General features: G+C 39.4%; 2 long non-coding RNA genes across 4 annotated transcripts; one reads left to right on the top strand and one right to left on the bottom strand.

Moving 5' to 3' along the window:
• The first annotated feature begins 23,940 nt into the window (after positions 1-23,940).
• On the top strand, positions 23,941-65,540 carry LOC121496310. Of its 3 annotated transcripts, none has more exons than XR_005989145.1 (5): positions 23,941-24,123; positions 60,468-60,644; positions 62,103-62,212; positions 62,659-62,797; positions 64,307-65,540. It is a non-coding gene; the product is annotated as an uncharacterized LOC121496310 (long non-coding RNA). The 3 variants fall into 3 exon arrangements; XR_005989143.1 differs by lacking the exon at positions 62,659-62,797 and adding an exon at positions 60,169-60,297; XR_005989144.1 differs by lacking the exon at positions 62,659-62,797.
• LOC121496309 lies at positions 56,116-58,208 on the bottom strand. The gene is made up of 3 exons (XR_005989142.1): positions 58,062-58,208; positions 57,150-57,248; positions 56,116-56,521 (listed from the first exon to the last, which is right to left on the bottom strand). It is a non-coding gene; the product is annotated as an uncharacterized LOC121496309 (long non-coding RNA).
• Positions 65,541-72,089: the final 6,549 nt, after the last annotated feature.

Genomic DNA, 72,089 nt, shown 5'->3' with positions numbered 1-72,089 from the left:
CTGAAAACACAGAAGGGGTTTTAAGGTTCAAATAGAAATCAGTGAGCAAAAAACGAAAAATCAAGCATCTTCAGATACGTCTAATTAAAAATAAAGTCAACTCCTATTTTTAAAAATTATTTATTATGAGAGACACACACAGAGAGAGAGGCAGGGACACAGGCAGAGGGAGAAGCAGGCTCCCTGCAGGGAGCCCAATGCTGGACTCGATCCCAAGACCCCAGGGTCACGCCCTGAGCCGAAGGCAGATGCTCAACCCTTGAGCCACCCAGATGAAAACTCCTATTTTTGATACATTCTTCCCTTCCATGAGGCAACACTGGTCTTAATTTTTTCCCCCAGAACAAATGGAACCTCTGTGAATTTTGTAGGCATTTCTATGCATTGAAAGGGATAGGCCTAATAGTCTTCTAGGCTCTTTCTTTTTGAACACAAGCATGGTTGTTTAGACCAGTCTAGTTAATAATAATAATAAACTGCAGTGGCGTGAAGTGGCCTGGCACTTCATTCTCAGCTCCAGCCTGTAATGCAGCAGAGAAAATCTTGTAATCTACAATGAGGAAACTGAGACAGCAATTTCCTTGCTCAAAATATAGTCTGTTTGTACCAAGTCACGACTGACGAGCATCCCAGACCTGTCTTCAGGCCCAGGCCCCGCAGCTCTGCCACACCACGGTGCTGTTCTCTGATCGGTGATCAGGCTTGTTGACATGACAGGGAAGGTTCGTTTTTGGCTTCTAGGCAGTGTGGCAGTGCATTCTGGTACAGTGGGGGCAGAATTAGACTCTACTGGGTTACCTCTTTTTTTAAACACTCTTCAAAAATGGGGCAGCATCATGGGACGGGCTAAAGGATGATTACAAAAGCCTTTTTCTGACAAGGTCTGAATCACAAATGGCACATCCAGAAGCTTATATAATTACCTCCTTACCACAACGAACGAATTGCATCTTGATTATAATGTGGATGATCCTAATTTGTGGTAAATTTAACCTGGAGGAAAATCGTATGCTGAGGACTGGGAATCATTTGACAGTCCAATAAGCGCAGAGAGGTTCCATGAAGGAAGAGGAATGGATCAAAGACACTACTGAAAGCATATATCTAAAGAATTTTTATTGCATTAAAAGACCAAAAACATACTGTAAAAAACTGTACATACAGTATGATCCATTTTTGATTTTGGAAATACTACCTAGCTCTGTTTGTGTATGTGTGTGTGTGTGTGTGTGTGTGTGTGTGTGTATAAAAATATAATTGGAAAGAAATATGAAAAAAAAGGAAAGAAATATGATTGAGTTCACAACATATTGGTAGTGTGGATTTTTCCTCTGTGATGTGACGTGGTTGCTTTATGAATAATTTTGTTACCTCCTCTAGCATTGTGGTTGTGTTCTGGAGGGAACAGTTGGATTTGATTTCCAAGTTGCTCACTTAATGTGTGGCCCTAGGTACCCCTTGCCTTTGTTGTTTCAAATGTAAAATGGGAATAATATTAGTATCTACCTCCTGTGTTGCTGCCGAAATAAAAAGGGATCATATAAATAGGTAACAAACTACACGGTCACTGCACATTGTAATCCCTTAAATATGGCAGTTGCTAATTGCATTTTCTTCTTTTATACATTTCTGAGTTATTCAAATTTTCTGAAAGGCTTTGTTTACTTTCTTCATCAGAAAATAAAAACAACAACAAAAAAGAAAAACACAAATGCAGAAACTTTACAAAAAGTGTTGGAATCAATTTAACTCAATTGATAACCAGTACTTGTCGCTAACTGACCAGGTTGGGTGTTTTTTTTTTTTATATTTTATTTATTTATTTATTTATTTATTTATTTATTTATTTATTTATGAAAGAGAGAGAGAGCATGAGCTGGGGGAAGGAGAGAGAGAGAATCCCAAGCAGATTCCATGCTAAGCATGGAGCCCAAAGCTGGGCTGGATCTCATGACCTGAGCTGAAACCAAAAGTCAGATGCCTGACTGACTGAGCCCCACTAGTTGCCCCACTAGTTGACTAGGTTTTAATCTAATTTGATCTAACAATGACTTGGTAAGACAAGGTATTTTTTCCTTCTTGCCTAGATCCTGAGCCAGCTTCTCACTAGTAGTAAGAGTCAAGAAATGGAATTGCAGTTGAATCTAGCTGTTCCCAAACTGACACGTGTTCTCAAACTAGTTTCCTTACCAATTCCTTTTCAAAGCGGTATTCCCTAGCCTCATTGTGCCTACCTTCCAAGGTAGTTGAGAGAGAAAAATAAATGTCAGAAGCAATTGGGGAAAGAGTAAAGTGTGCACGGAGGCATCATGGGAATTCAGGAAAAAAAGTCAGAGTGTCTTGGGGTAGTCTGAGGGAGGAGGTGGAAATTGCATAAAGCCCCGAGGGATCAATATTAATAATACAGGTTAAAGGGATATGCCTGTAAAGGCATTTGACTAAAAAGGCCATAAAGTGGCAGCATTTCCTGCCCGTCAAGTCTCCAAGGGTTATTTTTTTTTTTTAATGAGTGGAAAAAAATTTTAAATGTTTCTCCAGTTTTACCACTACCCTTTCTTTCTTGTGTTGCCACCCTCCCAGTGACTTTTATTATGGCATTAAAATATTTCCCAGGCATTATCGCCATCTCTACCCAGTGACAGCATTTTAAAGGGGTGGGTAGTGGTGGCAGTATACAAATAAAAGACGAAGGAACCTCTGAAAATGCAGTTTCAGGACCTCCCAGCCCCACACATCTGCATTCCACCTCACGGCATCGGAAGGCCCATGCAGACATCCCAACAGGATTCTCTTCCTGAAGTAAATACTTTCCAATTCCATAACTGCACAAAATGCCCTGCCGGAGTGCAAGGCTCGGCTGTACCTTCGTCACCCTCATGGCTCTTTGCAGCGGAGAGACTGTTTTAATTATAAGAGGGAGGCCAATTCAGGCGAAGGGAGGGAAATGTGGATGCCATTGGATAATAAGTGAAGGTTTTAATAGGCCTCTGTTGATTTTGACATCTTTATTCCTTGCCCACTGAGCTTAAGGTAGTGTAAAATGGTTGGATACATATTTGAAGGAAAGTGCTTTGGACAAACCTCCAGATGACCTCAAAGTTCCTATTGATGTGCAGGTTTTGTAGGAATAACTACCATTTCTCAAGTACCTATTATGCATTAGGTTTTCATTTATTTGTTCAACAAATATTAAGTACCTATTCTTTGCCAACCGTGGAAGTTATAATAGTGAACAAAATAGTTACTCCTTGCCATTGCGTGGCTCTTGGTCTAGTAGAGAGACAGTCAATCAAATTAAATATATGGTAAGTGCTGTGATGGAGAACTGTAAGGTAGTTGGAGAATAATATCAAAGGAATTGGGCCTACCAGAATGATCAAGGAGCAGGCATTAAATAGATCACATAGTGTGAGGGAGCCTGGCCAGAATGAAGGATCCAGACTTCCAAGAAGGCCGGTTTGGCTTCAGCAGAAGGGTCACGCATGAGGGCTGAAGCAGAAGGGCATGCAGAGGAGGGAAGAAGCCAGATCATGCCAAATCTTTATGATAATCCACAATCACAAATCCTTCTCCAGCTCTGGGAGTTCGACCCTATCCTCATTTTGCAGAACAGAAAAATGAAAGTGAGGAATGGGCCTCAGGTCACATGGCTAGTTGGGGCCAGAGGTGGGGTTGGAACTGCATTCTCCACTTTTAGAGCCTGGATTTGCAACCCTTGCTCCCAATGATTGACAGCTCTATTTTGACACATTGTCCAGTGGGTGATCTCTCCAAATGACCCAATAAAGACCACTTTATTCTCTGGTTCCAGGGAAGCCACTGCTGGCTGCCCCATGGCAAACAGTGTCTCTCCTGCCATAGGAAAGAACCCTGCTGTGCTCTCTCACCTAAGAAAGAGGGCTGCTTCACCCATCAAACTGGAATCCTTGTTTTGGACAGTATTTGCTTTTAAGGTTTCCAATCAAAGTCATCCATATTCAGAGCTCCCTTGGATGACTGTGATGATTTTTTTTTCCAGAAAATAAAGTTATATTATTTCATTCACTTGGGACTTGTCTTCTTGTTTGTAAAGCAGCAGTAGCAACACTGCTTGTGTGTCATGTAACAAGTGTTCTGCTGGAGCAGGTTACACACATTATTTCATGGTGGCCTCAACGAATCCACCCAACTGGGCAAAGACATACGATTGTTCACTCTTCACAAAGGAGGACCTTGAGGCTCACTGAGTTTAAGTGACCGGCCTCAAGTCACACAGTTTCTAAGTGACACAGGTGAGGTTTGAGTCGAAGAGACCTGATTCCAAAGCCACGTTTTTAACATAATGTTGCAAAAGTTCAACTTCTAAAAGAGAATTAGTGAAATAAAAAACTCCTAAAAATGCTGCCTGCTAGTATGTACTATAATTCAATAGTAATAATATTGTTAAACAGGGAAGAACTCGTCGTATAAAGATTCTCAGTGGCTTCAACACCAATTATGGATGCTTTAGGAAGTAAGTGTGATTTCCCAAATCAAGATATCAAGTTCAAGATGCAGGGTTAAAAAATAAAACAAAAACAGAAATGGTGTTCTGTTATAATGTGGATGATCTGTCCACAGGTGGCTCAGTGGTTTAGCACCTGCCTTCAGCCCAGGGCCTGATCCTGGAGACCTGGGATCGAGTCCCATGTCGGGCTCCCTGTATGGAACCTGTGTCTCTGCCTCTCTCTCTGTATGTCTCTCATGAATAAATAAAATCCAAAAAAAAAAAAAAGAAAAGAAAAAGAAAAAAAAACACATTAAAAAAAAACAGAAATGACTCGCTTCCTAAAGATGAAGATGAAGGATACATATATTTTGGGGCTGTGTGTGTGTGTGTGTGTGTGTGTGTGTGTTTGCTGGGGGTTGGAAAAAAAAAACAAATGAGTAAAAGAATTATTCTATTTTGGTAATCTTTCAAAAATTATGCGATTGTTTTTGAAGTTCATACGGTAAGTTGGTGGGGATAGGGAGACCACCTTAAGATACAACCACAGAGGCCCCTGGGTGGTTCAGTCAGTTAAGCATCTGCCTTCAGCTCCCTCATGATCCTGGGGTCCTGGGATGGAGCCCACATCTGCTCCCTGCTCAGCAGGGAATTGGCTTCTCCCTCTACCCCTGCCCCCAACTTGTGCTCTCTCACTCTTGCTCACTTTCTTTCAAATAAATAAATAAAATCTTTTTTTAAAAAGGACATATCCACACAGAGAGAGCTGTTAGTGTCTTTCCAATGCTGTTTTGTCCTTTCTAAAGAAGAAAGGTTTCCCTTCACAGTGCATTTACGTCAAAGTTCTAAACCTTCATCATATCAACCTTGTCAAGTCTCACTTGTTAAAATGAGTGGGATTTGAAAACTCCTGAGTGTGCTACTACATTTTCTATTTATGTTCAGGGAATACGGCTGTGTGAAAATGAGGTCAAGAGTTGTATGTGTGTATGTGTATGGGGGGGGTGACTAGAAATTGAGGGAGAAATAGCTCTAAATGAGTGAAACTAAACAGATTAATTGTTTCAGGTGGTGGAGGACAGTGGTCTCCATAACGAGTGGGACAAGGAGTTTGGGAAGAAATTTGTTTTATTTCTTACATTTTAAAATGTTTACTGCCCTATTTAAATTACTCATTACATCAAATGCTAGAGTTTAACTGAAAGAAGCCAATGTCTTTGCTTTCAAACTATATACAAGTAAAATACGACCCTATCTTCATTGAGATAACAATAAGATGGTTCTTGGGGGTTTTTTTCTTTTTCTTTTTTAGAACTCAGCCAGAGACAAAGAAGTTATTATGAAAAAAGTGAATACTTTCATGAAGATTTCTTAACTTTCAGAAAATGAATTCACTATTTTTTGTCAAATTTGAAAAAATACAATTCTAAAACTAACCCTGATTATGTAAGCTCACAATATATAATAGAATGACCAGATGCATTTTAGAGGAGGTAGGGATTGTTTATCGAGGGGAGACACTGCACATGACTGTCAATTTCTATTTCCATAATTCTTAGTTCTTTTCTCTCTATAACTGAGTACAAGTGAACATCTTTCAGGCTTCCCAAGGAACTTAGATTTTTTCAAAAAATTTAATTTGGGGAAGATGTCTCTTAAACAGCAAATTTCTTTTTCAAGGAGAGAGACCAAATGTTTTCTTATAGTAGCCAGTAGAGGGAGCTGTTGGCATTTGATTTGGCCTCATAACTCGACCTGGAAGTTCCCTTCTAATTAATTCAATGTTTGAAATCAAACCACCGTTTAAATGTAATGATATTAATATGCAAGGATAGACATGTAAACGTGGAGATTTTCCATTCCCATTAAACTTTCTACACAACCACATATTTCTGGTTCTTCGGTGGGCCTCTTTTAGAGAGCTTATGTTATAGAAATGTTGGCTGCTATAAATTAAAGCTGCTCAGAACTGAGTTCATGCACCTAGGCAATGATTCAACATTTCGAAGACTGATTGCAAGTCAAGAAAGAAAGCAGCTTCTTTCTCCTACTCTATGAAGAAAGAAAGAAGGAAGGAAAGGAAATGAAAGAAAGAAAGAAAGAAAGAAGAGAAAGGCAAAACAAATATTTGACCTGGAAATAATACTTGAAATTTTCAAAGAAAAATTAGCATGTACTAGGTTTATAATAAATTTGAGGATCTTTAATCCAGGGGGAAGAGTTTTCCATAGTTAAATTCTGGGTATATTTGATGGTATCCTTGTGATAAAATACAGTATATTGATTTTTCTTATATTTCCCTCCACCCCAGATTCATGTGCATCTCTGTGGGTTTTTAAAGACTTGTTTCACAGCCTAGTATTGAAAAGATACTTTTCCTTTGTTCCTATTTTTTAGTTAAAATAGATCACTATGTAACAATTTCCAAACACCTCAGGAGTTGGACAGAGAGCCGGGAAGTGATTGTTCTGGTAGCACTTCTTCTTCTCAAACAGCCCAGCCTGGGAGAGTAGGTAAGTCCCCCTGGAACGTTGAGGAACATTGGAGAGAGTGTTAGAAATAATCATTCTGATACAACGGAATTTTTCTGTCCTGAAATGAACAGAAAAATAAACTAGTAGATATTTAAACCAACGATATTGAAGACCTGAGATTGTACCAAACTTGAAATGGAAAATTACTTGAAAAGATAAATAAGAGAGTGATGTTTGTCTTGATGGGCATTAACAAATGATCACTAAACACACCACACAATCCTTGCTGATAGATGTAGGATTTCTTCATGTATGTACGCCGCAAACCTAGCAGAGATACAGGGCTCATTGTGTTCTCAAGAACAGAAAGAAGTGCCATTTTCTGGGGACAGCACAGAACATTGCAATTTGCAGATTGAAGGCTAAACCAAAGTTATTTGCCTTGTTCACAAAAACACCAAGCAGAGCTTCTTGGAAAGAAAAAAAAAAAAGGTGTTTTTGTATCTGAATGTGGACGGTGTTTTATGCTATTTCCAGGTAGTGTGTGTTCCCTCAAATGGCTCATGCTCCTCCATGTGTCTGGCTTGGTCTATGTTTTGTGTTGATTTCTGGGCCTTGCAATCAACATTAATTTTGCTGCTCTTTCTGAGAGATGTTGTTAGGGGGGAAAATGAGCCACTCGTGCAGGTAGAGTTGAAAGACAAGGAACAAAAGTGCTGGATTGTACTCTTGAGTGCCTCAGATAGCTGAAACAAAAACACCCGAACGCTATTAGACATATAATTTTAGGTGAAATTGGGTTCCATGTGAAGCATTAATTTTAATAGAGACTTTATATATAAGCTCTCGTTTGAATAATAATGTAAAATTAAATTTAAATTGTAAATAACGTCCAGATACTAGTCGTTTCCTGGCTCAAATTCTTTAGCACATATGGTGCTAGCATAAGCTTGTGCCTGTCTGCCTACTCTGGGTAATTTTGCATGCAAATAGTTTTAGTGCCTATGTTGAGGTGCTAAAACGTGTTTAGTACACTTGAAAATATTTGCATTGCAAAAGGAGACTGAATCTCCTGAGGAAAATCAAATTGATATTTTGTATTAAGAGACCACTCTGGGCACTGCATGGCATTCTTCTATGGAGACTTCTGTTTATAGTGCAAGTCACATTTTTAATTGACCTTTAGAAGAGAAGGTCTGGCTCCAGCTTTGCCAGGTTTATAAACCGTCGGATCATCTTCTGGCAGCATTCACCATATTAATCAGTAGGGCAGAGAAAGCTGAGGATAGAATCTACTTGCCTTGGCCGGACTGTAGCCTTTCAGGCCTCAGGTTGGTGGATTGGTAGGATAAATATGTTAATTATAATTAAAAGTTTCAGTTGAAATGTGCCTAACTAATTAGCTAACTAACTAACCAACTAACTCAGGAAAGGCTTTAGCACAGTGAAGCAGCAGTGGATGCTGGGTGTGAGGCCGCACACCCGCTCCCATTTGCTACACTCCCATCTGCTGCATTTACGGGAACCAGTTCGTTAAGAGTCTGAATTGAATCCAAATAAAATGCATTTCTGATGCAAGCCCGATGACTGGTGCCATTCTACGCTGCATTATGTCAAATTAGAGTTCGTTTGGAAAAGAGGTTACAGAGATTTTACCGAAATGTCACATGCGTAGAGCATCGAGGTAGAGTTCTGCACAAAGTCAACATCCGATTTCTAGAAACAAATCAACCTCCTTCCTGATACAGCCCTTATTCACCAAGACCAGTGAAAACCTTGGACCCTCTAATCAAGTAATAAGGAAATTTCACGAGGCTTGTTAGCAAGAGGTTTATAGAACTTTCCTCAGAACCATCTTTTCAATGATTGTAGAGAATTTTACTTTGTTACATTGACTAATTCAGGTGTAGTAACATCCTTAGAAAATGAAAGTTAAGTTTAGTGTCCATGAAGTAAACAGATGATCCAAGGTCTCCAGGAGGAATTCAAATTGTGGGACTTCTCTGCACCACCTTCCTCGGCGGAGAAATAATGCCAGATGGAATCCTAATACCTCCCATTGTTGTAGAGTGGCTCTATGGCTTCCAGCCCAAGCACCATGCAAGAGATTGCCTATCATAGGTGCTTATATTGGCTGAAACTCTGGGGTTTGATCCAGATTTTCTCCCCATATTTTACCCTTCCACACCTAATATTTTATTCCTTCATCCCTGCCACTTCCCTCAGTATGCAAGGTGCAATATTTTGTGTCAACGTATAGCCATAGACAGGTAGCAGGCAAAAGCCAAAAGGAACTCATTATGAATACAACCAGGAAGGAGGGGTTGACTTACTATGTTAGTGAAACTCCTGTTTGCAATCCATTTCCTTTAAAGCAAGCTTAAAAAAAAAAATAGCCCTGTTGTCTGTGGGACCAGCCTGGCACATCAATCAATCCATTAAGTAAGTAAATAAGGCAATAACTAAACAATAAATCATTTTGAATTTCACGCATGCACAAACCTTTTGATACATAAATTACCAGAAAGGTTTAGATTTGGATGCTGCAACCTCTTTTCTAATGATTTTGCCTAGAAGAGAAAGAACTATTCTAAGCTATGGTGCGTTGCTCCTTCTGGTCCTCAGATCGCCGGGTTTCTCTGCACCCCTTCGGTGGTTGTGTGTATGATGCATGGCATGGGAGTTGTTTGCGCGCCTGTGTGTGTGTGTGTCTGTGTGTGTGTGTGTGTGTGTGTGTGGCGTGTATGTGGGGGTGGCATGCTGTTAGGGGGAAGCCTCCCACACATTTCTACCATCACAGACGGTGGGCAAACAGCTGTCTCCACAGCTGAGGCCACTGGAACTGCTCGCGCTGCTCCAGTAACTCGAGAGCGCACGGCTGGTCCCTGGATGGCATGGAGCACTGTGCCTGCAGCAAAGCGCCAGAGCTTTCCCGGGGCTGAGCAGGCGGAGACTTTGCCACCAGACACAATAAGCATCTGAAACGGGGTCTCATGAATAATTCATCCTTGGTGTCCTACGAAACAAAGAAATGATATGTTTGCTGGTAGATAACTGTGTTGTGGCATTTGTAAATCTTTTTGAATTTGGAGTTGATCATGTTTCGTGTTGGTAGAGAAATATGGTTTTTTTTTTCCTACCCTAAAACAAAAAGTTGGGAGTTCAATGCGATAATCTTACAGTGAGGGTCTTCCACAAATATTGGATGGATTATACTAATTTGGCTCCTGTTTTAGGAATTTTTAAAAATCTCATTCAGTGAAGAGGGATGTTAAAATGGTTTTACTGCCATAAAATCCAGCAGGATACCCAGCTCTCAAGGAGATTATTATTTTTTCCTTAGTAGGCAACCAGCCCACTTTTGCTAATGCAAGTTTCATTACTGTAGACTAAAAAACAGTGGTGCCTTTAGCATCCCAGGAGAGCATCAGGAGGAAGAATTCTTCACTTTCACTAAAATATTAGTAAAAATGATACTTCAGTGAATTGAGCCCTAAATTGTTTTAGTGACAGTTAAATACCCACTAATTTAACACTAGTTAAATCGGCAATAAAATGACCCCCAACCGAGTTGAGCCAACCATCCTATTTTCGGCACAATAGTTCCGGACCTAATGCCAGTGATCTAGAAGGACCACTGGGTAGACTTTATGCATTTGCATAACAAACACTTCCAGTGTTGTATAAAGTAGCCAGCTACTCAAACTTATCATAATCAGGATTTATAATTAGTATTTGTGTATTCATTTCATTTATTCTTTAATATCTGTGTACTCATTTCCCTGAGAAAAAAAAAGATATCGATTTAATAGTTCTTCATTGTCTTTGAAATGACAACCTGGCAAAACAAATCCTGGTGATGTTCTCTGTCATCTCTCCAATAATTATCTCAAATCTGTCATCTATTATTCACTCACGCTTTCTCCGTGACACTCTTCCCCCCACTATCTCCTGTAGTCTCCCTGGCTTTCAGGTTGCCCGGGAATTATTGTGCATCCGTAAACCTCACACAATCTGATATGTCTGGCAGGGAAAGTCAGAAAGAAGGCACATTGATTTCACTGAAAGGAAAAAAAAACAAGCAAAAACAAAATATGGATCTGCCAATTATATGCTGGAGTGAAAATACAATTCCTTCTTGCTTTCAGGTGAGGGAATTGGCAGTTGGAGTCTGAACTGGTAGGTGGTGAGCCCTCCAAGATAAAGAAGGGTAGTGAATGCTGTGTGAGTGCGTGTGTGTGTGTGTGTGTGGGGGGGTGTTGTGGGGGTGTTGTGGATGCTGGTGTTTGTCGTTTGTTTCCTGAAGCTCCGATAATGAACCAGATAGGAGATGCACAATATACAAGCAGGTGATGACTACTTCTCTTTACTTTGGCTGTGTAGGATTAAGGCTGTAAATAAAATTATGGTGGTACGTGTATTGCTTTGTACTTTTGAAAAGGTAATTAGATTTCCAGTGGAGCTAATAACAAGGTAAGTGGTAAGAATGGCTTGGGCCAATGGAATAGCATTAGAAACCGAGGTGACAGCCTGTTTGACCAAAGGCAAACAAAGCCTACGAGGTCAGAGGCAGAGTCTAATAGAAATGTCCCTCACTTCCCATGGATTGCCTTGCTGCTCCACCACCTCCTGCGCACTTCGGGTTAGTGGGGGGGGGAGCAGAAGTTGCTCACGCCTCCTCTTTCCGAGCTTCTCGAAGCTTCTTCAGGCTCAGTCAGCTACTGAAGGACACCAAGTCACTATGACTTTCCAGAACATCACCACCCGGGCTTCCAACTTTTGTTTCCAGGATGTAAAAGAATCCTTTACGGGACTATCAAGCAAATCCATACCCCTAATGTAGTATATTATTCCGTTTCAATATATGAGAATGAAAATTTCAATATATGAAATTTAAATAAAAGACATTTAAAGACGTGTGCTGTGATCACACAAATAGTAACCATAGGAAAGAAATGTCAGGAAGTCAATCAACAGTTTAGAACACTGACGATATATTTACAGTTAAAAAAATGCACACACGCAACAGGGTCTCTGAATAAAAGAGACTTGTATTTCTGTCTCCGCCACACTGGGGTTATGATAGACATTTGAACCTCCCTGAATATATTTCCTCGTCTGCAAAATGGGGACAAAAAATACATACCTCACAGAGTACTTTTATAAAACCAGAACTAGTGATCTAATATATGTCAAGTGTGGATGGTAGTTTGTAACAGTTGAAGCATGTCTGAGTCACCTGAGAGCTTTGAAAAGCTACCAATGCCCCCTTCCACCTCTGTCCAAATAAATCTGGACCTCTAGGGAACAGGCCTTGGCATAAGAGTTTTTTAAATGCCGCCCCCCCCCCCCCCCGGTGATTCCAGTGTGCAGCCAAGGATTTGAACAACTGATGGAAAAGCCTGAAACTGAATGAACTCTCAGTAAATATTACCTAATTCTTCTTGTTCGTGTGATATGAATATTATCTTAGTCAGGACACGGATTTTTATTCCTGAAAGGAATCCTGAGGCCAGTTAATCCATGTTCATGCTTCAAAGGTAAAGAAGTTGAATCCAGGAGGATTAGTGACATGTCCACGGTCATATGGCTAGTGGTAGAAATGAGACAACAGTTCCAGTATTCATCCTACAATACTGCACAAAGTTGCCCTCCCTAGCACAGCTCTTAAGATATCTCAGATAAGGCTGAGCTCCATCTTTCCTTTTTTCTTTTCTCAACAGTATTTTTCCGGCAGTGAAGATATCACTAATGTAAAGGATTACACTCTCAACTCTTGCCTTCATTAGCTTGGCCCTAGTAGCATCTATTCATAGAAACTTTTGAGCAGAAAAACTGAATCCCAGCAATGCTCTGTGTGGAGGGCACATGCATATGTAGTTTGGCTTCTGAGAGTGGGTGTCATAATGCTCCTCCATCTCACTGAGCATTTCCTGTGTGATTGATATGGAAAATCTGAGCAATTTACCACAACACAGTTATGAGCCATCATACAGGTGCATTTAATTTTTAATTACTCTTAAAAATGTTTTTAATAATTAGTAGCAATAACCACTAATTGGCACGTAAGCTATTCTTGCACCAGCAGGCAAACTGTAGGTTTACTTCTGTACACCCACACCCAATCAACTGAAAATTGCTTCCATGCTTATTTTATAATTACTGTGCTTAATGCTGTTTGCATTGTTTGGAAGCTTTTATAATTAATTGATTTTTTTTCCCCTCTGAACCTGTACATGGAACAGTAAAGATCAGTCCTTTGCTCAGTAACATCTTATTTACATTGAATTGTGTAGACATACATAAGGTGGAAAGTGATGGGTTTTGTTTTTACCTGCTAAATAGATTTCCTTTGGTTTGACGATAGTGGGACAGACCCCACATAGAATATGAAACTTCTCTGGCTACCTCCTTGTCTTTCTCCTCGATGTGGTCGCATTGTGGCACAATTACATTTTTAGACAGCCTTTTTCAGCCTCCATGTACCTTTATGTCATCTGCATTATTGATTTCGAAAATATTTCTGGGTAAAGAACAAAAATTTGTGAACGTCTGTATTCAAGTAAAGGTCATCATAGTTAAAGTTGCATTGTTTGTACGTTGGGCATCATTCATGGATTTATACTTGTGCCTGTAATTGTGCCTTTGATCTGAAAGTGGCAGGCACAATTAATCACTAAAGAAACCATGAAACAAATAGAAATTATTGATATGGTAAGCCATTTTAGAAAAAGTGATAGATCTGCCAATGTTTTCATAGTAGTAAATGGCAAATAAAATTTTATGATGAGAGGGGCAAAAGATAAAAATTGCTTTGTAATTGTAGGTCATTATGTACTGGTTATAAACTGAAACTGGATGAAGGCATGGGTATGGATATTGCTCCTTTTATTTATTCTCTCACTTAGCAAATAGTATAAGGAATACGATGTGCCAAGCAATGTGCTAGAAAATGGAAATACAAAGGGAACAAGACATTGTAGGAAAACGTGGTCTTGGGAGTCAGAAAAAAATGGAGTACGAAAATCTTGATTCCACAACTAAGTAACTGAGACACTCTAGGAATATCATTTTGTCTTTTAGCACCTGATTTCTGTCATTGGAAAAGTGAGGACAAGGATACCTACTGTGAATACTCATTGTGAAGATTAAATGATGAACAATGATACATAAAGCACTTTGCACTTTGCCGTTGTGCAGTTTTTACTGAATGCACACATGCCATAATTTTAATTAGATCGAAGAACTCATAGTCCAGTGAGTGAATCACATCTATCTCTTCCAGAGTTCTTTGATTGCAGGCACAGAAACAAATCCTGGCTGCCTAAGCAGGTGAGATGTTTATCGGAAAGCTATTGGGATATGCATGGGATCAACTAGAAGGCTGGAGAATCAGGCTTGAAGACAGAAGAAGAACTAGGGTACCTAAGAGTTCAAGTCTCAGGATCACGCCAACAGTCTTACAGGGCATCACCAGTGAACAAATGTATTCCAATTTTTGCCCCTTGTGCTTTCATCTTTGTTCTCAAGATTCAAAGTCTTGGAAGAAAGAAAGAGAGAGGAAGAAGAAGAAGAGCAAGAGGGAGAGAGAGGAACTAATGGAGCATGAGCTTGGTCATGTCCCTATCCCTTAGAAGGAAAGGGTAGGATACTTTGATTTCTAGATGCATTAAGACAATATACAGCAAAGGAGAAGGATCTCTAATACACACACACACACACACACACACACACACACACAAACATACACAGGTGATGGGTGATTAGTAAACTGAAATCAACACAAAATATATAATGCAGAATATGACTACAGTGGCTTTATGGACATGTGATTTGCACAAAGGGTTCCATGCTAAACAGCCCTTACATTTGATTTAATGCTCTGTGCCACCACTTTAAAATTCTTAATAATTTATAAACCACAAACCATGTGGGATGGGACCCCACATCCTCATTTTGTTCTGGGTAGTGCAAATCTGGTAGGCAGGCCCTGGTCATATGCCCTATGGTAGTGATCTATACAAAGCTCTGCAGAAGTACAGAAGAGGGAGAATGGCCAGGAAAGGATTCACGGAAATGCCAGGGAAGTGGTTCAAGAGATAAGAATTAAAGTATCAGTCAGCATTTGCCAAGTGGAGGAAGGGGCTAGAGGATTCAGATAATGAAAACCTAGAAGCAAAAACCACCAACATTTCTTATGATCAGGATATTAAACATGATTTTGGCATAATTTGAACTAAAAGTCATCCCCTTCGGAGTGGTAAAGTAAATAACTTACTATTACAGATTGGAGAAAACAAGTCCCTTTCACTCTCTGTATGTCAGTGCCAAGCAGTGGAGGGGACCTGTACAAAGCTTGAGAAGAATCCCACCAGAGCTCAATGAACCAGTGTGCTTCCAGGCCACTAGAAATGTGTGGTTTAACTGTCCTAGCTTCCTCCTGAAGTCACTGGAAGCAAGAACTGTTGCCAGTGCAGACTCCTATCTTCTTGGCACAAAACTCATATGTTAATGGCTGGGCTTTTGAGTGGGACGGTAGAGAGAATAAGCAGAGCAGTTAAGCTTTGCTTTCCATGTGTTATTTTAGAATTGATGCAACTCTGCTTTTCAGTGTTTCCTGATACCAAGACTTTTTCCATTCTTTTATCAAACATTTTTATAGAATTGTGGGCTTCTAGCCTAACACTTTTCCAAAGCATGAATTTCCTGAACATGTCCAACAAGTGCTCCTTCAGCCTTGGCTGGAATACCTCCAGCCCATTTGAGTTTTGGATAGATCTAATTGTCAGAAAGTTCTTCCTTCTATTGAGTTGAACTTGGACTCCGAGTAAAATTCATCAAAAGATGTTTTGGAGTCCCTCAGATTAAGCCTGATTTTTTTTTCCTCGTGCAAAATCAAAAATATATTTTCTTACCATAACAGTGGAAATTTTCTTTGCTATTGGGGCCCATATCAGTGGGAAAATACATATAAGGTTTCCTTTAAAGAAGCTCCTTTTAGCACCTTGAGAACAGTATACTACAGGGTAGAGCCTGAGAGGATCCTCCTATGAGCTGAAGACGATTATGTTATTCTTCCGAGATGGCACAGGCCTGAAAGTCTCTCCTCCAGATTCATTTTGCCTTCTGAACTTCATACTCTTGGTGGGAAACAACTTTTTCCATTCCCTTTATCATTTGTAATGTACCAGGCTCATATCCAGCTGACTCCATTGCATGAGAGACAGAGCAGGTCACAAACACACTTGTGCCAGGAAGGACAGCCCAGACATTTGCCATCTGTGTCTCAGCTTTCTCTAGTTCTGTTCTTGGGTTGCTTGTCTAGGGACACACCCATACACACTCTTTCCCATTCCCCTGGCAGTGAAAAGAATTGGCATGTTGCACATTAGGTTTTCGAGGGAGGCCTTATTTTACAAGATTTTTGTAAATTTTAGTGAGATTTTTTTTCTAATGTGCTAATAAATTATTTTCTGGAGTGGTGTACATTCAGATGCGTGTGCTAAAATTAATCTACTTGATTATAACAACAAGAGCATCTTCATGATGACATTTTGTTTTGCTTTGTGGGGAAATCAAGGCATCAAGTCAATATAGGTATCAAGTCAATGCCTAGAGGCTTTTTCCAGAAGTATAAACGTTCATTGATTAAAAGGTAATTAGAATTGTACATACATGGATATTTGCCAAAGAGTCTTATTGAACAAGGGCATCTTCCATGACCAAGAACTTAATTTCAAATATCATGTCTCCTTCTCTTTAGTTGTCTTGCAAAGTGCTGCCTTGTAATGCTGAAAATCAAACTATCACATTATGCTCCCTTACCCCTTAAGTATCAGTTTCAGGAATACAATACAATTTTCTTCCCTTAATCTTCTCTTTCTCACTCCCTATACCCTAATTTTCTTTGTACAATCTTCCCCACTTGATTATTTGATCTCTGGCCAACGTAGAACTGTACAATGCAATCATGATGAGCTTAACTGGAACTTACATGAAATTAGCAACAGATATAGAATATCAGGAAAATATAAGGTAGAACAATTACAAAAAGAGTGGCTAGACTGTTTACAGAGCGCCTACTATGAGTCCTGTCTTTTGATGGGAATGATACATATGTTTTCCTTCATCCTTGCAATGCTATAAGACAGGAATTATTGTTCATACTTTAAAGATAAGGAAACTGAGGCTCAAAACTTTTAAGTAACTGTCCCCAGTTCGGGCTGCTCTTAAATGATGGAGCTAGGGTTCACCAAACTTTGAAAGTTGACACTGCAAGTGAAGAAGTGATAAATAGAAAATCCTAGACTTGAAAGGCCTGGCTGAAGGCAATCTAAATTTGCCTGCATGACTCCCCAGTATACTACTTTATGGTGCGAGGGGATGTAGTGTACATGTATAGCTCACATTGTTTCTGGTGTAATCTAGAAGTCCTTAAATATTGAACCCCTAGGATATTGTCATAGCAATCAAGATTTTGGTAACAAGGATCTTATATTAAGCCATTGCAGATTGGATGACAAGGCCATTGAAGCATAAAGCTAAAATTGGGGTGCTGGGAAGCTCAGTTGGTTGAGCATCCAAGTCTTGATTTTAGCTCAGGTCATGATCTCGGGATCTTGAGATAGAGCCCTGTGCCAGGCCCTGCTTTAAGCCCCTTGTCTGCTCTGTGCTCAGTGGGGAGTTAGCTTGAGATTCTTTCCCTCTGCCCCTCCCCCCATGCTTACATACAAGCACTATCTCTCTCTCTCTCTCTAATAAATAATCTTTAAAAAAGAAAAATGGAGCTATAGATGATAGCAACAAAAAACCCTCAATTTTTGAACATGAAGCTGTACATAATCAGTCATTCCAGCTGTAAGTCCATTTACTATTCCAAAATTCCCCCACAGTGCCTCATCACAATGGGCTTTCCTTTCCCTTGAAGGAGATATGTATCCATCTGCCTTGCTTAATAAAGTAAAAAGTTGATGTTTGGGTGGCTCAGTGGTTGAGCATCTGCCTTTGGCTCAGAGCGTGATCCTGGGGTCCTGGAATCGAATCCTGCATCAGGTTCTCCACAGGAAACCTGTTTCTCCCTCTGCCTGTGTCTCTGCCTCTCTCTGTGTGTCTCTCATGAATAAATAAAATACAATCTAAAGAAAGAAATAGTCAAATGTCAGCCCCAAGGTTGGCAGTGTGGAGGAAATCAAGGCCGAGGTAGGAAGCTAGACTAGGTAACTGTGATGGTCCCCTCCTTGAAGGGATGACTCACTCCTTGGCCAGAAACATTGAAGAGGGTAGACCTGGTTTCATGAGTTGAACCAGCAGGTCCTAACCCATGTGGAGACAGTGGTAGAATCCTAGAGACACTCCTAATGGAGTTGGAACAGTGCCCCTAAGACCCATACCGGCCAGAGAGTCTCCCACTATTACCAGATTAAATATATCTACTCTTGGTATCCTGAGAGGAGCTAGTGGGTTTTCTTTTTTTTTTTTTTTTTTTTTTAATTTTTATTTATTCATGAGAGACACAGAGAGAAAGAGAGAGAGAGAGAGAGAGAGAGAGAGAGAGACAGGCAGAGGGAGAAGCAGGCTCCATGCAGGGGGCCTGACGTGGGACTCAATCCCGGGTCTCCAGGATCACACCCTGGGCTGAAGGCAGGCGCTCAACCACGGAGCCACCCAGGGATCCCCCTCTAGTGGGTTTTCTTACACAGCCTGCTAGTGTAAGTAGTGGAGAGTGTATTTCCTTAGAAACTATCTGAAGTTGAAATAATGGGCAAGAGACAGAAGTGCTAACTTACACTTTTCAATAATCCAGGTTTTCCTCACTTCTCAAAGTCACTGGGAAATTCAAATCAGAACAAGATGTGAAATCACAAGTCAAATAGCAAAGCATTATTATTTTGAAAACTAGTGAGTGGCAAATAGATGTGTCTTATAGTCTGATTTTATAGTCCTAAATCCTATTACCTGGTTAGGAAAGCTTTTTTTGACTTTGCTTTTAAGATTCATTATTTTATCTTTAAAAAAATTTTTTTTAAGATTTTATTTCTTTCAGAGATAGATTGCGTGCAGGCGAGTGAGACTTGTTAGGTGTTACTATTATTAGGCAGATAGAATATAAAATATTTTCAACACCTGCTCATCAATAAAGACCATTGGTGCTGGTGTCTCGTGAAACTTTGTAATGCTTGGGTATTTTATTTTCTGTACCGAACACTGCTGAGAAGTATTTTGTTCAGAATGGTGATGTTGACAGTGGTCGGGACAGGAGTGACCCCGCTGAAACAGAAAATGCATCTTCAGCTCCCAGGAGGAAACTCCATACACCTCTGCTTGTTGTTATTTTTAAATATTAATTTAATTTTATGGAAGGGACTAAAGTACTCTAGAGAGCCAAGAAGCCTGATTTCCAGGGAAAGGAAGCCATATATCCTAGAAGGCAAGTCTGTGGTCTATCTCATAGCAGGTTTGGAACTGCAGAATTTTAAGTCAGATCATCCTCCAGAGAGAGCAAGGAGCTGAGACTCAGACTCTAAACACAGCCTCACACAGTAGTGATCTCAGCTGTCCATGGTGGCCCCAATATTTTATGCTGTGGCACCTTGTCTGGACATAGGACCTGGTGGCATTACACATAGGAGGTAAAATTCTCTTGGGCACCATGTTTTGGGACAGCCCCTGGATGCTTCCCAATCCCCCTGTCCTGTACTTGAGGTCCTCCATGTCACTTTATTTTTCTGTGTGAGATCATTGGACTTCCTTAGAGAATTTTTGAATTCTTTTAAAAGGATTATGTTCCAACATATAACTAGACTCTTGAGTCCTCTCCCAACTCACCTTAATTTTACAGCTAAATAGACAGAAGACAGGGATGGGCTAAGCGAAGAGCACAAAGCCACTCAATGCTGGAGCCTGAACCAAGACCCTGGACTTCTCATTCCCAGTTCAACCGATAAGCAGAGAGATTTACTAGTAGCGTACTGGATTCGTTAAGTAGTAGTAACAATGATGATGATGATAACAAATATTTTTCCAGTACTTATTAAGTGCCAGGTACTGTTTTAAGAATTTTACATGTATTAACTCCTGTTGTCCTCATAACAAGACTATGAGGAAGATATTAGCATCATCCCCATTTTACAGGCGGGTAAACTGAACCATGGTGCAGTTGATCAACTTGCCCAAAGGCAGAACTAGTATGTGACTGAACAGGGATGTGATTCCGTGTAATCCAGCTACTGAGTCCATGCTTTTAAGCTACACTACATCTTATTTAATTAACTGCTTCTATCCACATGTAGTTTAACTCATTCTTCTTGATATGCTTTACTTTAAAAAATGCCTGAATCTTTAGGCTATTAGACACAGAATTTATCAGAAGCCACACATGCCCATTTTGTACCTTTCACATACGTTCATCCATGTACACAGAAAACCCCTTTGTAAAACCAGCATATAAATATATATGTATATATTTATATATAAAGATCTACCACATGCAGGGCATTTATCCAGGATAGCAACGAGTGATACTCCGATCGTTAACACGTCCTGGCCAATTAAGTTAACAAAACTGTAACGTATACAGTATTCATTTGTAACAAAAAGAAATTAAAATTAAAATACATTTGACACCAAAACTGTACTCATCATAATACAATTTCATTTAAATTCCGATTTGGAGGGCATGGCAATTTTTATAGTGCCTCCAGTCTTCCCTATCAACATTTTACATTCCGAAGATAGAGAGGGAGAGAGGAGGCAATTAAGTTGTCTTTAAATGCTATTTCAGGAACTTTTCTAAAAGTTACTTCGTATGACTATATCCCTGTTGTCCACGATTTTTGTTTGCTATTTCCTAACGTCAAAATGCAAAGAGTGAAAACAAATTTGAGTTACTTAAGCTCAGTGGTGTGATGGAGCCCCAGAAATGAGGATTTACTTCCATCCTTAATCTATGCATATACCAAAAAGCTTTATTAAAAGAGGGAGAGGGTTAGAGTTATTGGATAAGCAAAAAAGAAACCAGCCCAGTAAATAATGATAGGATTTTTACACAAGAAATGGTCCTTCTGAATAATAATGACTGGTCTCTAATACACAAATTAGAAAAGACAGTGTTAGTATTTGTGCTCCATACCTGCACACACAATATTTTATATGTAGAAATGTAGTTTACCTTTCCTAGATAATATTCGAGAGGTTATTCTTGTCTTTACTGTCATTATCACTACTACTCACATGTTCACATCCTAAACGCTCTCACTCAGCTCACCCTAAAATAAAAAAGTTGTGTGCAAAGAACCCATCTAAAGGACTACATCTCAAAATAAGGTACATACTCTGATTTTGCTGTAGAGTTGTTTTTTTTTTTTTTAATGAAATACTGAACATGGCCAAAAATAATTATTTTCTTTGCAGGGCTAGCGATGCTAAAACCTGGCTGCATTATTGCAGATAACAAACTTTGGCTCTTTGTTCTTTATTTGGAATTGACCCTATAGCAAAATAAAAAAGAATAATAGGGAACACACACACACAGACATACACACATATTCAAAGAGAAAACCTCCGTTCAGGACCCAGTCATCCATCCCCTGAAGAGATGTAATCTCTGCATAACAATGCTTAAATCAGCACATTTACAACACATATTAAGTGGTTTGTTATTTATTTCAAGACTTTAATTGGCACAATATATTAACATCATTGTTGTACCGGTTCCGCTTAAGATTTTTTCCCCTTAAAAAGAGGAAGAGAGGGAGAGAGAAAGAGACAGAGAGAGAGAAACAATCAACCAGAATTACGCTATAACCACTGTTTTGTTATTTCTTTAGCCTGAATGAACTGTTAAAGATGAAGGGGGGAGAAAAGGAAACTAGCTTCAAGAACCATATTTTAGACTCAATTCGGTTTTATTAAACCCAGACCAGTGTTTTTTTTTTTTTCTGCCATTCTAATATAACCTATTATGAGAATTTTTTTTTCCCAGGGACAAAAACAACACCAACTTTCCCTCCCTAAGAGCTTCTTATTGTTCATTTTCGTTGCTATTTGGAGAAAAAGCTCATTAAAATATTATGAAGCACATAGCGCAATTACGTGCCAGCCTTCGCCAATGAGGAACATCTGCAGCACAGTGTATGTATATTTATGTTACTGCAAACTTGTGTGCAGACTCTCTCTTTCACCCCTTCCCTACTTTGCCTCCGTTCCACACAATTCTTTGTCCTGACTACAGAGCCCCGCAAACGTGTGAAGCGCACAGGCTACAGTGTGCGCATTGTCAGCCTCTCCCGGGCTGCGAGCTCCAAATGTTATTATTCCATCATTAGCCTGTGGCTCACGCCAGGGTAAACTGTGCTCTGCTAAATGCCTCCAAACCTTTTTCCCTCTTTTTATTCCCCCAGTTATTTTTAAAATGTATCTTTTTCCTCACTCGCTCTCTGGCACAGAAGGATCTGCAAAGTGCATCCAACACACACCCAGTTCCCAAATCCGTGCTGCTCTCCCTTCTTTACATTATTCCACTTGCTTTAAAACCAAAGAACCTTGGGCATAATAAAAACATTGAGAGCTTGCCTATACCACAAATATTTGTGGAAAGCACATGGTGCCATTTTGCCAGACTACTCTTATTTGTTAAACTGAGTTAAGTGTAACACGATTCCAAAAACTGCCTTTAGAATGAAAGAAAAGGCTTGTAAAGCCAGGGAGATAATTACCGCAATCTGGGTTAGAGAAAATGCAAAACAAAGGAGCACAATCCCATTTTGTGTGTGTGTGTGTGTGTGTGTGTGTGCGCGTGTATGTGTGTGTGTCTGTGGTGTGAGTCTTTTTGTTTTGTTTTGTTTTGTTTTGTCCTCTTTGTTGATGTACCCAAACATGTAAATATTCCATGGCATGTGTTGTGTGGGGATAAAAATCAACCCGAATCCTGCACAGACGGCACAAAGCGCAGACTCTGTAGTGGACAGTGGCATGTTCCTGGTGGGACTATCTCTGCAGAAGGGAGCCTTCCTTTCTTTTTCTTCCTCCATCCGGCAAACACTCACCCAAGGGTTACAGTTATCACTGGTTGCCAAGACACCCCCTTACCTACCCTTCATTGGAAGCTGTCAATCTATTTTTGCTCACATGAATAAAAGTTGGTTTGGAGAGAATTTAAGTTCTGAAACTTTTCTTATGAATCCATCCATAAAAATACTAAAGAATCCTCCACTGTCTCCACCTCCATGGTATTATCTTCATGGGGATTATCATGCTCTCTGTCTTCCCATTGTTGGGAATACCGTCCTTCGGGATGGTTTTGTAAACTGGACCGTTCCCAGTTTTCCTTTCTTTGTCTGCCAATTGTTTCTGGATTTAACCGCTTTCGGAGACGATTAGTTCCATACGTGTACGTGTATGTAAATATTAATAATCATTGCGTATGTATATTTATGTGTGGGTAAATAAACACCATCCCCACACGTATTTCCCCTTTTTAAAGAGCTAGTTCTTACTCCATAAAAAGATCTGTGTTCCCAAAAGCAGGTTGTTAATGTGCTTTATGCAAGAGAAAGCGCGGACCTTCCACATTTCCTTATTTTATGTTTAGAAGTGAACCTTGCAGGTCTGAGCTCAGCTTTTTGGTATGTTTTAGCCGAGACCAGATTGCAGGCTGAAGGTTTCAAAACTCAGATCACCCAGTTTTCTCAAAAACTGTCCCCACAGTTCCCTCTTTAAATTTCATCTGGACTGTCTCTAAAAGCCCCAGCTGACCCCCTCATTTCCTTCTCTTATTACTAACATGTTTCTCCCTGTGTGTACAACACGATGATATTTTCCAGAGGAAAAGGGCAAAAAAAAAAAAAATACAGTAGGGGTTTCTTTGCCTCCAGATGTAGACATTTTGTCACCCGAATAGCAGTGAGAGGACACAGAAAATGAACCTGAGCTCGGAAGAGACAAAATACAGGACGTCACTGAGGTGCATGTAAGGATAAAGCCGTGAAGCTCTGGAAGCAGGATTTGGCAACAGAACTGCCCCGTGGAGCCAAAAAGCCAGCCAGGGCCCGGAGCGGGTGAGACGGCTCGCTCGGCGAGGGAGGCCCGGCCCGGCGTGAAGCCTGCTCAGGGTAGTGGGGGGCTAGGAAATGAGAGGATCTCGAGGCACTCCGAGTCCAGGCCAGCTGCGGCTGCACCCTAACCTTGGTAAGAATTCAGAAACAAGGCAGAAAGAACATTGTTTTTTTTTTTTTTAATTCCCCCAGTAAGATCATGGGTCCCATCTTGAATCTTCTGACATTCCAGATGGGTGGTTTCCACCGTGGGCAACTTGCAACTACCTGTTAGAAAGTGGGTGAGAAGCAATGCTTTGAATGAAAGTACCAGCAAATGCGGAGGAAGGCAGGAGCAGGAGACCAGGGCTGGAGGGAGCTCGGGGGAGCCCTTCGCAGCCCTGCCTAAGAAAGCCAAAAATACCAATTCTTCCCATCCGAATTATGTGACACATTATTGGCTCTTTTCCTCTCTTTCATTTTTGTTTCCAAACATGCTCGAATTGGTTCTTTTTTGCCCCTTTCTCTTAATACTAGATTGAGTCGTGCGAAATTTAGATGATTTGACAATTTTGACTTTTACAAAAATGTAATTTTGCATACTTCAGCCTAATAATCCCTTGCCTGAAGATAATGGTTCTATTTTCTTCTGATTGACTCATTTTAGGAAGACCTATGAGTCAATAATAGGTGATATTATTTTTGTGTTGTTTGGTTTCTTTTCCTCTGCTTTCCAATTTAGTCGCTTTTTGTATTTTAATGCCTGTTGAAATTTTGGAGAAGTGACTATTTGGTTAGATGAGGAGAAACTATTTAAAACCTGTATTTAATGTGAGGTTGAAATGGGCTTGTTTTTCCTTCAATTTCATTTGGAGGCGCTCTGTATGATGTTCGGTTTTCCAGATTTTTTGTCCACTGTGAATACTAGGGGGAGGATGTCATATTTGTTGCCTCTAAGGCCTTTACTTCACTTTTAAGTCTTAAAAAGAGAAATCTGAGTTTTAAAATAATCTATTTAAAGGGATAAGGTCAGACAGAGAGAGAAATACATTCATGAGTTCTGGTGGTGATCTTTTTAGATACTCAGACATCCCAAGGCTGGGAAGGGGTGTTTCCATAGAGTGTTGTCCATATGCTTCCTAACGTTTGGGAAAAGGACAGAGTGGTTCTTTCCAGAGTGGTTCCTAGCAAGGATCATGCATTCTGGAAGAGGAGGCAGACTAGTACACGCTAAAGTAAAGTGGAAAAGAAGCATTGCTGGGATTATCAGTAAGGCCCCCTCATTGTTATGGACGCCGAACTGAGTAATAAGGATCATCTGAGTGAGAGTCTGGAGGAGCCGATGCTCTGAGAATTTATTCTTTTCAGAGATTTCAGCATCTCCTCCAGCTTTTAGGGAAAGACATGCTGGATGAAACTAAGAGCCAGACATATTTAACTCCCTGTTCTCGCTAGCCAATAGAGAAAATGCAGCCCAACACACTTTGTAAATCTAGAAATAATACTCAAAGCGTGACCTAAAAAAATTAGTAACACTCAGCACAAGCAATTCATAAATAAAAATCTCGATTCTGTTTTATTTTCCTCATGTAGAAAAGTTTTAATTTGCATTAGTTGGGAATATGAATTTTGTTTAAAAAATTTCCACAGCATCATTCATTGGGAAGTAAAAAAAAATTAATCTTCATAGACTCAAAATAATTATAATGTCTCTTTATACTATTCTTCATAATTAATAAAGTAGGAAAAAATCTGTATTTATTTTGAAACCAATAGGTGGTGCTATAAATTTCTATATTTTGTAATATGTTGTTATAGTTTCCCACCCCTCAGTGGCATTAGAAATTTCTTTAATAATCATAGTAAGATTTCTTGTGTGTCCCTGCCACCACCACTCCCCCCACCCGCCAAAAAAAAGAACGGAAGGAAGAAAAAAGACTGAATTGACTTTCCCATTCAATTAGCCACTGTGATATGTCTCTTTCCCATTGGAAAATCAGTTATAACTCAGAGTATAAATTAAAGTGAAGGAAATCTATACAATTTCTGGCAGGAAATTATATTTATGGAAACAGACTTATATATAGTTCTCCATAGTTTTTTCCCCTAACCCTTCCACTAATGGAAATGCCATGGAGGAACATAATTTCAACATTTAATTTAATATTTCACTCTGTGAACCATCTTAAGGTGTTAGATTTGGGTAAAAAACAACAACCGCAGTATCATAAGACCATGATTGTGTTATCCTGGGCTCCCCTAACCACAGAGCAAAAGAGACTCTCAGATATCAGGTAGCTGCCAATGAGACAACTGGCAGATACAAGTTGAAAGTGCTAGAAACAGGCACTTGATGGTCGTCACCATGGGAACCAACACGTTCCTGGTTTAAAGCCAAAAAGTTTACGAAGGTTCAAAGACACTGAAAAATTAATATCCAAATTCCATTTCAACTTGTGTCAATAGTCATCTCAAACTTATGCATTTCATTGATGTACGCCTTGAAGATAAAAATCTAAATCCTTTCCTTTCCCTTAGAAAAGCTCTGGAAGTCCTTCATAATTTTACCGGTATGTAGGTGTGTGCATGTGTGTGTGTGTGTGTGTGTGTGTGTGTGTGTGTGTGTGGCTGATATACTAGAGAAACAAGAATTTCAGTGAGGTCTTGAAGAAGTGCCATAAAAAGACCATGGCAGCTGCAACTAGCTCCCATCTCAACCCTATCATTCCTCAAACATCTGGGTGATTTTTACCTCTCTTCGTCCAGATGTTTTGGTACCCTGCAGAAATAGCCTCAAACACTTGTCAGTATTGAATGAGCAGCCTAGTTACTTACTGGAAGATGTGTTTGTAGAAGACACGATAATTTGCATATGATTATACTTTGTGTAGCAGATGAAGTTTCCTCCTTCCCACCAGGAGCCATTTCTGGGCGGGCTTGTTATTTCCTGCTTCCCCCAGCCTTGTGCTTCTCTGCCCTTCGGGGGTCAGGCTGCTTTCTTCTGGCTTCCCGGGTAGGAATTGGACGGAACCAACCATTAAATAGTCATTTTTACATTCTAATGAAATATTTCATAATGTTGAGGGTATAAGAAAGATGAAAATATGGGCCAAGAAGAAGAGCAAATATCACTTAGGAGACAGTAATAAGAACATAATATCTAGAAAAGGGACTTGAGAGTCTTGTTCTACATCGTGTTGCACAAAATTTACCGGGGGGCATTACTTTCAAAACCAGGCACTTCACTCTGAAAAGAATTTTGGCAAATTAGGGTGCAATTGAAAGGGAGTAATGAGAATAATGTAGAGATATGATAAACCCCATGAGAAATACTTTAAGGAATTACAAACTTTCAGGCTGAATAAGAGACTGATGGTGAGGATGTGGTAGGGTTGGATATGCTAACTGCCTCCTAGTAATGGATGAGCTGTCATGTGGAAAAGATACTAAAGTGATTTGATGTGATTTCAGAATGCTTATGGAGGACTGATTGAAAGACATTGTCATTTAGTATCTCATTTTACCATCAAGATATTAGCAGTAGATGTGGATAGCTTTCTTTTACTATTATAAAGTGAAATACAACAGAATGAATCCGGCTATGCATTGAAGTAAAATTGATTTAAGTAATCATGGTATGGTTTGGCTCAATAGCAAAAAGAACCTTCTTAAAATTCATGTATGCAATAAATATTTATTGAAAACTTATGTGCCAGTTACTGTTCTAGGCATTGGAAAGAAAGCCATGGACAAGATGGAGTTCTTGCTTTCATAGTGCTTTCATTCTGCAGAGGATGGAGACAATGAACAGAGAAACAAAACTGTGAAATAGGTCAGAAAGTGCTAAGTGCTATAAAGGAAAAGAGGATAGAGTGGCAGGGGTGCTCCTTTAGATAGAGAAGTCAGTAGTACTGTCTGCACATGGAAGGGAACATTGTCAGAGGCAGGGACTGATGAGAACCTGTCGTGGAAAAGGAGTGAACCTGGATAACCAATTTGTGGGAGGTGTAAAATATTGGCACCTGTTTGTTTCTGTGTTCTGCTACCCCATTGGTTTATGTGTTCATTTTGAGTATGGGTACTGTCTTACTCATCTCTGCATAAGTAGCTCTTCCTACTATATGACAGTGCTTCATCAAAGCTTCTGGAGTGAAATCTGTACAGGAGCTTCTGCCTTGGCTGACATGCATAATCTCCAAATCTGTCCCAATTTAGATGGTACATGGTCTTTCTTTTTTTTTATTATTTATTTATGATAGTCATACAGAGAGAGAGAGAGAGAGAGAGGCAGAGACACAGGCAGAGGGAGAAGCAGGCTCCACGCACCGGGAGCCCGACGTGGGATTCGATCCCGGGTCCCCAGGATCGCGCCCTGGGCCAAAGGCAGGCGCCAAACCGCTGCGCTACCCAGGGATCCCGATGGTAGATGGTCTGTTTCCTTTGTTAACATTCACACTCTTCTTTCTTTTTTTCCCCAGTTTTATCTTCCCCTCTCTTCTCTAAGCCCAAGAGAGTATGAGTGGCAAATATGTCACAACTTTCAGTGATAGGGTTGGTAAAAGGAAGTGTGGGGAAGAAAATCCCCCACTGCCTCTGATGCCAGTACTTTCAATGCAATAGTAATTCAACTTTTGGGGGGGAGGGGAAGGGGGACACAACTTGCTTAGTAGAATTAGATTCAGCTGCGTGGAAAGAAAATAAAAATTAACTATGGCTTAAACATTAAAGGTTTTATTCTCTTATAAAAATCCCAGAGATTGGACATTCAGGCTGGTAAAGCAGTTGCATAAAATCTTCAGAGAATAAACATCCTTTGAAGTTTCTCTTATACCTAGAGTGAGATTCTGTCATCTATCTGGTCTCAGAGGTTACTGGATGGCCAGTCAACATCATATGAGTTGGAAGTCTGAGAAATGGATGCTAATATCTGACTTACTTTTATCTGTTTTATATATCAAGAGGTTTTGTCTAATGAACTAATTTTGGTGCTTAAGAAATTGGAAAATTGCTAATCTCTTTTACAGACAAGGATACTGAGGGCCCGCAAAATTGAATGCCTTGCTTGGGACCCCTGAGCTAACATTGACATGGTTGAAATGGGAACTTAAGTCTCCTAATGACATCTGTGCCATTTTCACTGTTAAGACAGTCAGTATCATATCCAAGTCACATACAAATAGAGGAGTTGAGGCATAGCACACTGTGGAATCCATCTGCTACACCATGCATCTTCAGTGTTGAGTAAGTATTACCATCCACTTGAATGGTGAAGAATTTTGGAAAATAGGATAGATAACTGTCTTTAGCAACATTGCACTGTTCCCGGCAACGACTTTACACCACCAACAACATGAGAGGAACATAGGAGGAGCTGTTCTGGGATACATGGCAACAATACTGATATTCCTTTAAGAAAGTGAGATTTAGTTACCACACCAGTCTGTTCTAAAACACCCCTGTTTCACCCTTCTTTCGCTTTCTTGTTTCAAAGAACTTTCAAAGATGTTTGGAGTAAATTTTGCCTATTAGCTATGCAACCATGAGGATGTGGGACAATTGATTTGGTAAGATTGGATAGAATTGCTTCGTCTTTATGCCAACACTACTAAAGGAAATCAGTGCTTTGTCTTTATATCTAAGTGATGCAAACTATTAACATGGAGCCTCCATGAAAATGAGGCAAAGTCGTTTCAAATAGGGGTTGAATATGCTTGCAACTGAGCAATCTGCCAGTATCAGTTCCGATTTTGTGTGTAGTTGAACTGATTGAATTACCATTTGTGCCTAGAACCACAGAAGCCCAGGAGACTCTAGGGCCCAAACCATGAACAATGGTTCTTTGTCTAAGGCGAGCCCATGGTTGGGTTTTTACACGCCAACATGTGTGATTTCAATGTATAGCAGAATGATTAAGAATTCAGCTCTGTACTAGAGCAGGTCTATTGTCTCTCAGCCCAGCCCCTTATTTATGAACAGAACACTCTACTACATGTGAAAGCATGGAAAAATCTTGTTCTTTTGCTCAATTATTTCAAAGTGCAAATTCATCACCTCTGTGATGTGTTCCCTCTCAGTTTCAAAGCATCTAACGTGAACCCCTTTCTCCCATTTACAAGAGAATAGTGTGAAAGTAGATGATTCTGGCAGGATTCACAGCATTGCCACTTTGGAGTCTGCTGGAGAAACCAGGCAAGGGAAGGTGGTAGCCAGGTGACACTGCTGGAGTGATTCCTTCTGGGGACTGCACATCTGGGTCGTGCGGCTGCCAAACATAAAGCATGTGCTTCGATTAGCTGCAGCTCGGAATTAAAACGTGGAGAAGTAGAACATGTTCTACAAAATGCCAATAATGTAAAAATGTTCGGGGTGAGGGGCTGACTCCTCTGTGTGTGTGTGTGTGTGTGTGTTGGTGTGGGTGCACACCAGCACAGTCTGCAGTATTGCATGTTCATGTTTCTGAATAATAGCATATGGCCTTTTAAACACCAGTTAGACCATGGGCCCCCAAGGTTTAGGTATGCTTCATGGGAAAACCCACTTTATGTGTACCGGGAGAACAGTGAAACAGCAGTTTGTCAGAAGGTCTTTGCTTAGCATTAAGATAGAGCCATGGCTGGCTGATTAAACAATATTAAAAGACATTTCTTTTCTCCCTAAATCCACTGGGGTTTGGCACTCATAGAAGGTGAAGAAAAATAGAATGTTCTAAAACATTCAGGTTTTCTTTGGATGTAATAGGCATTTAATATTTATTCGGTTAATGCATACCCACCGTATATGCACATTTAAATGCATAATGATTGCACAGCTCAAAAATCATGTTGTTTATTTCCCCACCAACTTTCAATCAGCAGGAGGACTATAAAAATCACATAATTGAGGCCAGAGTTGGTCAGCATAAGCAACTAATGAGCCCCATGAATCTGACTTATTTTTTGCTCATTACTAATGCTCTTTAGATAGCTCATATTTGAATTGAGAGACCAGATTCCTAATGACCAGGAAAAGCATAGGACTGTTCAATGATGGAGTCAGTCTGGGAAATTGTGTACCAACATCTTGGATGGCTGGAGCACCTTAAACCTTATTTGTTTATTTTTATAATAGGTATTTGGCTTGAGTGAGGCAAAGAAACTTTGGGTCTCATCGCTGCATTTTGTCTCATGATGTGATTCTACCAACATCTTTCATAGCTACGGTGACTCTACACAATCACGGAAACAAAATAGTGAATTCTGCAAGACTTACCTTGGCCTAGGAGCCAAGCATGTAAGCAGAAGATCCTGTAAATATTCTTAGAGCATTGGCCCTACCATAATTAAGGAGTAAGAAAAAATGGGATACAGCACCTAGTTTCTCTTCCCTTAACTATGGCTCTCATCAAAATCAGGGCAGGTGCTTTGAAATGCTAGCAACAGAATTATAAATTATTTGAATTGTAATGATCAAATCTCAGAGCTAGGAGGAAACTTGGAGATTTCCAGTCAACCTCTCTTATTGTAGATGAGAAACTCAGGACCTAGCAAATTTAGCCTTTGTTATCTCCATAAACTAGAGTCTGGCCTCCAAGTCACAATTTCCATGGCTTTGCTCACCTTTCCTGCCCCATTGACTCATTAAGTCCAATAATAAGTTCTTAAATAAAAATAAGGCTCGCTGTGTTCTCCTATCTAGATCATTTTTGGGGGGTCAAACCTCCAAACTTAGCTTCCATCTGGTTTCTGCTTCCAAACTCCCTGATGCCACCCAATTCTCTTTGGCTTCCAGGAATTTTACTTTTTTTGTCCATGGTTGGAAGTTTCCAATCTATAAACACTACAAAAATCTTGTTTTTAGCTTGGAAATTCTCTAAGAAGGGCAACATACCAAAGAAAGGCAAACTTCTAGGGTCTTTCTCAAGATTTTGATTGGTTCCACGAAGATTCTGTGGAACCTAGACAAAAGCCACTTCTGAATTTTATCCTTTTAATATTCATTAAAACTGCTCCTCCAGAGACCTTTATGTTAGATGACAGTGAGCCCACCAGAGGGTCCTTCCCCTACTGAGGACACAGAAGGAAGTTATACTAAAGCCCTCTGGCCTAGACCCACACTGTTGTGGAATCAGATTATAGTATAAGGGCTCTGCAGTGCTCTGCAGCAGAAGGGAACCATGACGTGTTACTGTGTGGAATGGCCTAGTTTTACTATTTGGTTTCTAAATGTGCAACGAAAATCCATCAACCATTTATGCATCTAATGAGTAAATTACACACACTCATACACACACACACACACACACACACACACACACTTGAATTTTTATTTGTTGTAAACTAGTTAGGTTCTCCAAGCACATAGAAAAAAAAAAATTCGTCTTGGTAGAAGTATTCAATCAGTAATTTGCTTCTTATTTGTTTCCCAAACGAGCACAAAACCAGCAACAATGAAATGGGAAAGCCCTGGTATCCTGCTCTGGGAGTTGCTTTCTTGCACAAGAAGCATTTTCTGGAGTTGCTTTGAATTGGCCCTTAGACACCACTTTACTGTTAATGCTGCTGAGATGTGGGGGTTTACAGTGAAGTAGACTCAATGTCCATGCATTTTGCTTAATATTGAAAAAGATCGCATGTGTGTTTAACCAAAGAATTGCACTAGCGTGCACAGTCCATATTTTTGTTTGCTTTTCAGTCCAAATGAAATTCTGCAGCTTGTTGGGCCATTGATCAAAGGCCATTGACCAGGCCTTTGACCCTGGATCACATAGAAGGGGCTGCCCAGTGAAGCTATCACATCACAGAATTTTGGAAGTACTGCTAGGGATGCCAACTTGATGATCCAAACCTGTTTTCAAATTTTGTAACATGTCTCCAATTTAAAGAAAAACGTACCTTACATGGGAGATGGTCATTCATGAGTGGTTAACTAGGGAAGTTTGTGTTCCATCATTCCCTGCTTAGAAGAACATGAACAGCATGATTTCAGGTACACAGTTAGAGTGGCTGATGGCACATCTGCAACTGAAACTGAGGGTGGGTCAGAAGCCACAAATGCAAATTCTATTTAGGTAAGTCTCTGATCACATGAAATAAAGCAATATTATTAAGTTTCCCCAGAGGATTTTTTGGCAGGAAATGTAACTGGAGAGGGACAAATCTAATATCTTTATACACTTTGTAGAATTCTATATTACATTTTCCAAAAAAATTGCAATATGATAGAAGCTAAGAAAGAATTTTAGATATTATTTGTTAAATATCATTACACACTTTATTTGCTCTTCCCACTTATTTAAAGGTATCATTATACCTTTAAAGCCGTAAAACTTTGAAAATGATATATGATTTCAAGAATTTGCAGAGATTTCAGATGTAACCTGTAAGGACACTTTTAATGGTTCAAATGAGTCTGTTGGTTGAGAATTTCATCTTTATACTGTAACTATCTTTGTATAGGATCTGTATCTATATCTGATATATAGCTCTATATATGCATTTTATATTATAAGCACCTTTATAATTAAAAAGGTTTAGTAAAGAACTACAATTCCAGATACTTAGTATACAAAATGATGTATGATTTCACCAGAATTTCAGATTGCAAAAGGCTCAGAAGACTTTTTTGGAATTAGGACACACTTTGAAGAAATTTCCCAAGTTTATCATAACCAATAGGAATCAAAATGTCCTCGGCTAGAGACAGATTCAACTCTCTAGATTAGCTGGTCTGTTAAATTCAGCTAGTAAATTAATTTTATATTGTCTAATAATTAGCTTTGTTAATCTTGTGCCATAAGAGACTTTCTATTCATGGAATCACAAATGGCATTTGTTGAAAAAATTCTCACTCCAGTGAAATCTAACCCAGAAATAAACTCTATATTATAATCTGGCCAAATTTGTTTAAGGTGGTGGGAGGGTGGGGCAAATCACAGGAGGTTTAATTTTCTGGAAAAGGATCCTGTGTCTCCCACCACCTCCTAAATGGCCACCATAGAAAGCAAAGGCAAAGAGCCACTATTGGCACACTGTCTCTCTGTCTCTGTCATCTGATTTGGTTCCCAAGTCACCCATTGAAATTAGTGCAGCTGACAGCTGGTTTTGATTGAGAACTATGACATTAAAAGCAATAGTAGCAGTCGGCCATTACCAATAGTGAACTACCTTTTCCTGTAGAATGGAGAGCTAATTACTTGTCTTGAGATTTCTTCCCCTCTTCAAAGGAAGTCAGTTTGATTCCCCCAAAGTTATCAAGCATAAAAGAACTCTGCCCCCAAATCAGGATTGCCCTTTTGCATTTTCCCCATGATTTCTGAGATTTTCACTGTTGTTACTCTGCTCTTCATATCCTGTTTTGCTGCTTCCACTTAGACATGCCAATTAAAGAAAGATATGGTTTATTTAAAAAATATGGTCCTAGTGCTGACTGTAAAGAGAGCTCTTAAACAGGCCTGAACTCTTCATCAGGATTAGCCGAACGTAGTAAGTAAATCCCATGTTGAATGGTGACCTTGTAAAGTCTCCAAAAAGCGGGGCTATATTGGGCTTTGTAGCAGCTTAAATGAAACAAACCTGCTTCTTCCCTTGGGTCTCACCAATCCTGGACCAGGCGATGTAATGGGCAAGATGCCCACTTTAAGGGGCTATAAGAACCGTCTAATGTGGTGGTTCCTAAAATGTGGTCCGGAACCAGCAGTAGCAGTAGCACTTGTTAGAAATGCACATTCTCAGTTCCCGGCCAGCCCTGACACAGGGCCCAGTAATTTTAATAAGCCCTTCCGTTGATTCCGATTCATGTGAGCATTTGAGAACACTGGTTTAGTGCATCAATAAACTCTCTGTTGACACTCACAGGCTTAAATCTGGTTTAACTTCACTTAGAGGGAATACAGAATCCTGGATTGCAGGAAAAGTTGGATGGGCAGACAAGTCAACAGCAAAAAGGCACCAACATATCTTAACTATATCTGGACAGCCTGATATTTAGACACCTTGCTCTCTCTCAGTCTCTCTCATTCTCTCTCTCTCAGATATAGACATATCAATTCGTAGATTCTAAGCTATTTATTCATTTAACAATAGTTGTTTCTATATATAAGACACCATCCCAGAAATTGAGAGTACTGTAGTAAGCAAAATATACTAAGCCCCTGATCACATGCTATTTATAGTCTTGTAAGGAGAACTTCAAGCCAATAAGCAAGTGAATACATGCGGTGGTAATGAGGGTATAGAGAGTGACAGTATAGGGGCTGGGTACTCTGTGGATAAAGGGGTTAGGGAAGTATAGATAAGTCTTAAGCCCTGTCTCATATCTTCTCAATCATCTTTCTTATTTCACTCTTTGCTGCAATGGTCAGATTCACTGTGACATCATCGTGTCACACCTCAACTTAGTTTTGCCTTATATCTCTACTCTCTGTACAGGGGATTCTCTGTCCCACTGAGTATTACTTTCATCATCCTGGTACATGCAGGAGCTCACTTGCTCAAGGAAAGGAACATTCCATTCAGAAACTTTTGATCAATTAGAAAGAGAACTGGTAAATAAATACTTGCTTCTTTCTCTACGGGGTAGACAATTCTGTGAAGCATTCCTCATGATCCCTAGCCAGACTGAGCTCTGGTTGCCCACAACATTGACCAGGTTACTAATGTGCCCTGGGTTTAGCTTTCTCTCCTTCTTCCCTGACTCCATTCCTTGGGATCAATTTTCCCCTAAAAGTACCTACATCTGAACTTTTGTCTCAGGCTCTGCTGTTGGGGAATCTCAGGCCATGATGATGGATGGACCTCAAGGTGGCAGATGCATGAGGAGGGAAGTCACACAGATATCTTGATGAAGAGTGTTCCAGACAAGAGCAAATTTCATGACACTAGAATGTGTTTGGCATGTTTCCAGATTAACAGGAAGCCAGTGTGGCATGTGTGGAGTGAGCACAGGGGAGGGAGAGAGAGAGTGGAAGGAGGTAGGGTACAAGACGAAGAGGGATGCCCAATCACTTAGGGCCTTGTAGGCCATCAAAAGGATTTTGGCTTTTGTTCAGAGTGAAAAGGGAAGCCAGTGAGGAATTTTGAACAGAGGATCTACATGGATCTGAAACATGTTTTGAAACATTCACTTTGGCTGCTGTTTTTAGAAAAGACTTTAGTAGAATCAGCAACAAGACCAATTTGGAGGCTTTTGCCATAATTTGGGCAACTTGGACATGATGGTGGCAAAGAAAGTGACAAATTGACAGAACTGACAGTTGGACTGGATATGGAGTGAAAGAGAGGAATTGAAGATGTCCCCAAGTTCTTTGTCTGAAATTTAATGGAAAGTATAAAAGTATCCAAGAGAGCATACTTGAGCAAAGTGGAGAGAAGCTGAGTTGAAGGAAAGGAAACCATAAACAAGTTAAATCATATTCTGGTTCATCAGTGATTATCTAATAGCCATGGTCATTGGAGAGTCCAACATGCTTCTTAGCCTATAAACTATCCATGTCCAGAATAATAGGAATTAAGCCTCCATCGTTTCCTAGGACATAGCAGAATCAGCACAATAGACACATTCTCAAATAATATTGCATCAATTACTCTCTATTAATTATTATATTTAATCCTTTAAACAACTTGTGAGTTAAATATATTTATTTTCCTTTTATAGATGATGAAACTGGCAAAGAGCATAGCTAAGGAACTTCTTCAAGGTCTCAGTGCCTAAAAAGGGCAGATCTCAAATTCAAACCCAGGTCTTCTTTACCCAACTTATTTTTACTCCTAAACACCAATATCTCCTTCTCTCCTTCCCATTTCTAGCATAATGACTTGTCAAAACCTAACTCCTTCACTCTTGCCATCCTATGTAAGATTCTAGATAGGTTCAGCATCAGGTGCAAAACAGTTGTACCTTAAATCCTTATCATAGATAATTATCCCAAAATGATTTTCTTTCACCATTTTCCTTCAACCCTTTATCATCTGTCTCTACACTGTTCTAAGATATGTTTATCTTTCTTCATTTCAGTGCATCTATTTTTCGAAGCACTTGACTATCAAAGGTTAAATCTTTTATGAGATGAATTCAAATGCCCTTACAGTGGAATAATATGTACCAGTGGACATGATGTATAGATTGGTTTTGACTCCCTTTTCTCCCCATTCTTCCTAATAATTTGCAGTAGGGGTCAGTTTCCCTCACCTAGTGGTTCAAGGTTACTCCTTGGATTCGTGTTCCACTCAGAAGGCTGTGATGAGTCCAGCAAGAGCTCTAACCAAAGGAGTTTTCAGGACAGGGTGGATACTAAGAGGGAGCCATGAACACAAAGACAGAATTCAAGTTCTAGTTAGAGAGAAGAACCCAAGCCAAAGTCAGAAAATCAAGACCAAGCTCAGAATTAAAGAATGTAGTAAGGTTGTAAATAGGAGATTGTATAATGAGGTCATAAGCCAGATGGATCAGAAACACATGGAGAGTAGGGTATAGAGTAGGTTTGGACAAGTGGCTCAAGACTAAGATTGTGACTGATCAGAGGGTATTGGAAACCTGTTTTTATGTGATGCCAGCTGCTTGGTACAGGATAGATTTAATGGATTAAAAGCCTGGAAACAAGATCTTGTTCCTAAGTAGGGGTATTATAGGAACTATAGGCTAATTGCTTACACGTACATCATCCAATTAGCTAGGGTCAGCTCTGACAGCTCTTTCTCTGTAAATATCTTCATCCTGTTGATTCATTCATTCTTTCAAGGCATTTTCAGACATGCATTGAGCATTTGTTCTGCATTGAATGCTCTATTTTGAAGCAAAACTGGACTAGAAAGATGAACTGGCATAGTTATTGTTCTCAAGGAGTGTTTAGTTTTGTTTGGAAATAGTTTTAAAGCAAATAGTGAAGAGAAATGACATGGTATAGTAATGCCCTGATGGAAATAGGTATGAGGCTCAATGGAGGCACAGAATATCATGCTCCTAAGTCAGAGATGTCCTCACAGAGAAGGTCATCTTGACCTGATTTTGAAGCACAGTCAGCTTACAGACAGAGAGGGGGAGTGGTACAGGAGCAAGTTTTCCAAGCAGGGAGACCCACAAGTACTAAGGAATGAGCAAAGAAATTGTAGTCATGGATGTGTGGTGGTGGTCTTGGCAGGGAGGTTAGCGTGGAGAAGGCTGGAAGAGCTGGAGATGGTGAGATCATGAAGGGGCTTATGCTCCATTCTATGGAGTTTAGATTTTATCAGGTGAATGATGGAAAGTCACTGAGTTATTATGTAGAGGGGAACCACATGAACTCAAAGTCAGAGAAAGTCTCCCAAGGGCAGTTGTGGGCTTTGGAATGGTCCTTTAGATTAGGTAACAAACAATTACTAGGTGGAGCTGTAGTGACCAGAGACTCTTAAAGAGGCATCACAAGCAAAAAACAGAGGACCCTCTTTCCCCAGAAATATAGAACATTATAGGTCAAAAAGCTCAAAACCGCTTCAGCAACAGTGCTTCTTTTCCTAGGCTTTCTTTGAGCCAATAGTGCTTGAAAAATACCAGGTTTTTTAATTCTTTCTTTTTTTTTCCTTTTCAGATAACTTAAATAAATTCACTTATTTTTAAAGGCCCTAATATTTTGGAATGAAAAATCTGTCTTAAAGAAAAGCTGTGTATTTTTTCATATTAATTTTTGACTTGTCAGAAAAGTACTTCTTTGTCTAAAGGAAGCATTTCTCTAAAGAAAGTTTTTTTCTGGACATGGGTCACTGAATCTCTTGCCCCAAGTACCAAGGGTGTACTATAATTCCTGGCTATTAGTTAAGTGTTTTTCTTAAGGCAAAAGTATTAGGTGTGTTTACCCCCATTTTCCTAAGGGGAGTGTAAATATCACTCCCAATTCTTTCTAGACTGGCTTTAATTGAAGAAGAAAGTAAAGCAACATTTACTGGGGAGGAGGTTGAGTTACTATGTTTCTATAAATAATACATGCTTTAAGAGTTTGGTCCTCTGAATCCTCTAAGGGCAAGTACTACCTGTAGCCCTGATGCATTGGATCAAAGATCCTTTGGGGCAGAGACAGCATCTTCTCTCTCCTGTTGCTTCTCACTGCACTGTATTCATGGCAGGATCTCAATACTTGTTAGTCTCTTATGAGAGTAATGAAAACTTGTGAGATGTGGGGAACAACTCTGTGATGATCAACAACCCAGGGCTTCCCAAACTTGCCTGATGGTAAAATCATCTGGGGCTTTTAAAGCAAAGATTGTGGAGCCTCATCTCCAGACTCCTAGATGAATTAGGATCTCCAGGGAGAGGGGTCTGAGAATCTGCACAGAGATCAAGTATTCCAAGTGACTCTTAGAATCTGGCAAATTTGGGGAGTGCAGGCTTACTCTATCTTCACCCAAAGGAGGTATAAATTTTTAGGAGTAAGTTGGAGAAGATACATCAAAAGTCAAATATAGAAACAATATTTTTAGTTGCAGTTATGGCCAGAAAGCCAAATCTTGCCTGTTTTTGTAAATAAGGTTTAATTGGAACAAAGTCACATCCATTTATTTATACATTGTCTGTGACTGCTTTCATGCTTCAGCAGAAGAGAAGAGTAATTACAGCAGAGACCATATGGCCTACAAAGTCTAAAATACTCACTATCTGACCCTTTACAGAATAAGTTTGTTGACCTCTGATCTAGAGCACATGGTGTGCTTAAGAAAGAGCTTACCAGTAATAGTATGCAATATCCAATAATAATTGCAATAGCAGGTCACTTCAACCATAACTTTTTTTAAAACCTTAAAAATCCGATTCTCCATCCTGTTCGTTGTAAATGTGAGATGTGAATGCTCATTGGGATGAGAAGTTATAATATATAACTGTGTCACATCTATCTCAAATACCTTAACCAATCCCCCACTGCCAATGAAATCTAACTCATAGCCTGGTATTTAGGACTTTCCGGTATCTGGACACAACAGCCAACCCCTTCTCCCATTAACCTCTCTGGCACACCATTCCTTTTGTCAAATCATACCTCTGGCTGTTTCTGGCATCTAAACAGCATCTTTTTGCCTTTCAAAATCCAGACAAAATATTCATGCATAAAGACTTCCCATTCCTCTCCCATGATATTTAAAGTATATCACTAGTATTAAGCTTTCTTATGTCATGGCTACTTTGTACCTACTTTATCTCCTCCAGTAAAATAGACATGCGTTAAGAGCTGGGGTTCTGGGCAGCCCAGTGGCGCAGCGGTTTAGCACCGCCTGCAGCCCAGGGTGTGATCCTGGAGACCCGGGATCCAGTCCCATGTCAGGCTCTCTGTGTGGTGCCTGCTTGTGTCTCTGCCTCTCTCTCTCTCTCTCTCTCTCTCTCTCTCTGTCTCTATGAATAAATAAAATAAAATCTTAAAAAAAAGAGCTGGGGTTGTATTTTGATCCATTTTGTAATTTTTGAATGGACCAAATATATATAGATGATGCATTGTGGGTATTTATGAATTGAATAAAACTCTTTGTATATCAAAAGTGACTGGATCTAAAACAATCTCATGTGAGTGGGGGGAAAGCACCAAGGGGAGAAAGTCCTAGGAGCTGGGTCAAAAAGACAGGGGTAGTCAGTAAGGTGCTGTAGCAGGTGCTGCTGGTGCTTGCCCATACACTTGCAGACAGCTCCAGGTAACTCTGAAGCAAGGTGAGGCAGATGATGAATAAATACTCTGTCTTTCTTACTTCCAGTAGGATAGTTCTGGCCAGTGTTCCACACAGACGCTCAGAGGGATCCTAGTGGGATGGAGCCCAGTGGCACAGAACTGTAATACACTCATTAAAGACCATCATCTTAGTTCTTTTGGGCTGCTTTAGGAAAATGTCACAGATTGGGAGACATATAAAGAATAAATAATTATTTTTCACAGTTCTAGAAGCTGGGAAGTCCAAGATCAAGGTGCTGGCAGATTTAGTGTCTGGTGAGGACCCTCTTCCTGTTTCAAAGAGAGCCTTCTCCTCACTGCTTCCTCAAATGGCAGAAGGGACAGGGATCTTTCTTTTTATTTTTATTTATTTTTATTTTTATTTTTTTGACAGGGATCTTTCTTATGCCTCTTTTATAAGAACACTAATCTCATTCATAATAACAGAGCTCTCATGACCTAATCAGCTCCCAAGGGCTCCACTTCCAAATATCATCACATTAGAGATTAGATTCCAGCATATGAATTTTGGGGAGACACAAAGATTCAATCAATGGCAATCATTTACTGCTTGTATTTCCTTTCCTGTCTTATTTCCATGCTTCTTCACAGTATTTTTGGGGATCTATTTTCTAATAAACTGCTTGCACCTAAATTCTTGTCTTAGGATCTGCTTTTAGAAGAACCCAAACTGTGGTAAGCAACCTATAAGATGATCCCAATGATCCCTGTTTCCTGGCACTCATGTTCTTGTCTAATCCTTCCCCTTGAGTGTAAACATGAATTGATAGTTTGCTTCTAATGAATAGAATATGCTGGAAGTAAAGATATGTGACTCCTGAGCTTAGGTTATAAAAAGACTGTGGGCTTTGTCTTGGGAGCTCTCTTTCACTCTTGTTTGGATTTCCAGACTTTTCCCGGAAAAATAGCTGCTGAAATACTCAGACTGAAATCCTTATAGTTAAACAAATCTAGAAGAAAGAAAGCATCTTTTAAATGTTCAGAAAATGTCTTGGAATTGAATGTTTCTGGCTACCCTGGGTCATAAGCTCAGCCATGACCAGAGGAATTGCTTGACCAGAGAATATAATACACAAACTAGCCAGGCTAGGTCCAAGGTACACTTCTGTTGTGTAGAGAATGGGCTGCCCTACCTAAATAATATGGATTGAACAGGTGATTCCCCAAAACAATATCAAGGTGATGTTAACAGAATAAAGGATAGTGGATAATGGACAGAAACAAACCAAACAACTAATCAAACTAACAACCAAACAAAAAACAAAACAACTACAGACAACGAGACATCTCCATACAGTGGGGAATCAGAAATGTGGTTGAGAATATCCAAGATCACAGTTGGAAGAAAGACGATAGTATGAGACAAGTTTGGAGGACAAGATGTTAACAAGCTAATTCAAGAAATTACAGAGGAAAGGGAAGAGTTGAAAGGACTGTAAGGTATGATCATGATAGAGACTATGTACAGAGAGAATGTGTCAGGATTCTCTGATCAACTCCCCACCCCTACCCTTCTTCTACACTACACATGAATCTTTGGACTGTGCTTACTAGGGATCACTGGGGGCTAAAGGAACTATTCGTGGATGGACAAAAGGGATATTTGATATAATATTTTTGTAACCATATGCATCTTTCCCCAGAAATTACTCATTCACAAAAGTGACATGAATAGTCACTGCTATTATCTGTGCATATTAGTACAGTGATCATTTATTTTCAGTTTCTCCTTAACTGAACAACTAATATAAACCATAAGTAGTATGGAATGATACCAATCCAGACACACCCTAACACTAGATGCAAAACTGAAGTTGCAGAGTAGACATTTGGGACTCTATATGTCAGCAACTCTTCCAGTGCCTATGAAAAAGCATTAACTTGAAGAGTTATTCAATTTGGGATTAGCAGATGTTGAGCATCTGCATGCTATTCACACCCTTATTATCCTGGACATAATTAAGTTGCATTACTTCATCTGAGAATCATCACCCTGACAAGGCAGTTACAGAGGGAAGATGGTGGATCCCACTGACAACAATATGATGGCCTTTTTGGATTGGTCTAAAAAGCAGGGAATAATAAGAGGCATTTTGTATTTCTTGCATTTCTGTATAATTTCTTCAGAATGTATTTTGACTGCCTTCCCCCAACCACTGCCCTGTCTCAGAAACCCTAGTTCTTCCCATCTTTTGTTCAACAAGGTTTTCTTCATTCTCCTCCTTGGTCTTCATCTATCTAGTGTTTTTCAACATCTGCGTTATTGACATTTTGGAACAGGTAGGTAATGCTTTGTTGCAGAGGACTGTTGTATTCATTGCAGGATGTTTAGCAACATCTCTGGCTTCTGCCCACTAGATGCCAGTAGCATCCCCAGGCATCTGGGTGGGGAGGCAGGGGGAGGGGAGGGGGCAAATTGCTTGTAGTTGAGAACTACTGGCTAACGCTACTTATCTTCCTGAGGTGATAGAATTGATAACTGTGGCTTTAACTATCATCCTTGCCGAGGTTCCTTTATCTGTATCCTTGTCCCAGCATGGCTAAAATAGGACACCTCCATCTATCTGACTGTTCCTTTCGCATCCATAATGGAACCCATCTAAAACCAAACTTTCTTCTTTCCCTAAATCTCCTTTCATTTTCATCCCCACCTCCTCCTCTTCCTCCTTCTTCTTTGCTATCTTAGTTATAGGTGACATTCCATTTTCACTTTGCCAAACTAGAAATCTCTGGGTTATTATCTGATTTTTCTTGATAATATATATTCAGGAGTAGATCTGCCTTTGTGAGATCTAAAACTCACACAGTTTGAGGAAATTTTTTTTTCAAAGATTATAAACTTATAGATCAGATACAGGGACTTGGAAGGGGCTGGTGCAAAGAAGGGAACCCAAAGCCTATATTATATTGGTTTCATTACTAATCCACCTTTGTATTGACTAGGTTTCTAAAGATTTTATTTACTTATTTGGTAGAAAGAGAGAAAGTACAAGCAGGAGGAGTGACAGACAGAGGGAGAAGCAGACTTTTCACTGACCAGGGAGCCCCACATGGGGCTCCACGCGGGGATCATGACCTGAGCCACCCAGCTGCCCCAATGTATTGACTATTTTAATATAAGTAAAGACGATTCACTCATATAAATATTTTTTATTCAATGAAAAGAACAGCAGGCTTCCATGATTAATTGAGGAAATTTTTGTCTAATAAAGAAAAACTTTTATAAAATGTCTACCATGTGTCCAGCATTTTTTCCTCATTTAATTTCCTTTGCTACCAATGAGGAAGGTATTAATCTACTATTGTGGTGAAGAGCATCTCCTTAGAGGCCAAACTGTCTTAGCCTGACATGTGGTTTTGCTAACCTACCATGTGACTGCACAAATCACTTAGCCAATCAGAATGTCATTGTTCTCAACTATGAATTGAAGATAAATTTTAGTGACTACCTCACTGAGTTGTGAAAGGTTAAATTAGTTACTATGTACAAGACACTCAAAAGAGTGCTTAAGATATAAGAAAGACATGAATATAAGCTATTATTATTTTGCTGATAAGAAAACCAAGGCCCAGAAATTAGATAACTAACCCAAGGTGATACGTTAAGAATGGGAGAGAAACAGGAAATTGACCTTGAAAGCTTGGGGTTTTTCTACCACATCAATTCCCCATTATAACCTTCATGAGTTTTGGGCAGGATTACATATGCTACTGCTGATTCAATTGTTTTACATATTGCTACACCAATATACAGAGATTATAAGGGAAGAACAAAAACAAACTAGAAAGTGGATGTTTGGAGGTTTGGTTTTAATAAAAATAGTTTGGAATTAGAAATAAACATAATGAGAGAAATAGAAATAAATTTATACTCTGAAAACTATAAAATCTTCTTTAAAATTTTAAGAAAACCCAACTAAATGGGAAGGAATCCCATGTTCATGGATTGAAAGACTTGAATTGTTAAGATGACAATACTCACCAAATTGGTCTGCAAATTTAATGAAATCCCTATCAAAATCTTTGCGGTGTTTCTTGCAGAAACTGACAAACTGATTCTAAAATTCATATTGATATGGAAAGGAACTAAAATGGCCAAACAATATTGGGGAAAAAACAGAGTGAAGTTGGAAGACTCACATTTCCCAGTTTTATACAATGGAAGAAAATATTTGAAAATTATATATTTGAGGGGGATCCCTGGGTGGCTCAGTGGTTTAGCACCTGCCTTTGGCCCAGGGCGCGATCCTGGAGTCCTGGGATTGAGTCCCACGTCGGGCTCCCAGCATGGAGCCTGCTTCTCCCTCCTCCTGTGTCTCTGCCTCTCTCTCTCTCTCTATGTCTATCATAAATAAATAAATAAATCTTAAAAAAAGAATATTATATATTTGATAAGAGATATGTATCTAAATATATAAGAACCACCCAATTAAAAAAATGGACAGAGAATCTGAATAGATATTTCTCCAAGGGAAATATACAAATAGCCAATATACACATGAAAAGATGTTTAACATCTTTAGTAATTAAGGTAATGTAAATCAAACCCACAATGAGATTTCACTTCATGAAATTCACTAGACTGCCTATAATAAAAAAGATAAAAACAAATAACAAGAAACTGGAACCTCAAACATAGGTTCCAATTGAAAACCTAAAACCTGAAATGGTGTAGCAGCTTTGAGAAATAGCCTGGCTGTTCCTCAATAATAAGTTAAGTTACCATATGACCAAGTAACATATATAGATAGATATAGATATAGATATAGATATAGATATAGATATAGATATAGATATACACAAATGTATGTTCGCATAAAAACTTGTACATGGATGTTCATAGCAGCACTATTCAAAATAAGTGATGTGATGAGCACCTGGTATTATACTATATGTTGGCAAATTGAATTTAAATTAGAAAAGCAACAAAAAGACCCCCAAAATAGTCAAAAGTGGAAACTACTCAATACCAACAAGCTGATGGATAAATAAAATGGGTATATTGATACAATGGAATATTACTCAGCAATTAAGGGAAATGAAGTACTAACATGTGGCACAACATGGATGAACCTTAACATTATGCTTAGTAAAATATACCACTCGCCAAAGACCACACATTGTATAATTCCATTTATATAAAGTATCCATAATACTCAAGTCCTATATAAACAGAAAGCAGATTAATTGTTGCTTCGGTCTGGGAGAGAGGTTTGGGGAATTTGCTGAAGTTGGATAAATTGCAGATTCCGAACTCAATCTTGACTGATTCAGCAGAGACTGCTATTTTCACTACTACTAGAAGCTTTGGGGAATTTCTGTTAAAATCAAGGACTGTCTTCCCACACTTTCTGTATACTTAGACCTCTCAACCATGTTAGAGAGGTATAGGAACAGTTGCTCAACTTACTGGTCAGTCTGAGGATATCATGGAGCCATAGAATCATAATATTTTAAATATTAGCTTATCTTACTACTTCTAGACACAAATGAAGAACCACAACTCCATGGGGATTGCACATGATTATTGTTATTATTATTACCTGAATATGGCTTTCCCAGAAGCTGCTGAAGTAGCCAGGTGACATAACCTGGAGCAAAGTTTGCCCAGTTGGGAACAGCATATGGGAAGGGAAGGCAGAAATATTCTCTTTCCATCTCATTCTGTGTACTGTTCTGAAGTTCAATAGGCTATCCAGAGAATTCCAGCCAAGTGACCAGCTGGGAGTCTTTGTGGGGCACGGTCATCTTGTATTTACCTCTCGTGCTTCTCTGTCTCACTTCTTTTTCCTCACTTCTTCCTCTGCTCCAAATATTTTAATTGTCAATTAAGCATTAATGCTTAGCCCTTGCTTCAACTTCTGTTCTCCAGAGAAACTGGGCTAAGACAAAAATTGTCAGTGTGTATCCAGCTATCAATAAGGGAATATTCTAGTGCCAGTTCTGTTCATATTCTAGTCCTTTGTTGATTAGTTTTCTTTGAGAGGTGAGAATAGTAGGATTTAGGAATCAAACCTCATCCTGAAATTTTAATTTATCACGTATGTTTTCTCTCTTTCCTATGGTGATTGGATCACCTTACAGGGATTTCTGCTCTATTTATTTTGAAATGCCAGTTGCGAATCATGTGATCTTTTGCATGCATTTCTACTTTGGGTGATTGATTTAGTTATTTTATGGAATCAAAATAATCACCATACTTAATTCAGCAAACATTTTATGCAATTTGTATGTGACCAGGTGCCACAGCCATAAAAGATAAAATACAGTTTCTGTCTTGCTAGAAAATCCAGTGCAGTAGTAAAACTGGACAGAGATAACTTTATTTTTTTAAAAAAGGATTTATCTATTTATTATAGAGAAAGCAAGAGAGAGCATGGTGGGAGAGGGGCAGAGAGAGAGAATCTCAAGCAGACTCTCCACTGAGCACAGAGCCCTACATGGGGCTCAATCTTGTGACCCTGAGATCACGACCTGCTGAAATCAGGAGTCCGTTGCTTAACTGGCTGAGCCACGCAGGCTCCCCTGGACAGATATACTTTCATCCAAAATGACTGAAAACTGACTAATAGTGGAACAAATACAGAGGAATGGGCCAGTGGGAGAGTGATTAACCCCAACTGGTCAAAAAAGGGTAATGATTTGTAGAGTAGATGGTGATCAGTCAAGCACTGAAATATATGTATGAATACAAAAATAAAAGTGGGACAGATGTGCAATGTAGGTGTAGAATGAATAAATGTAAGTAGAGAAGAGATTGCAGAGTGGATTTATGGAAAGGGGACCCTTGGAGCATAGAGTTCATGTGTGAATCTGTTGTGAGGTGGTCAGACTTAATATGGTGAGTAATAATGAGAAATATCCAACATCTAACTCATAGAGAGCTGCAACTGCCAGACTGAGGATTTAAGAAGTTATGTGGATGAATTTGGAAGACATTGAGGTGCTTAGGTAAGGAGGTGATATAATCATGTCTGTGCTTTATAAAGATAACTGTGTGCATGATGAACTGGTGAGGGAAGAGTCTGCAGGCAAAAAGAGCCATTAAGAGCTTAAGGCAGCAATTCAACTGATGCTGATTTATTGTTGTGGCAGTGGACGTGCCAGCATATGAATTTACAGAAAGGAAAAAATAAGAAAACTTAAAAATTATTTTGTGAATTTGGGCAGGAGAAATGGAACGTTGATTAGCACACATTATTAGCTGAATTCATTAGATGGTAGTCTTATTAAACAACCTCATTGTGAGGAAGTTAAAATGTATTTGGCCCTGATGGCCATCTGGTGAAACTATTTTATAATCTTTGATAGTTTTACCACAAGAGGGGTCATTACAAGGAGGGTATTCTCAAAAAAAAAAAAAAATCCGAAAAGGCAAACAAACAAACAAAACCCCATCAAAACAATAAACAAAACCCAAAAAACAAAGAACCTGGTCTAGATGATTAAAAACAAATTTAGAGCTGCTTTCCCCCTAAGGCCTATGAATATTATGCACATAGGTATTTTCTGGTCTTATAATGTTCTGTGTAGTCCTTCCTCCAAAGAAATCATCTTTCCTAGAAATATTTCACCTTATCTTTTATTAAGGAGTTTTTTAATTTGTACAAATATAAGCATAATTGTATAAAGACCTCTCAATTGTCGCTCACCCAGTTTTTAAAAGTATCTACTAATGGCCAATCTGTATCACTGATTCTCCCATACATCACTCTGCCCCACTCGTATATTACTTTGAAGAAAACCCTAGACATCATCTTCCGTCTTTGACTATTTCTGTTTCTCTAAAAGCTAAGAATTCTTAAAAAAAAAAACTTATCTGCAGCACCTGTACACCTAAATATTAGCAATGATTCTTAAAAATAGTAAGTATTCAAACTATTTATTTGTTTTTACTGTTTCAAGTAAAATCCAAATAAGGTCCACACATTGCAATTAGTCAATATATCTCTTAAATTGCTTTTAAATCTATGGAGTTTCCTTCCATTTCTTTTTTTTTTCCCTTGCAAGCAACCAGAAAAAGCTATTTGTCTTTTATAATTGCTCAGTGTCTGGTGATCTTATGCATTTCTTGTGAATTGGTAGTTGAATCTAGAAGAGTGATTCTCACTGTGAGGGGATGGGGTGATTTTGTTCCCCTCTCCAGGGGACATTTGGTAGTGTCTTCAGAGATTTTTGGATTTCATAACACAGGGATGTCCTGGCATCTAGTAAGTAAAAGCCAGAGATGCTGCTAACCACCTGAGAATGCAGACAATGTTGTGGGGACACCATCCCCCACTACACACACAAAACAAGGAATTATCTGGCCTAAAATGTTATTTTGAGGTTGAAAAACCCTGATCTAGAGTCTTGGTCAGATATAGGTTCACATTTTTCCAGCAAGACTACTCTAGCAATGTTGAGTGCTTCCTTCTGGTTGTTAGTGATGCAAGGATCTGTCGATAATCAACATCCAGAAGCACTAATTCAGAAGTATGAATTCATTAGAGTTTGCAAAATGATAATATTCTAGTTGTACAATTTCTTCTTCATTTATTAGCTGGAAAAATTCTTTAAAGAGAAATTTCCCCTCATCTGCTATTTGGTTGCCCTGGGAGATGATCGAAAATATTAAAGTCTGCTGAATATCTTGCAAGATATGTTTTCTTGCTCAAGCACTTAGATTCAGTTCTAAAGTAAGTGGAATGATATAGACAACATCAAGATTAATTGGATATACAAACCTTTCCTTTTCAGTCTTCCTAGACAATCTATTAGAGTATTTCTACTGAGATTTTCTTCCCCTCAATAACTTTAGCTGTATTTAAAGTTAATGAGCTTTTACAATTAGAGCCACAGATATTTAGCCTTTGGATAACATTTGGACGAATCAGGGTGTATCTAATTACTCTGGATAAATTCTTAAGAGGCTGAGAAGATTCTTTACTCAGAACAAGCACAACTTAAGTTGGAGTCACGTAGTAGACATCATTCCAAACAATATGGAAACTACCTTTGAGAAGGAACCTGAGATGTGACTGAGAGTTTAAGAAATGCATGCAAAGGAAAGCAGAGAAATTATTATTCTTTTCAACAGTGACCTGTCAATTCTACAACTAGACGACAAAAGTAGCAAAATTTACAGCCTGAGTGTTCACAAAGCAATTGTGGTATAGTCATCAGGAGGACCCTCACTCACTGACTTATCATTAGACTGACTCCAGGCATAGCCAGACTCAGATGTCCAAAACAAACAAACAAACAAACAAACAAAAAACCCAACAAAACAAAACAAAAGTCAGGAATATGTTCTAGAATGAGTTCTTCAATGATCTGGCTAGAGTCAAGTGCCCATCCTTGAACCTGTCACTATGATTAGGATGAGTGAATACTTTGACCTGGCCTGGTTCTTGTGGCCACTTCTAGAGCCACAAGATAGCATCAGCTCCACCAGAACTACACAGACTGAGAAAGTAGGCAAATGATGTCACCAAGGAGCTTTGGGTAGTCAGATAAAATAGATGTCTATTATACTTCGGTTTTATGGTCTTTCAACTTTTACACTCTACTTACCAAGCATCTTACTGCATTTTTATTTGCTTTTTGTATTTCCTTTACATAGAGAACCAAGGAAATAAAGGTATTCAACAAAGATATTAGCTGTTTCCTGAAATTTCAATATTTTAATTATCAACTCGCCAATTATGTCCTAACATAATTTAGTAAATTAGCCTTCATGCAGTGACAATTGTTGAAATTATAATTTTGCAATTCTTTTCCAAGAATTTCAGTTCACAACTGGATCTCCCTATCAAGACATTTTATTTATTTCAATAATTACAGCATATCATTAAGAACACGGGGGAAAAAATCTTTGCATGTGTGTGTTTGCACACGCATATGTGTTTCATTAAATATTGGAGGAGAAATTTAAACTTCCTCTCTACTTAAAGGTAACCACAGGAAATTCTTGAATTTTATACTTTATTAATGTGAGTATTTTAATTATTTTCTTTAGTAGAGATATTAGAGAAGGTATTTCTAGCATCAAAAATGGAAATAGAAAACAAGTTTGAAGCACTTACTAAAGAGGGAAAGAAAAAGACATTTTAAGATGGTAGTGTATTTTGCAGAATTCCAATAGGCATTTACTAAACATTTACTGAAGGTGGAAATTGGGCTGCATGTGATCAGAGAAGTTTACAGCTCTGACTTTTCAGCTGGAGGAGATTCCCAGTGACTTAGGTCACTCATAACACCCTTGTAGAAACATGCACTTTTCTACAGGGTACTACAGGGTACTGTAGTAGCATCTGTCACATTCTACCTGGATTTCACCAGTGAAAATGGAGCCACTTATCCCCCCTGCTTTCTGGGGTGGTGGCTAATGTCTCACAGCTGGGCAATTCCCTAAGCTTTGCTCTCAGCTGAGAGGCACTGGTAAAAGTTATGCTTTCTCCCTCTGGGCAGCCCGCATCAATGGCTGCTCATGTGGTGCTGTGATTGTCTTAGTTTGAGACCTCTCTGAAGGACTAACCTCTCTTCAGCATTCCCTGTTGAATTGGCTAAACCTCAGCTGAAACTGCATCATGGTTCAACTTGTCCATGTGTCCAGTCCTGCTTCCCTGACTTCCTTACAGTTGTTACCAAGAGCATTGTTTCCTCAATACACTTCTTGTTTTGAAAAGATTTAATTAATTAATTAATTAATTTATTTATTTATTTATTTGAGAGAGAGAGAGAGCATGAGTTGGTGGGGAAGGACAGAGGGAGAAGGAGAAGCAGACTCCCTGCTGAGCAGGGAGCCTGACGAGGGGCTTGATCCCAGGATCCCGAGATCATGACCTGAGCAGAAGGCAGACACTTAACCAACTGAGCCACCCAGGCGCCCCTCTCAATAAAATTCTTACATGCGAATCTCCATCATAGCGTCTGTGACCTAGGGCTCTCATTCTCTCACAGTTGGTACCAGGCCTGGTTTTTCAAAGCAGATTGTGAATGAGATTTTGGAGTTGGATCTGTGCTTCTCTGATTGGCAATGAGGACGCCATCACTGACAATATTAGTATTATTCGGATTAATAGCCCCTGGAATATGTTACAGTAGAATTTTAAAGACTTTCACCGTTGCTGAACCTGGAGGGACACCTGTGGAGGGAAATGCAGGGCTCGTGCAATATTTCTAGCATTTAACACTACGCATGTGGGGATGGGATGGAAAGAGGTAGTTCTTGCAAGAGCTAAGAAATTAAATGGATATTTCCTGGGATAATCAGTACATTGGGGAAAGTATAATAAATGCCTGGGAATGGTTAATCATCAGTTTAAGGCTAAATGTGAAAATCAGGGGCCTTTGGCAACTGCAAATAAGCTCTCACCTCCTGTAGCTGGAGGACAGATAAAGCTGAGGACTAGGCCCGTGAGTTCACTGACCTTTTTCTTGTACGTTCCATCCGGAAAAGAGACCAACTAGAATCCTGGAAGAGCTGATTCCAGATGGAGTAAATTTATTCAAGGAAATGAAGGGAACTATGTGATACAAGGGGTAGGCTGTAGTACATGCTGTGTGGCATAGCCCCTTTCGGAAATAAATTCCTGGGCTCCAGTCACCAGGAGCATTCTTGCTGAAGGGTCACAGCTGAGGCTCCTCTCAGGCTTGCCCTAAGCTGAAAGGAACTGCTTCTCCTCAGTCTATATCTCTTTCCAGGATGCAGTTTAATTCAATAACTGGTTTATACAGGGGGAGAAGGACAAGTTTTGTGGCTACCAAACAAACAAGCAAACTAACAAAAAGAAAAAAAAACCACTCACTCTGAATGAAGCATTGAATGGCGTTATCTATAGGGCCGCTAGTGTCCTCTAATGGGTCTCATTGGATTAGTCTGTTCTGTTCTATGATGCCATGATTTAATATTAGGTGTAAACAAGTCGTGAAGATATGCAAGTGTAATACAGACCAGGGCTTTTCAAAGGTATTTTAAAGTAATGAAACTTTCTTTCTGCTCCAGACTTTTTTGGGGTTTTTTTGGAAGGGAGAGCAGAATTCCTATATATAATAAGGCTGTACATGGAATTCCTCTAGTTGGTCGATTTCTTTTATCCCCTCCTATGAGTAGTTCAAAATTTGGGTAGCAGGCACTCCTTTGACCTTGTCTCCTACTACTTTTTCTCCTCCACCCTTGCTCCCTTACAGTAGCTTTTGTAGTATGTTGGAAGAATCTTAACTCTCCACAGAGCAGTATTTATAAATCACTGTTCAAAATAACATGATAATCCTATAGAAGTCATTGAAACACTGGATGGGGTGTTGAAACTGTGAGCCCTTCATTTCTCCAGGCTTTGATTGTGTACCACTTATTACGTCTTCTTCGTCCTTTATTCTCTATATACCAAACTCCTACTTTGCATTTCTTTGGGAATCTCTTTGCTCTTTAGGTATCTCAGAATAATTAAATTTTTGGTTTGGGTTTACAGCTTCATGTCAACAAATCTAATGAGATGCTAACCAAGTTTGCTGCCTATTTTGTTCACTTGAAATCATAAACAGACATCATGAATATCTTAGCAGTTACTGATGAAAATGTCCTAACAATTTCTCTTAGAGATAATCAGATTTTGTAATGAGTTTGGACAGAGAGAGATTACATGACTTGTTTGTCACATAATTAAGTGGCAGAGCTGGGGTGGAATACAGGGTCTTCATCCTCTCAGTCAAAATTTTCCAGTATTCCATGTTAAAGTACTCTGGCAAATGAATTTCAATTTATTTCACCAACCATTGCTTTTGCACCCCATTAGACCAAAGTAAAAGAAATGTTAAAAAGAAAAATAAGATCCATCCCAAAGGTCTAACTCATCTATCTTACTTTTTCTATATTCCCTCCATGTCCTCTTTCATACACATAGTACTTTTTAAAATTTTTATAATTTTTGCAAGAGAGATCTCCTCCTTCCATTCTGCCATAGCTTCTTTTTTTCTCATCTCCTATTTCTTTCCCTCCTTTCTTTTTTCCCACCCTCCTTTTCTCTTCTTCTCTGTTCACTCAAGTCTCAGGTGACAGCACGCCATGTTGAAAAGAGGTTATTTTGAAGCAACCAAGGTCTGTCTTCTGGATTTCCCTTTTTCTTAAACAAAGGGAGTAAGAGGAAGTTTTCAGGTAATCAAAATCAATCCTTTCTCCTGCATGACAATCTTGAGAAGTGAAAGAACAAATCTGCCTATAATGATCAGGGATTTGGGAGTGAGGATAGGAGAAATAGATAAATTAACAAGTGTCTCTTGAGATTTGGAAGAAAGAAGTTTTATCAGGTGGGTTAAGTTGGCCACAACCAAAGCCTAAAGGCTGTAAATTCCTAAAATCTCATCTGCATGAGGGTAAAAACAGATGAAAGTGTCGGGGAGTTGAAACCAAAAGACTATGACTGGCCTCAGCGAAGATGGAGACAGAAGATGGCTCTGTATCAGTGAGGAACTAGTTCTGACCCAGTCTTGTTCTGGGTAAACAAAGAGCTAAGTGTACCATGGACTTGTATGCTTGGGGCTCAGGCTACTAGTGAATGCATTCTCTCAAATGAACATGACATCAGATATTTGTCTTCCCGTGAAGAACTTGCTTTGATTAGAACAGCAATCATCTAAGAGTTCCAACAGCTGCAATGTGGCCTTCACGGTCAGGAACAGAGCATGGGAAATGCAGCTATATCCTGAAAACAATGTTCACCTCCCTCCTCCTAGATACCCCTTCAGTTTCCTTGGTATTTGGCAATGTCCAATCATCTCTGCTCAGAAGTAGCAATCCTTCCTATAGCCTGAATTTTCTACTTGTGACAATTTGGCTACACAGCCTCCAATGGACATTGCTGTAATTCCACCATAGCCCTTTTCTCCATCAATGTTGGCTCATGAGGGAATTGGGACTCTGAACTTTTATAATGCCACTACTCTGGGCATCTTTGTGCCCTGTGGGGATAGGTGGGTAAGGTGATGAACAGAACATGGAGACCAAGGACTATCTCTATTTTGCTGGAGAATCCCCATTGTCAAGTATTATTGGAAAGCAAACATCACTTTGGCCCTTCTGCCACCTACTGGAGCAGGAGATTTCCCCTTAGCTACTTTCTTCTGGACATGGCCAGAAATGACAAAGTTATATTCTGTAGCCAGCAACCTTCAGCCACAGGCTGCAGCAGCACATGGAGAGATGACTGACACACACCAGACTTCTTCTATCTCTCAGACACTGAAAAGCCTTTGCAAATCTCCGATTCTATAATGGGGAGGGCTTGAGGACTTGGTAGACTAGCCTGGACTTTGTAACACTACTGGCCAAAGGGACCTGACCAGTATATGTGAATTGCCTCCCAAATCATACAACGGGATACCTTAACTAGGCTTGCATTCCACTTTTTCACTTACTTGTACATCATTAACATTTCCCATATTGCAACATGGTTTTGTATATTTGTTTAGTGAATGGCCTTCATAATTACAATTTGATTGCAGCATAATGTTTCCCTTAAGAGGATGTGCCATAATTTGTGAGGCATTCATTGATTGCTGGACATTTAGGTTTTTTCCAATGTTTCATGATTACAAATAATGTTGCAAAAAATATGCCTATTGCTTCTCTTCTTATTTTAAGTCATTTCCTTAGTGTACATTCCCAAGAGTGAGATTACCGAGTCAAAAGTGTAAACATTTTAGTTAAACAAGTCTAAAGGGAAAAACACATTCTATATGCTTGAAAAGTAAACTATGAATCTGGAAAATACCAATTGACTGGGTCTTAATCTTTGCCCCGTTTGATTTAATTTGAAATAAAGGTAAGCTTTCTTTTTCTATAACTGAATCTTATGAATTAGCGTCAACCACATAGGCTCTACCTACCGGCTGACCAAACTGACTCTAACTGTAGGGCTGTGATACAGCATAACAGAAATTATCTTGCCCTTGGGTTCAGTACAACATCCAATTGCATTATCATTTTCTGAGTAAATAGCTCTTGTCATCCCTAACTACAGCTGTGTGAAACCAGCGGCGTCCACTTGGCAGTGAATCACATACCAAAGTGTTACTCAATTATTATCCAGAAATAAAACTTAAATCACTTCTCCTGGCTAACTGAGTGTAAGGTACTTTTTATTTACTGAAGGGTGAAATCATGCCTTTCAAGCAAGCTTTGGTTTCAAGTGTCAGTTGTCTGATAGGGGAGGGTATTTTGATGGCCTCAAAATATAAGGTGGACACACGAAGCTTTCTCCCCTTTTTTTTTTCCGTGGTTTTTGGCATTCAGAATGTAATCCTGGAGCTTCACCTCAAGGCAAATTCCACACTTACCTTACCATTTCCCTCAGGAAAACCCATTTCACAATAGTTATACTACAGTGGTATTTGCTTCACTTCAACAAAAATTTATTGAGTGTGTACGTAGCAGGGTGTATGGAAAGAATATGGCTTGAGAATCATGCTGACCGGCTGTGTATTCATGAAAAATGTATGCAATTTCTCTAAATCCCAATGCCTTCATTTATTAAGTGAAAATAATAATACCTTTTTCACAAGTGGGAAGTACAAACAATATACAAAATAGGAAGTTCTTGGCATGCAATAGGCACTCAATAAATGACAGTTCTTTTTCTTGGGGTCTATATGGAATACAAAATTGCAAGACAGGGTTCCTTCTTTCAGAGCCTACAGAAGGGCAGATATGAGCAGGTAAATACAAGTAGCTAGGATACAAAAGTCTATGACAAATGCCATAAAAGAGAAACAAAGTTTGAAGGGAAACATCAAGGGGAGACAACAGAGACGACCTAGAGAGAGGCTATAAAAAATAGTAAAAACAAACTTGAGTCTGGATTCAGAGATTCTGGTTTCACAAGACTCCAAATTCTTTGAGACTGAATTTCTTTATCTAGAAATGAAGGAAGTCAATTAATATTAATAGGGTTTGGAAACAAATGACATCATGTATATGAAATCTCTTTGAGTCTTACATCCTTTGCATTCGTTAGTAATTGCAATAATGATAATTCCAAATTCAACTCTCTGGAAACCCTTTATGGAGGTAGTGGCATATGAAATAGCTGTTAGAGAATGGATTAGATGTTGATCACATTTAAGAACTGGCTGAGGGAGTAGCTTAAGTAAAGTTTTGTGAGAAAGAAAACACACCATAGGGTTAGTGAATTTAAGTGGAAATAACAGTGAAAAGTGGGTTGGGACCATATGGGAAAAACTGGATGGTTTGCTAAGCATGTATTTACATTTTATTTTACATTATGGGAAGCTCTTAAAGTTTTGTGAACTGGAAGCAAAAGCACTCTCATCTCTCTGCTCTCAGAATGGAGTTTTAGAAAAGAATTTTCACAGTGGTATAGAGACCGCACACTCTCCCTCCCCTGTTGAGAAGGAATTTAGAGCACACATCCCAGAATCAACAATTGAATTGGAAGTTGACTTAAAATATTCTGTGGGAGTCTTGAATAACAGCCCCCCCCCAGATGTTCACCTTTTAATCCCCCAAGTTTTGAATATGTTACCTCGTGTGGAAAAAGAGGATTTTGCAGGTGCAATTAAAGATCTTGAGATGGGGATAGTGTCCTAGAGTATCCAGGTGGGCCCAGTGTAATCACAAATGTCTGTAAGAAAAAGGCAGGAGTGTCAAAATCAGAGAGAAGAGAGGTATGCAGCAGAAATTGGAGTGAAGTGCTTTGAAGGTGGAGGAAGGGGCCACCAGTCAAGGAATGTAGCTTCTGGAATCTAAAGGAGGACCTGATTCACCCTAGAGCCTCCAATAGAAATACAGTCTTTCCAACGCCTTCATTTTAGGACTTCTGACCTCCAAAACTGTCAGATAATACATTTATATTGTTATAAGCCACTCAGCTTGTGGTAACTTGTTATATCGATGACAGAAACTGACACATATCTTCTGTCGTGGTTGTTTTCAGCTTATGAACTCTGTCCCTAATCCACTACCCACACCCACTATAAATCCATTAAGATACCCAAATTTTTCTCTGGGGATTTCTTTGAGAATATAAATGCATATCATTAAAATAAACATTGTCGTACGTTCAGATCTGATCTTAAAAAAAAATTCAAGATCCATTTGAAAGTGGTACTTTTGCCTGTTTGGTTTTTCTCATCAGCTTGACACTATTTGGAGTCAAGGGAGCCCCTGAATTGGTCACAGCAAGGAGTTTCAGCTTAGGATCAGAGGGGCTGTTCCACAGACACAAAGTTAAATTTCGAATGCTGTTCTTTCCAAATGGTCCCAACCCTTTGCATATACACCTATTTAGAAGACTTTTTTTCTATCCAGTGTTCAGCTTGGCTCTTGTACTTCCTGGAATTTGGAGAGGAAAAAAAGTCACTAACTTTTAAGCATAAAGTAATAGGAAACTGGAAAGGGGAAAAACATCACAAACTATGGTGCTTTCAGAACTTACCAGGATTCCTTCGTGGCCATTCTTCTGTATCCCTATCCTCTATGACTTCAGCCAAAAAACATTAAAATGAGTTCCTTATACCGTGCATGGTTTGCAGGTGAGGGTTGTCTGAGCTTTAATTTGCTGTTTGATTCGCCCCAGGATTTTCAGGTGTTGCATGAGGGAGTAAAGTACAGAGTGTACCTTAGTTCTTGGTTGTTAGCCATTGGATGATGGCCATCATATTATTAAACCATCCAAGCACGCTGGGTCTCAACCACAAAATTTAATTTTCCCTACTGCAGGGACTAATCAACTACTATAGACGTAAAGACCTAAAGAGACTGTTTTTATCTGCAACAAATTCCCCCTGCAGACTGAAGTGGAGCTAATTTTAGTTTTGTCTATCCTCGGGGTTACAAACATTGATAGAAGTTCAGCGTGATGAGAAACAGATAAGAGGTGGAATTTATCTGAATGCAATCTGTGACATAAATTAAAGAAAGATGAAAGCTCTTAGGTTCTTCTTAACACCTTGGTAAATAATGTTTGGGGATTCCACTATAGGCAGTTCCCATCATACTTGTTAATATATTTTTGCATCCTCTAGGTACCTCTAGGAGCTAATGTCTCCCTATTCCTTTCTGCCATTCCCCAGGAGGATTTTCCTCTTCTCCAACCCCTTCCCCTTTCCCTGACACCTCCTCAACCTTCACTGTCATCATAGCCTGCTTCTAACCTTCCAACTCTGCACCAGCAGACAGAATCGGTGATACTGAAGTGGAAGCAGGGAAGAGAAGAAAATCAGGTGCACTGGATGCCTGCAATATTGGTCTTGGGCTCTTGTCAGACCTCACATATGACAGAGAACAAGATTTGGGGCCACTGGTAGCCAAACTCCACTAACTGATTATCAAGGCATCCCATTATACAATCAAGATTTTTTAATGATAAAAAGGTCCTTGTAAATATTCTTAGACCTTTTTAACCCTTATCTTTAAAACTACTTCAAATACATAAGGCTCCCAAAGAGGTAAATTCATGTTTGACCACGTTAAGGCTGCTACTGAAGCAAAGGGTGCCACATGGCATCGATTGTTCCTAGGCTGATGCAATCAGCATGGAGTAATAAAATGGAATGGGCTGACTCTTGAGGTGGAAAAACTTTTGATTATGCGGATTACACGATCAGAAGCAGCAAATCCATATGGCTCCAAGCCAAGTGACAATTGCAGGAAGGGCACTGCATCTCTTTCAAATATTTAAGGATGATCTCATTGAGACATCAAAGAAATAAGTTGTAGCTATAGCAAAGGATTGATTTGATTGCTTTAGGACACAAATTGTTTGGCATAACACCAGAGTTTGGGGGTAAATTCCAAGTATTTATACAGGTGACCCAAGACTTACAGCTGCTTAACTTGTAACTATTGTTCAGGAAACAATTAAGATGTAAGTGCGGGGGTACAGTCAGCAGTATACTCCAGGGAGCTCCTGGGAGGTATAGGGTTTGGGGGGCTGACTAGAAGTCCAACCACAATTTTTGATAATTTCTATTGAAACATATAATCACAGTTCTGTAAAGCCAAGTTAAAAGCTATCTGAGTTTCAAAGCAATCTGTGTTTTGCAATGCCAAACTTGCCCAGGGAAAACAAACTAGTATCTTACTTGATGCAAGTATGTGATACAATTTTTTTTCACTGGAGTGGAAAGTTGATTCTGATTGAAGACTGAAATACCGGTTGACCAGACTGCACTGTCAAGTTTTCCCAATCTGATTAGGAGGCATTACATTTATCTGAGAGAACAAGTAAGAATCGAATGGCTAATTGGAATAAGGTGGCACTTTACTTCTTTTATACCTTAATGGGTCAAACGTTATGAGGTGTTTGTCCACCATTCCACCTCTCTTCCTTATTTAAGAAAACTCCAGTTTCGTTGGGTAGCCATGTGCTCAGTTCCAGGAGGGGCCTCCTGCTGTAATAAGGAGACACATAAATAACCCTTTCCTCTCTGTCAGTTATTGGTTATAAGGTGGGTATAAGAGCAGTTCTTGTCAATGGGATGATATAAGAAGTATGAAGAAGACTTTTTTCTGCCATCACTTCTTATCGTCCTTCCATTTAGAATGTGCTTCCAAAAAATGTTGATGATTGAAACATCGGCAGCCATTCTGAGATCATCAGGGGAGACCTCTTCCCAGGACTGAGAATACAAAGAACAGAAGCTTAGAAAGAGAGGGGCCCTCATCTCTCAGTAAGTCCCAAACACAACTCAGGAATCACCTCCTCTGGCCATCTTATTGTGGAAACAAGGAATGTTTTCTATTTTAAGCAACTTTTGGTTGAGTATTTTGTTGAGTGTTATGTGCTTTTATTCAGCAAAAAGCAGTCTAGATGATCAACTCAAGAAACCCTTTCTTCTAGGAGGTGGCACCATGGTTTATCATGGAACTCGGAAATCAAAGAAGATTAGAAAGCAGATTTGAGAGCCTTGGGCCAAAGAATCACAGCGATCGCCCAAAGGTGTTTTCCTATGGGCAATTATGAGAAAAATTTGAACTGGAGCAATCTTCCCCTTATAAAAATTAACCCAAGTCACAGGTAAGGGAACCACTGAATTCAAGAACTTTTTCAGATAGAGAATCATATTTCACTCTGATATTTTGGGAAGGGAAAAGTGAGTGAGAAGTCAGAATTCCTGCAAATGTGTAGGATGTGCTGCATTAACATTCTATTTAGGTTTTGAAAAGGGTCTCCCTTGCTATTTTTGGAAATATCGCTGGTAAGTTTCACACCTGTATTCCAGGAAGTTGCAACATCTGAATTTTACTTATTAAAATGAGACATGGTCTCAATTACCTTCTGAAGAGAGAAAAGCATGAGTAAGATCACTGTGGGTCTCCCAAATGTAAAATTAATCCATGTTACCCTTAACCACAGAAGCATTTCTTAGACAATCTGAGACAAGGAGAGGGTGGGAAGAGCAGAGAGGAGATCAGAAGGCGTTTGAATGAACTAATGGTCCCTTTAAATTCACCGGTTCTGGCAATAAAGGGTGTCCTCCACACCTGTTAAATTTATCAAGAAGAGGCAGGACAGCTTCCATGACTAAGAAAGAAAGCCATTTTGAAGTGTTCATTCAAAATGATTGCTGTCGAGGCTTTACAGGAAACATTAGCTTTAAATGACAATTGGAAATTGAAGAAAGTTGCTACCCAAGAAAACAATTATAAGTATTCTTAATTGCCTGGAAATGGTTTGTCATGCAAAATCGGACCATGCACGATACATTTACATAAATGGCTCGGAGGCACCGATGTTGTAATGCAGCAGAGTCTCTTTGCACACAGTGTTCCGATAACACACTTGAGACTAGGAATCTGACTTGCTTTTCTCTCTCCTCCCCTACCTTCTCCACCACCTCTTCAAGCTTTTTGAGGCCGGGAGGGATGGAGGGAAGGAAGAGCAGGCATAAAATAACTGCAAAGAGTCAGTGACTGCTACTCAATGTATTTTATTATTTCAGGAATTCATTCAAAGCCGGGCTGCAATTACATTTAAAACAGGAGAATAATGGGCTATTGACATGTATATGGTTTTAGAAATATAAGGCCTCATTTTCTCAGCTGGAATTTCCCCTACAATGTGCATTTGCATTACATTAGAGATGCTCTTTTGGAAAAGGAGGATCACATGCATTCAGACATTTTGACATTATCTGGGTCAGAGGCAACATTTAAAAGCAATAGCCCTACTAGTACCAAAGCTCTCTTGCAGGCAAGCATTGCAGTGCATTAGAGAAAAAGGAGGCGAGCCCTGAGCGTCTCCCTGCATTGGCCATGTTTTATGACATACCTGCCTAACCCAGACATTAATCTACTGAAGATGAATTGGCCTGGTCATGGTCCTCTGCTAACCTTCAACGGCGTGTACATTACCTAAATTGAAATCTGCACTTTTTCATGCCACGTGTGGTTTGATGTGATGGTCCAAGGAATGTAGGGTGCATTAGAATTGGTTTTTATGTGAAGAGAATCTCCCCTCCTATTTACCTTTCAGCAGGGCAGCTGCAGGCTTTCCTGCTCACTTGACAATGAAGGCATTATTCTCTACTGCTTCACCCAAGAGTAGCTACTCTGGCCGGCTCAAAATTGCGTGGCCCTGGTCAGGTATGTAAGCAACCCAGTGCCTTTCCTGTTCCCAGAAGTGCCAAAGGCATAATGAAAAAGGAATGCAGAAGTTTTCACCTGTTGTAACTGTCTAATAAAGCCCTGTACAATGAATTCTTTGTCATCTTCCAAGAAGAGGTCAGTTGTAGGTGTCCGTGATTACATGAGTACTTTATGTGAACAGAAAGACCTGTATAATTGGTGTGATATGACCAGTAAAATCTCATCAAAGTTGCACAAGATGTCTATAATTTTCTAATCCCTCACGTCCTGGTTCCTCAGACATGACACTCTTTATTTACCCTGCATTTACACTTCTTCCCAGAATGGGCAGGGAAACTAGACTCGTACTGGCCCCCCTATAATTACTGTAATAAGTTGGGGGAAACTAGGAAACAGTGAATCCTTGTGAAACTGCTTTCCTTGAATTTTCTGTTCTTCTGCAGGTTAAAATTGAAAGAATAAACGGACACCACAGCGCTCATGAGCACAGGCTTTATGGGCAGATAACCTGTGTTCAAATCCTCCTCCTCCAGTTATTGGAGATGGGTGACCTTTGAGCTTAATTTCCTCATTGACAAACAGGTGATAATAATGAAGATCAGATGGGTTTCTGTGATCATTCATTCATTCAACAAGTACATAGAAAACAGTTCCATGTACCAGGCACTCTATGTGCCTCCAGCTATTGGGGATAGACTGCTGGTATCTTGTTTTCATGGAGCCTATAGAGATCAATCCAGGAAAGCATTTAGCAAACAGTGCTTGGCACATAGTAAACACACCATAAATTTGCTATTATCATCATAATTACTGAATAAAAGTATGCAGAGTCACATTTCCACACTTCCTATTGAAGATATTCCATGCTGTCATCTAGAAGAGCAACAGAAGGGTTATTTTAAACAAAGGTATGACACTCTCCAGACAAGCATAGTTTAAAATTTGACTACTCGCTTTCTCAGTGCAGGTACTTTTGTAAAACTCTCAAGTCTTTGTTTTGGCAATCAAAGATGATGGTGAGCTCTGGGTGTTTTCACTGAGGTTATTGAGAGCCAACTATGCACCCAACAGTCTTGCATTGGGGGGATTCTGGAAAGACTTTTTCCCATTATTAACATCATTTTTGTTCTCATATTGTTCACAGAACAACTTCAAAGAAATGATCTTGCTCCTGAGCGTAAATGCTCCCAATGTTTTGATACATGAAGGACCCATTCAATATTAGTGATCAAAAGTGCCAATGTTGACATTCAAGCAATTGAATTTCAGTACCATTAGCCCCCCATTATAGAACTGACTTCATTTGTTTACAAAAGTCACTTACAGTGAAAATGACATTGCCTGGCAGGATCCCACAGAACTGGGTTCCGAACAATTGTAACATAAATAAGTAGTCTCTGGCAAATGGGTGCCAAGGAGAAGGGAAATGGGATGATGTAGATGGGCAGGAGAGCTGTACACCTGTTGGAGTTATAACTGGCATGAGCCAATGACATTTGTTTCCACTTTCCTAAGCAATAAATTTGCTTGGTGAGTAATGGTGCACACCTACCAATTTAGAAAATTAGAGAGAGAGTTTCCGTTCCAGGGAAATGGCTCCAAAGGGTGTGTGGAGAGCTGGAGGCTCTTTAAATAATCCAAACTCTCCACAGAGTAACTCCTTAGAATTTGTTTCACTGGCATTGGGAATGATTTGCAGAGAGCACAGAACATTTAAATATAGACACTGTATTATACAAGCCTTTGATGACTGTATGAGAGAAGTGCTCTGCAGCTAACATGGGAAAATATTGGGAGCCTCTACCATAAAATAACCTGAAGAGGTCATTGTACTGTTTTGTTGAATGTGATTTATTTCCTAGATTTGAGAATAATGGTCACTAGCAAGGCCTCTAACCCGATACATCTAGAGACTAAATCATGAAATGTTTTTAGAAGTACTGATAAAAGCAGATAGAAGTAAAAACGAGCCCGAGATTAGACTGAAGCCCAAGTTCAAATGCAGTTCTCTGTGATTTTTTCCCTGAAAATTATGAAGGTGTTTATCTATTTTTCTTTGACCCTGTTTTGTTTTTTGGGGGATTTTCCTAGGGATACAGTATTTAAAAGAATATCCAATAAGATGAAGCATCTTTGCCGAAGTGAAACCATCAAACAGATGCAAGAAAACTATACTCCTGCTTTTGATGGAGCTTGGAATAGAACCCTCTCTTCATGTCATGAGAGTGTTTAGTTCCCAGTTCTTTAATTGGTATCTGGAAGCATTAATAAAGAAGAACAAAAGTTTCTGCCAACCTCACTTGCCTAGATAGCTTGTTTGCTCACCCCCACCCCCAGCATTGAGACACTGAAGGCAAAGAGAGGACATCAATAATTTTCTAATTAAGTCACAGTAGAGAGGCAGTCAGGATAGTCTGAATTATGCTAAAATAGCAAACACTCAAAAACCCCATTGGCTTAAAATGTTGATTTCTAGTTTACACTATATGTTCAATGTGACTTAGTAGGGGCTCTGCTCAACTAAGTCCCTGGAAGATACATTACCATGTAATTCATGCTTTCAAACTCTCCATGACAGGAGAAAAGGGGGAACATGGAAATGTCAACATTGACTTTTAAATGCTTCCACTTAGTGGGGACACATATCATGTCATGACAAAGACAAATATCGAAGCCTAATTTCAAGGGGACAGGGAAGTGCAATGCTCCCATGTATCCAGCATTACCATACCCAGGAATATAGTAATCTACATCAAGATTTTCATTTATTACGTAGGCCAGTGGCTCTCAACTGGGGGTAAATTTGTCCCCCAGAAAACACTTGGCAACATCTGGAGACAGCTTTGGTTGTCACAAGGGGAAGAGAGTGACACTGTCATCTAGTGTTCAGAGACTAGGAATGCTGCTAAGCACCTTACAAGGCACAGACAGTCCACAGAACAATTACCTGGTCCAAAATGTCACTGGTACTGAGATGGAGAAACCCTGCATTAGATTACTGGGTTTCTCAAAACTGGCATACATAAGAAAGTCCATGCCCAGTCAAATTAAGGCATATTTTATTTTAAAATTCTATTTAAATTCAATTAATTAACATATAATGTATTATTGGTTTTGGAGGTAGAGGTCCGTGACTCATCAGGCTTACATAATACCCAGCGCTCATTACATCACATGCCCTTCTTAATGTTTTAAAGTTCTAGTGATGGAAACTGTGTTATATTGGTGAAGGAATAGACAAAGAGATCAATGGAACAAAATAGGGAACCCCCAAACAGACTCACTTTGTGTGAATATGGTAGATGATAGAATGACAATCCCACACAAGGCAGAATGATGTGAGGGTAATTATTTATGTGGAAAAAAATAAAGCTGTATCTTTTTCTCGTATCACATGCATGAATAAATTCTGAATGTATTAAAATTGTAAAAGTAAAAACATGACTATAAATTTACTAAAAGAAAATATCAGTGTGTTTCTATGAAAAGAGTAAGGGACATCTTCTTAAGACACACAAAAAAACCTTAAAGAAAGATATGCATAATTATCCCGATATCAAAATTACATGACAAGCAAGACATGAAAAAAACACTTATGAATGTTTACACAACACCCAACTAAAATATATAAAGAAAAATCATCTGAAATATATATAGAAATTTATCAAATGTAAAAACAAAAGAGGGAAAACACAAAATGAGTCTGGAGCATCTTGTGGTGTCTCAAAAATAAGGAAGTGCTCAGAAAACAAATGGTGATGTCATGTCAAAGGGACAGAGAAACCCACACAAAAGAGCTTCCAGTGGCAAAATTGGAACAATTTTGAGCAATAAAATAAACATGTTTTAGCAGTACATTATAAACAATAAAATAACATATTACTGGGTTATAACCCAGAATGTAAAATAAATATACAGGAGTCCATGCTGATATAGAGGATTGAATAAATAAATAAATAGGAGAGAAGAGACAAACCTTCCTTGCAGAAGAATTCCACCGTTCGTAAACAGTATGCCTCCCCCAGGAGGTGGGGCTTAGCCACACCTCCTCCCCTAGCCTCCATGTGGCTTGGACTTTGTGACTTCCTTCAAAAGAATACAATATGGAAAGGAGGGAATTATATAGGTTTATGGTGGAAAAATCTCGCAAATACTGTCTAGCTCATACCCAATATCGAAGAAAACGGTCTATCAGGATTCATATTGAAGCAAAAATGGTGGTTGCTTTGGTAAGCCGACAAGATGGGAAATGTGATATGTGGATGTCTGGAGAGAAGAACGGAGCAGTACTTTGGAAATAATATATTTTTATTACTTATGTAATTTAAAAGTAATTTAAAATAAATAACCATCTTGTGTGTTTGTTGAAGATGGTTCATTCTTTGACCTTTACAGTCAGAAATTCAGTAGGTCTGGGGTGGGCCCAGAAGTAAGAATTTTTAACAAGTGCTCTGGATGGTTCCAATGCGGTACACACATCAGACATTGCATTCAAGAAACTGAAAGCTAGGAAGGAAGTTCCTAGTTTTCAAGTTGTGTTCCATATATTACTTACTTTTCTGAACTGAATGTGGTTAATTTCATATGTCCACCCCTTAACCAGTGTTAGGATTTGAAAGGGCCCAAATTCTGATCCAAGTGAGACATAAGACCAAAGACTGAGGCAAATGGGAGATAACAGTATCATATAAGTACACATAAAGATGTCATAAAGCTGATACTGGAAGGTGTGGCTTTTACCTGTGGAGAGGTGATTTTCATGTTATTAAAATTAAAAATAAACAGGCTCACCTGCACAGTGACACTGAACTGGTTTCTGCTTTTACCTCATGGCAAAGAACATGTGCTGTTTTCAACCAATTTCACCTCCATGGTGAGAGAAAAGAGCTACCCTATATATTCCTCTTAAACACACCACAGAGAATTTGCTTGACTTTCCATGAGAAACAGTAAGTCAAGGTCTACAGAGAGGCCAGAATGTTATCCTTGTGGAGTCCTTTCCACAGGGAAACAAATATCTTGGAGTAGGGAAGGATTGAACTCCTAACAATATAGGATGATATGAGAAAATTCTATGGCATTATTGAAGGAAACTGTCTCCTTAGAGGCGGGTCCATCATTCCAAGGTGTCAGCTCTTCTAATTAGTGCTTCAGTTTTCCAATTCATACTTTTTGTGTGGTAGAATAATAAAATGAAGCTCCTTAATTTTTCATTTTTCACTTGTTCTTTAATTTATTTATTTTAGAGTGGGGAGGTGAGGAGAGGGGAGAGAGAATCCTAAGCAGACTCTGTGTTGAGCTCAGAGCCCGATGCACCAGTGAACCTGAGATCGTGACCTGAGCCAAGCATTGATTGCTTAACCAACTACGGCACCTAGGCTCCCCTTCACTTGTTTTTCTGTCCATAACCCTGTATGGCTCCCACAATTAAGACCCACAATATATGTGGCTTCACCACATATATTTTGATCAATGGAACTTGATGATGGTACTTAAAATTTATTTTCATCCTGGATTTTGGAGCCCCAGCCGGTATCACCATATGCATAGGCCTGGCCTAGCTCATTGTATGAGTAGAATCAAACAGCCAAGATACTTCGATTGTTTCACAACTACTGGACCTGTGAGCAAGTTCATCTACCACCAGTCAGCCCCAGACAACCTGCCAAATGACCAATAGCCACATGAATGAATGCAGATGAGATCAGGACTCTGGCCTGAACCAGAAAAAGACCCACCCAGTAGAACTGTCTACTACAACCAAGCCACTAAGTTTTGGGATGGCTCTGCAACAAAACCCATATGATACTCTATATAGCACTAAGTATATATCCAAATCATATTGTAAAATTTTTCTTTTATATTTTGTGTGGAAAGTCTGAAACTTCCTAACACTAAAATTTTAAATACTGTTTCATGAACCTTATGAAATAAAATATGAAAAAGTAAAAACAATGTGAAGGTCAATCATCTTAAAATTGGAAAGCTTGTTTCCGTATTGTCCTCCAGATACTCATACCCAAACTCTATCTGAACCTTCTCTAGTTGAATCCAAATTTGACATGAGACCTCAATGTCGCTAGGTTAATGGCTGTGCACTCAACTTACACTGTAACTGCATTTAAATATTAGCATATTCATTACATTAGGCATTTTTGTTTTCAGGATCATGCCATTGGACAATACTGAGAAACATGCTGAGTCCCATTATGCTCCTAAGAGGAAACTGAAAATGTAATTCTTCCCTGAGTGGTGGCTTCAGGACTTCATTAGCAGTTTTGATCATTGCAAACCTGTTTTTGTCAAGGGCAGGTTTGAACTGTGTATCGGTGGAAACTGAATCATTCAAAGACAACAAGTTTAATTTTTCACATGAGTTTGCATTTGAATAGGTAAACGTGAGTTGTTTCCTCTGTGGATTTGGTACGACCTTGCCTATCAGTAATAAGATGCTATTTAATATCCCAGAATTCCCCATGGAATGGGCCATCAAAATGGAATAGTCATTGAAAAGACATGGAGGAAGGAGTAGATTCAGATACCCATCTGCCAGGGGGGACCGCCTACTGTCCTCCAATTCATAGAGAGTTGGCAACTCCATGCCTCCCCTACTGTAAGCTCAGTGACTTCCCAAACATACTGGGATACCAAGAATTCAACACCACTACCAGTGGTCCCATCACACCACCACCCCCCACCCTGCCCGCCGCTTCTTGGTTCTTCTTCCCAATCTGTCCAAGTTCCTTTAGGAATCTTTGGATGAGTACCAGTCTGCTTGGCTAATACCCTTGGTTGCAATCAAAGTTATTTTAAGAAGATTTGCTATGTGGAAAAACATCCAGAGGTTGAAGCCTTTGAAATCTCTTAGCTTTAAGTTGTAACCTATTCCATAAAGAAAAAAGTCTCAAAAGCTAAAGGGAAATACCTTTGCCAAAATGAGTCTTATGAAAGAATACATTTTAGTGCATGCTGAGAAATCACCAACAAGAACCACAACAAGTCCCTTAAACATCTGCACTGGTTTAAAACCATTACTTGTGTACTGGCACGAGTATAATTCACTCCAAAGTTATTCTTTTTGCTCAAAATTAAGGGCAGTGGCATCCATTTTGTTTACTTGCAGCGGCATGATTCTCATTAAAGGAATACATTCAATTCTTTTACATTTACATTCCTACGAGCAAAGCAAACTCAAACCAGAAGATGCTTATTAGGCACAAATGTAAGCATACATGCTCGCACCAGGAAATGAAACCTGAATCTTTTGTAACCATTGCAAAATGCTAATTATGACTATTATGCCACCTTATACGAAATACTGGCTTGAGGGGTGACAGAGATTTAATGTGTGTGTTCTCTGTGCAAAAGGTACAGAAGATTGGTGATTTGCCCTTCCTCCCTCCCTTCTCAGAGAGGTAAATCATCCAGGTTGTTACTAGAGAAATTAGACATCCTTAATCAATTCTACTTATTGTTGTTTTAAATTGCTGCAAGACTTTTAAAATAAGCACGCGGTGGTTACCTCTGAAATAGGCGTGGTGAGTGGGTGACAAGCCATTGCAAAAGTATGCAAGAGAGTTTCTGTGGGGATAAAACTTTCTGTTTTCATTAGATTTCTAGATCTGTAAATAGTGTTTGTAAAAGGGAAAGTAAGTACGAGGGGCCGTGCTCACTTTGGCAGCACATATACTAAAATAGTAAGTACGAGGGGCCAAGTCAAGTAGGATCTTACAGTCTGTAGCAAAGGATTTGGATACGAGAAGCAAATTCATGGAAGATTTTCTAGCAATGGAGTGACATGATCTCACTTATGATTTTAGAGGTGGACTCTGTCTGTGATATGGCCAGGGTGCTATAGCAGGACAAAACTTGAATCAGGGAGATCACCCAGGAGGCAATTGCAGTAGTCAATAGTAATGACCTAATCCATGTTGACTTGGAGGTGATCGAAGTGGAGGTTGTGAGAAGTGGTGCTACTTCTGCCCTGGGCCATGTCATGTGCTACTCAGATATACTTGCACCCCCGCCCCAGGAAGGGGCTACAGGGAAGGTTTGGTTGCCAGCACTCAGGTGTCAATCATCTTTGTGAGTTGTATCTTCTAAAGAAAGCCACTTGCTCTTTTTTGTGGGGCAGCCCAAACCAATAATAGGTTGATGCAGGGGTAAAAAGCCCTGGCTCTCTGAACCCCACCCAGGACACCTCTGAAAGGCCATTCCAGCCTTATAGCTTCCTGCAAGTTTGGCTAAGGCCTCGTGAGTGCCCAGCAACTTCTCTCTCTATGGATCTGCTTCTCTCCTGTTCTGATCCAGGTGTTGGTCCTAAAAGCGCTCCCTAATAAATGCTAATTTCTGTTTCAGAATCTACTTCTTGGAGAACCCAATCTGTAATGCTTTGCAACATAAGTTTATTTCTTTTCAACCGTCTAAAATTGAAAGTTGTGCTTCGGGAATTTCATCCTCTCATCTAGTGATCTGTGGTGGGTAGTGATAGTCTAGAAATGGCAGTTAATGATGAGTCTCTCCCTGCCTCTGCTTCTTAACTGGCCATGGAACACAATCACTTAACTTCTCTGGGGTTCTCAGTTCCATCTTCTGTGAACTAAGGAGAAATTTAATCAAATGAGATATCCCAGAAGGAAACTTTTACAACTCTGTGATAAAATTCACTGGAAACTAACAGAAACTGAAAACCAACTTATCTTTTTGTTAATTGGTCTTAAGATCTTGACTTCCATTGATCCACTCCCAGGGTGTTAGCTATTTCTGTGTTCACACAGATCTTTAGAAGGTACACAGGAGACATGAAGGAAAATTAGACTAAATCTGGTCAGTTCTCCCAACTTTTACAAATATAAGACTTAGTTGGAGAGGATTGTCATTAGTAATTATCAAACTCAATTTCTTGTGTTTTTCTTATGTTTTGGTTTTGAGTATCCAGTCCCTATTCCAGTGATTCCAAGTGGCTCTAAGTCACTGCCTAACTTGATTTACCTCTCCTTGTTTTTGTTTATTTGTTTGTTTGTTTTTTTAAAGTAGGCTTCACACCCAATGTGGGGCTTGAACTCACAACCCTGAGATCAAGAGTAATATGCTCAACTGACCAAGCCAGCCAGGTACCTTAGCTCTCCTTGATCTTGATCTTTCATGATGTTTAAGACAATCCTGTTTCATTCTCAAGACACATGTTCCCTCTGCCAGAAATATTCTTTACTCTTAACACAGTTAACTCCCACTTATCTCTTGGGTCTCAAGTGCAAAGTTACTTCTTCAAGGAATTTTTTTCTTTACCACCAGTAATGCCTGGTGATTTCTACCTTCTTGGAACATTCCCACAGGCTTATCCCATACTGGAAGAGGTTTCTAGGAGCTACATGTAACTCCACAAGTGAGTGAGAGTGACATTAAATTCAACTCTATTTTTAAAAATCATCAAATTATTTGAAAAATCACTGTTAGTTGCTATTAGCAACATAGCGCTTTGTGATGTACTACAAAACAAATTAACGTATCCCATTTGGTCACTATGCCAGCAAAATTTCATATCTTTGCTTTAGAGAACTCCATACAGTATCAGCAAGGCCAGAGAGTGAATCAAATGCATCCCGATTCTGTTAGTTTCACTATCCTTTGAAGACATTTTCACCGTGGGGAGTGGGAGTAAAGGAATTAATGATCACATGTTCAGGCACCCTTGATGTACTAGCAAAGAAAGAAATATTTACAGCCATTTCTGCAACATTCTCTGTGGTAAATTTAAGATATCTAGGTGCAAATTCCTTGACACTCCTCTGAGGAGTGTGGTCTGTCCCCTCCACTTGAATCTGGCAGGCTTTGTGATTACTATGAGCAATAGAATTGGATAGAAGAGACACTG

Source organism: Vulpes lagopus, chromosome 7 (assembly GCF_018345385.1).
Source record: "Vulpes lagopus strain Blue_001 chromosome 7, ASM1834538v1, whole genome shotgun sequence".
Classification (NCBI taxonomy): domain Eukaryota; kingdom Metazoa; phylum Chordata; class Mammalia; order Carnivora; family Canidae; genus Vulpes; species Vulpes lagopus.
This window is presented reverse-complemented; position numbering and strand designations above follow the sequence as displayed.